This window comes from Trifolium pratense, linkage group LG1, assembly GCF_020283565.1.
Source record: "Trifolium pratense cultivar HEN17-A07 linkage group LG1, ARS_RC_1.1, whole genome shotgun sequence".
Lineage (NCBI taxonomy): Eukaryota > Viridiplantae > Streptophyta > Magnoliopsida > Fabales > Fabaceae > Trifolium > Trifolium pratense.
The window spans coordinates 27,028,335-27,089,282 of record NC_060059.1 but is presented as its reverse complement, the minus strand read 5'-3'; the positions used below and the strand labels follow the sequence as shown (position 1 = coordinate 27,089,282).

The window sequence follows — 60,948 nt, the reverse complement described above, 5'->3', positions numbered from 1 at the left end:
ACTTACCAAACCCACACCCGAAATCATCACCCAAACCCAAACCCAAAGGCTGTTCGGGTGGCAAAACAACACCCACGCCCACACCCATTGGGTTCGGGTTTTTTCCACCCAAACCCAAACCCGCAGCACATTTGAAAATAATTTGCAAATTTAAGAAATTAAATTCCAACATAGACTTTGAATTAAATTACAACTAAAATTAAGTTCTTTCAAGGAAATTCAAACATAGACTTTCAGGAAATTACAACATACACTTTCAAGAAATTAAATTACAACTAAAATTTAAGGTCTTTCAAGAAAATTGAGGGAGACTATGGGGGTAATTAGGTAATTATAAAATATTTCGGGTGGGTGTATGGGTTTCGGGTGTGAGTTTGACTGATACCAAACCCACACCCATATTATCGGGTGTCACCCGAACCTAAACCCAGTCAAATCGGGTTTCACCCGTTGACTTGAGTTTGAGTTCGGGTGGATCTCTCGGGTTTGGGTTTTTTTGCCATCCCTAATCAACGGCCCGCTCACAACGACCCACACAATAAAGTCCAATATAATATCTCCAGGTTCAAAAGGATCAAAACTCAAGTCCGTTATTTGATTAGAAAACTTGACTGGAGAATATTGTTTTGATAATGAGACAACATTTACCTATCATTCAAACCTGCATTCCTTTTTCTTGCCAATACAAGGTTTAGCATCAATATTTCTATTACTAGATGGAACTCAAGCTCAACTTCTACAATCAATATAAAACAATGTGTTCCATTCTAAATATAGGCAAACTTCACCTATAGTCAATTGTCTTCTTTAAATCATCTCTACATTCTAAAAAAAATATATGAAATTTCCATCTTATATCATATATACCTATGATACAAAAAGCAAAAAAAAAAAAAAAAATTCCTTGTCAAGAAAAATTTGAATTTCTATAACAAGATGCATATGAGGATGAAGTCTTGCTTCTATAACCATTAATAGTTTTTTCTTTTCATCGCTTGAAATAAATAACAAATTTCCATTTTAGCAACCATGTTTGCTCTGCTCAAGATAGAGGAACATAATATGAATTATATTCTTATCCTTGTCCATCTTGACAAATGACAAGCACAAACTACTTCTATCATATTGTAGCTCTATTAAACAAACAACCTTGAGGTTAATAATCATATTATTCTCCATGGCTATAATTATAAGACATTTTATATATAATCGTTCGACTTGATGCTTCTGACGAGCATCCTATTGGAATCTAAATATAGTAGGTTGCTAGGAAGAATCAATTGCTTGAGAAATACAATTTTTCTATTCTTGAGAACAATTCACAATTTCTATACCAATTCTCAATGATGATGATACTACGAAGGTTGGAGTGTATAGTTTTGAGAGTTTTGATGCTGAAACAGTAGATTTAGCCAAAGATTAATTAATTAAAGTGTTTATGATTATAATTGATATTTTTGTGTAAAATGCTTAGAATCTAAAATGCATATGATTATAGAACTAAGAGCAATGCTAGGAGTGTGTGTGAGGGTGTGTTCCTAGGAGTGCTCCTAATTACATTATTATATATGAAATGAAATTTTAATATAATGTACTTATTTATGTGATTCTTGTTTTTTGTTATATTCATTGATAATGCAGGTATTTCTGCATTATGGTATCCTCCTTGTTCAAGTCCTGGAACTCAAATCATGTTTTTCTTCGTAAAAATTACATAAAACATTAGAAGAAAAAATTACATAAAAAAATAAAAATAATTACATAAACTTGTGGCAGTATGAACCTACTAGAGTCTGCCATCGACATCTCCTCTAATGATAAAAGATGAAGGGGCTTAGCTTTCCATTTTTAGGGGCTGATGAGAGCATATGAATAACCACCCAACAAAGGTGGTAGAAGAACCATATAACACAAGAAAAGCTCCATTTATATTGCAATTCTAAAGGGGTCAAGAGCTTTTATTTAGTTAGTCATAATGTTCTCAGTTTTCATGGTCCCATGGTCTCTCGTTGATCAGCATAATGTTCTCAATCATGACCAAAGAACAAGAACGTTATGACAATATAGTTGAAAGAAGAGAGGAGAATGAATGGTTGAAAGGAAGAATGAAGGACTTCAATTTATAGAGTCTAGGAGGCAAACCATTCGTCGAAAAAGAGGCAACGCCTCCTCAAAGGCCAATAAGAAATGGCCGTGGTCCAATGGGGCAAGAGTCCTTGATCCCCTACCACTGACCTAGTTCGAGTTCTAGAATTTGAAACTTAAGAAACAAGATACTTTTAGGTTTTCAAAAGGCGCACAAGAAGTTGGGGGACAGCAAAATAATAACTCTTAGTTTGTTCATTTTAAGTGGTCTGATATGATATGAACATCCTTCTTTATTTTACTAAACCAAAATTTAAAAGTGCATTGATTTTTTTCACGCTAAAAGCACTTCAAACGTACACAGAAAAAAAAAAAAACAATTTTTGTACTGTCCAGATATGTACTCCTAACATTAAAATGATATTGTAAAAAAAAACATTAAAATGATTTTTATCTCATCAGGATGTATATTTCCTGAATACTATCGTCTTTTAGAAACATGGTGGACGACAAAGTTAATTTTTTTTTTTAAATGATTAACCGGATAAATCAAATTATATGGTTTTGTTTGACATAATTCTTTGTAACAATTAGTTAATATATAATTTTTTTTTGTTTACAATATTGGCAATGAGGATCGAACGTAGAACATCATGCATACTATTCAAATCCCTCACCACTAGACCAAACCTAGTAGCTTAAGAATTAGTTAATATTTAATAGTAACTAACAGACAAATGCTACAGAAGCCAGAAAAACCAGATTCGCCTGTACAAATTATCTACTCACTCACTTTCTCTTATAAAACAAGCACAAAAACAAACTGTTGACTTGAAAACACGTTACTTAACAAAAGTTACAACCAGCTGATAAAGAGAAGCTTCCACTTGCAAAAGATGTTGAATATTGCCTTGAAATAATGTAAAAATCAGAAAATCATGTTTTGGTAGTTTCTGCCAGCTCACGCTCAGGCGTGAAAAACTGGGCTGAACTCTACCTGCTCACGCCCAAGCGTGGGAGGCTGCGCCCAGGCGTAGTGTCTGCGGGCCTATATATATGTTATGCGTTTTCTGACTTTTTTAAGGGGATTTTAGGGTTTCAAAGGCTAACAAAAAGGCTAGGGTTAAGAGAGATCATCTTGGGAAGACTCTAGGGTTAGGGAAACATTCTATCACCTTGGGAAATACTTTCATATTGAATTTCTTGGTCACGGGAAGAAATTCGGGCTTAGGGTAGATTTAGGAAAAACTCTAAATCTTGTAACTCTTGTGGTGAATTTCATTGTAATCAAGGAAGAACTTTGATAGTGGATCGGAGAGCTGCTCTCTCCCACAGAGTAGGTCACATTGACTGAACTGGGTAAACAATTCTCTTGTGTTCCTTTTTCTTTATTGCTTTATCTTTTGATTTGTGATTATTATAGTCAATCTCATTATTTGATTGCTTAATCGTTATTTGCTCCACACATAAATTATTTTATTGGTGTGATTCAATCCGAATTCACAACAAAAGACATTCACAAAACACTATTCATCATAATCCAGATTGATTGATTTGGATAAACATTAATCTGTTTTCCAGTGCAACTCTTAGTCTTTTACAAACAAGGTAATCAACATCGAGATCTTACTTATGGTAAGGATCCATCTAAAACCTCCAAATCTAAATTCTAGCATATCATGCCTTATTAAAACAAGAGGGGAGTAGTGGATAGTTCCCTACATTGCAACTCTTAAAGCTTCTTTTGACTTCAAGGCATCTTTCCACACAGGCAATGAACTGAAAGAATGTATATTTATGTATAATAATAATCCTCATTGTCTATGTAACTACCATTTTGCTTCCTGAAGTTCGAAATGTGCGGCTTCAGTCAAGAACTTAAAGTCGAAGATATACTACAAAGGAAGAGTTTAGAAAAATAACAAACCCATAATTTCATATGGTTTCTGATTCGGGGAAGAACTTTTCCAACTTGTTATTCGAAAGAATCCTGTTGGGATCCAATTCCCTTCTCGCCTTATTGTATGCATCCACAGGAAACCGCTTTCTCAGCCTTGCTTGGAGAGCTATAAGCTCATCCTTGTTCTTTGGAACCTAGAGAGCAGATGATAAGAACAGCGATTAACTATACTTCATTTTCATTTTTCTATTGAAATATTTGGTTATATCAGCTAGGTCAACCTTTAACACATGGTTTAATCTTTTGCATTTAAGTATAAGATGTTCGATTTACAGTTCAGTTACAACACAAACACAATAACATGACCATGTTCACTCATTTATGTGTGGATGTCAGGGAGAGAACACAAATGTAAGATTATGTAGAGCTTAGGGAAATATCAATCAAATTTAGATCATGACAATAATTAATATATCAGATTAAGTTACTATGTTGGATCATTTTTCAGTGTTCATAAAGCTTTGATCATTACCTCAATTTTTGCCCAGTGTTCATAAGCGGAGTAATTATCCCATAATTTTGTCTGAGTCAGATGTCTGTAATGAAAGAATTCTTCCGTTATATCTTTTCTCTGGCGAGCATCCATGGTAGGGAGGTACATGATTATACCAACCTGAAACAAAATAAGAGGTATAATTGTTAACTAAAATATTCCAAACAGGATTATAATGAAGAAGCCAATGATAATATTTAAATTGATTTGCGAACATGAATGAAACTACAGGAAATGAAAGACATTATTATAAAAAGTTTAGTAAAAATAAAGCTAAGAACTACATTTAATGCAAACTGGAAAATTTTCAAGCAAATAAGTTATATTTGTCTGCTACAAAAATGTAACTATGGAGTAGCTGGAGTTTTAGCTTTCAACAAAAAGTCATTTAGTCTTTTTCCCATGCTGCACTCTCAAAAGATTATCTACACAAAAAATGAAGCTCAGCTAAACAATGACTTGAGCAAGAACAAAATATCACCACGTCTAAGAGATCAAAAGCAAAGACATTTTTTGAACAAACATATTAGAGAAATAACTAGATCCTCGTGCAGTTTAAATTTTGGTAACTAAAACAATACAAACATGAAGCCAACATAAAATCACGCTCCATTACTATGGTCATAATCACATCATATCAGTTCATTCATGCTCACACAGATCAGAATTTAGAACTCTATCTATACTGTTCATTCAGGTTATGAATATATTACCCAAGAAAATATATCATCCTCTGACAAACTTGAAGCAGGACTCATGGGACTCCTGGTGCTACCTGTCCACCGCTGCTCAATTGGAGCAGGAGCAGGTATCTCATGTTTCTCTATAAGTTTCTTCAGCTCTTCAATGTATTCAAGATCTTTCATGCTTGGTGTTGCCAGTTTTCCAGCAGGGAAACATGTCTCTGATACCCACTGTTGGCCTCCACAATCAAAACCCAATATTTCATCACTCCATCCAACCCTATATCCTTCTGACTTCTTCCAAAACTCGGCCTCGGCTTGGTTGACCTTGACGATGTGATTTTTATTGAGTGGGTCTAGGGCAATTAGGTTATCTCTTAATTCTGTAAATGAAAGCTCATCTATATTTTGTTCATCATCTGATGATTTACTCCTAGTTCCTTCCACTCTGTAAACACAAATAGAACCCTATGTGACTCAAAGGAAAAGTTCATAACATGGGAATAGTAAAATAATAACACAATTAACTAAATTTATAAGCGATAGAAAATCCGATAGAAGGCCGTTAAAAACTAATAATACCTCTCATTTTATCTCCTTACTTTTTTAATATGCTCTAGTTCATTGTCAGTTTTCCACATACCAAATAAGTTGATAGACCTAAAGACGCCTTTCCCAACACTAATTTCAATAATTGAATATTAAAAAAAATAAACTTTATTTGTATTACATAACAAGGGGTCTTTCTTCTGTCTTTTCCCCTCCTTTTACCTTGACATTAGCAGCAGCAGACGCTCTTCCTTCCTTGTTTCCTTGTTTATTTGGAGAACAATGGCTAAAAGTGGTATCCAAATACGCGCTCCACAACAAAATGAAACATAAGTCAACACTAACTGGACCTTGTGTCCCAGACCACAGTACAAAAGAGGGTTTAGAAAATATGGCAGTAGTGGTTTACAGTTACACTAGGAAAACTAGCCAAACAGATGGGGAAAAACACCCCCAACCTAAATGATTGTAATACCCATAATTAGGATATCTTATAATAAACTGGAGAAAAGGGATTGAAACCGGAATAGGAGAGTTTAAGATCAATAGGCATATTTGGAGAGAATTCGGGTCTCTTGAATACCATGAAGGGTGGTTAGTCTCGCGTATCATTTTCTACCTCTGGATAGCTTGATCAAAGTGAAGTGTACGTTATAATACATCAAATTCTGTTTTCTTCGTACTTTTCATTCTATTCCTGGTCCAGTTCAACGGAAATAACAGGTAGTACAGCCAACAGAGGAAACAATTCAAACCATGAAAAAACAAATATCAGCATGAGGTTAAACTTAAAGTACATCTCTGAAATAGTGAAGCTCCACGCATTACCTACTTCAATTATTGCATTGGACAGAGATCATATGTTCCAGTAATTAATGGTCAGAACATTCAAATATGCAGGAACTAAACCCATTTACAGGTCTGCATATTATCCGCAAATAGATTAGCGGACTAAGGTCCTATGTGGATGTTAGAGCCTTAAATTGTTTCACACATTCTAAACCCAAGAAGTGCCATGATTTCTGCGTTGAAGCATAATTTATACAAAACTCAGAAGCAAATGAATCTGCAGATCAATAAGAAACTAAATAACAGTCCGTCAAAAAAAAAAGGATAAAGAGGCCGGAAATCAGATTAGGAAAGTGAGAAGTATCTAAGCACTTAGGGAACTCTCCCTTAAAAGCTATATCAAGGAGGAAGAACCAAGCCACTTAAATATACCACCAAGCATCCCATACTACTCGATGTGGGACTTGGGCACCCCATAATGTCCTAGTCTCTATAAAAAAGGTTTGGAAATCAAAAGATTGATTTCAAGAGGGTAACAGAGACTCAAATTCCCTAAGGATGGATTTGACGATTTGTCACATTTATCATCATCTACCTGACCTGACTACCTCTGAATCACTTGGTCAGAGGCAAGGCTGCGGAACAATACACATTCCCCTTAATCGGTTTTCTCTAATCCATAATTGGTAAAAATCCATAACCAATTGCAGACCATACCATAGGAGACAATACAACAGCTTCTACTAGTTTTAGTCTTTGATTGGTAAAAAGTACTCATACCGATAGTTTTCTCTAATCTCTACATCAGTACTTCGAAGTTAAAATAGATTGATAGGTCAGAAATCAATAACTAGGGGAAACCATACCTATATTTCTGGAGGGACTCCCTATAAAGGTCACGAACATGCTGTATGGCTTCATCTTTAGTATATTTTGGCTTGAACTTCGGGGGACCTTTCCACTTTGAAACAGGATTGCATCTCACAACCACGACAGAGTCAGTATAGGGGATGTAAAGGTACTTGACATGCTTATTTTCAGATAGCAATTTCCTACATAAGATAAAAAATGGATAGTTTAAATCATTAGTTTGGAGGAAGATCCTCAATCAATTAACCAAAGGCAACAAAAATGGATTATACAAGCATATTCATGCCAGCATAAATAAATAAGTGAAGTATACACAATCACACAGGTAAAATAATACGAAGAAGATTATATCAGAATAAACACATAGTTTATCCCACTCAAGATATTTGTAATGTCATGTTCAAGAACCATTTATCAGTGATTCGAAATAGGTCATCCAATAATAATTATGGATCAAATTGATGTTTTTGTTTTAACTTTAGGTTAACAATTTGGTATATTTATAGAGAAACAATGTCATGTTGCATATATCTACTGATAATTAATTTCGGGCTACTCTGAATTCAAAGCACCAATCCCACAGTCTGAATTTATCGGCTTATAGCATCAAGTGGAACTTGGAGGTCAAAGGTTAATCGCAGAAACAACCTCTCCATTTATGGAGTACGAGGATAGACATATACAACTGACCTATCTAAACCCCAGAATAGTGGAAGCCTTGGGCACTGAGTTGCTCTTTTACTATTACTATTAGAATAAATCATTAAACCAACTCTCCAAATATTAGTGTCACTGCATAGATTCTAGTCACCAAGAACAATATCTTCTGTTTTACTTAATCTCTAAAATTAAATCATCTTTCTACACAATCTAAAAAATCTTCATTTTCAAAGTTTAAACGAACAGGCCCTTAGAAAGTTCTTGGTCTTAGTTTCATCATGTTCCAAAAAGGCAGACCGGAAATAATGTGGTAGTGACTAGCGAGACGGTAATTAATTTTTTCTAAAAAAATTGGAGGAAGAAGTGAGATGGTAATTGATTGGGATACTAAAAAAAGATAAAACTTCAGCAATTACTTATGATTCTTCTTTATCTCATCCATGGTTGAGACAACTGTGTGCTCCACAAGCTCCTGACGATCAACGCACTGTAGGGTGACTTCCGCCACAACTCCAAGTCCTCCAAGGCCACAACGAGCAAGATAAAACAGCTCCGGATCTTTCTCTTTTGAGATTTCTATTGTCCCCTTGGCAGGGGTGACTAGTTTCATGGCAATGACTTGTTCATCAATAGGAGGCAATCTTGCACCAGTGCCATGTGCACCAACCTAAAGCAAATGAATGCAAAGAAGCACAATTCATATAAACAACACTAAAGAGTGATATAATTCTATTCATTAAACCACATGAAGCATATGTGATACTAATATCTGAATCATCACAACTTATGAGATTCACTAATATATTTTGTCAGTCAAGTTACTTCTCACGTCAAACACTATGACACCAATTTGATAAATTGAATACACATTTATACTACTAATTGGACAGATAAAAATGTCATTAAAGAAATTATAGTATAAATCAATATTATGCTTGATATTTCAACACTTTGAATACTCTAAACTTTGTGAGAACAATGACTTATAAGTTCAATTATGAAATAGCACATACAATGTAACACCCGACACTTCATATTGAAGGCGTGTCTATTGTCGGATACCATAACCATACTGATGCATGTGATTACATTAATTCACTTCCATTTTTCAAACTAAGTGTCTCAGTGTCGGTTTTGTGTTTGGGGTCCATGTCAATGCTTCACATCACACACAACCCATGTAATTCAAAGATATGACTAAAATGAAATTAAAGACCACCTGAATAATGCCACCAATTTGTTGTTCCCTAATGGAAGCAAAATTCTGAAGAGTAAGTCCATGTTCCTTAATCCCATCAACAAGCTGCTGCACTCTAATCCCAGCCTGCACTCTCACTATCTTCTTCTCCTTATCAACTTCCAATATTGAATCCATAAGACTCAAATTCACCATCCCAATTCTCGAAAGCCCAATCCCATTCGGAGAAAGCCCCGACCCAACCGGCCTAATTCTTGTCTTACCCTTATGTGCCTCACTAACAACACGCTCCAGCTCATCAATATTCTCCGGCTGATGAAAATTACGAGTCTGAACCTCATGAGTACCACTCCAGTTCGAAACAGTGTGGAGATCCTCCGGCAATGGAGCGTACCGGAAGATCTGAGCTTTTTTGTGCTTGGCGTTTTCAGGTAATGGAAAGGAGTAGTATGTGGCGGCGCCACAGAAGAGAAGGAGGGCGGTGTAGCCGATGTATTTGCGGGTTTCGGCATCGGTGTTGGGTTCTGGTAAAGAGGAGAATCGGCGGAGAAAGGGGTTTTGAGGAGTTAGGGTTCGGAGAGGGTGGGAATGTGAAGGATTTGAAGAGTGGTGGTAGTGATGGTGGTGGAGACGAAGGGAACGTTTGAGAAGGAGAGGTCTCAACATCTCTAAGCTGAGAAATGGGAAGTACTGTGGTGGAGTCAGTGTAAGGTAAATGAGTTAAGTATGGATGGAACATGGAAATTTCATTTATAACTTTATCCTTTTTTTTTTTTTTTTACTAAAAAATAACCATATCAATTAATTCAAATTAATACGGAATACATCCATCGAAATCATTACATATTCAATTTCGCTAAAAACTAATAAGAATAAATCTGAAAACACGCTCACAGTATCCGAGTTAATAGCATAAAACGGCTTAATGTCATTGGCAATGCCTATAATTGATTTGACAAACTTCAAATGTCCGGAATAATCATGTATCAGGATCTGCAACGTTGACGATGCTAAAGTCATTGAATCTGCACTGAATTTGGATCGAACAAACTTGCAAATCTAAAACAAGAACAGACACTGTACCAAGATGGGACAAACACCGTACTAAGACGGGATAAATAAAACACATACTCCGCACTAAGACGGGATTAAAACAAAACCAGATAAAACAATCACAAGAGAGAAAACTTGAATAAAACCTAAAAAGTATGTAGATATCACTTATTTAAATAAAAAGAAATAAAAAAATAATCAAGACGGGTGATTCCGGATCAAAATTGATCCTAAGCCACCCCTCTTTAGAAAGGGGACAATTATAACTCTATCTTTTTAGCAATACTCCTTCCATTCATTTTTAATTGTCGTTTTAACGTAAAATTCTTCGATCAAGAAAGTGAATTGTTGGAGTTTTTTATCTCTATTCTACAGTTATTTTGAGAAAATGGAATGTAGTTATTGAAAAAGAATGAATTAATTTTATGAAAAACTAGCGGGCCAGGCAGACGCGTTCCGCACGTGTCCGTGTCTAATTTATGTAAAAAAAAAAAGCCTTATGTTATGGTCAGTTTGTTAATAAAAGATTTTTGGTGCTAAAAAAAAAAAACAAATGATGTGCCTTATGTTATGGTGAGTTTGTTAATAAAATATTTTTGTTGCTACTAAAAACATCTAGGGTATTTCCGTAAAAAAAAAAAGGGTATAGTTGGTATTATGAAAAGTCCACACAAAAACTAATGTATTCTTTTTTTTTGTCAAGTAGCCTAGTGACTAGAAAATCCACCTTAAAGGTGAATAAGTGGAGTGTCCAGGGTTCGAACCCGAAATGCGATATCTTTACCAATTGAGCTAAGCTCACGGCCACGGGGACAATATATTCTCTTTATATATAGTATAAAATAGATATAGGAGTTATTGAGAGTATAATTGACAGATTGAATTTTAAATTATCAAAATGACACTTAAATAAGAACAAAAAATCTCTTCTAAAACGGCACTTAAAAAGGAATACATGGAGTATTAATTAATTTTACCAAAAAAAAAATATTTTCGATGCGGAAAAGTTGTTTGATAGACAAAATTGGAAGCAGGAATACTGAGTACTTGCAGAAAGATTTCAAAAATTGAATGACTTGCAAGCAAACCAGAAATTTTTAGGGAAGAACTATGGAAGGTTCGTCTTAGTTAAACCGTTGTTAAACTACAAAATTTGGATCTTAAGAAGAATTTTATTTCTATTTACAAATACATTTCAATTTCAAGAAGAATTTCATTTTCAAATGAAAAAGTTGTGTTTTAATCTCAATCATTCCTTTTAATCTAACGGTTATAATTTATTCTCATCATTCTCATATATAAAATACATTCTCATATGACATCCCCTATTAACCATAACGCTATTTATATTTGATACCTATAATAGGACTTGTGAAGTGCTATCAAATGTCAAGATTTAATAGCTCATCTGGATAAAAGAGCTATTGTATGCTTTTTTTTTATAGGAACTAGTATGCTATTTAATAGTACTCCCTCCGGTTCTATATATAAGAAACATTTCATTTTTTAGATTTATTGTAAAATTTATGTATTTAGACTATATCATTGTCTAGATACATCAATTACCACAATGAATCTAAAAAGTGACATGTTTCTTTATAGGCTTAATTAGTCTATTGGTCCTTAAAAATATTTTAGGTTTCACAATGACCCCTTAAAGAAAAAAAAGGTCCGGATTGGTCCCATAAAAAAAAGGCCAAGATTTTAACTCCAAATATAACAAAAAATTCCAATGGTTAAAATTTTAAAAATTAATAAGATTTTTGGTGAACCACTTACACTTAATGACATCCACAATTCAGTCAACTAAAACTAATGTTTTTTGTAAAAAATTGACGGAAAAGACCAATTGAGAAACGAATGTGTCTTTAAGGGACCAATTCAGACATTTTTTTTCTTTAAGGGACGATTGTGAAACCTAAAATATCTTTAAGGGACCAAAAGACTAATTAAGCTTTTCTTATATATAGGACCGGATGAAGTATAACTTAAGAGAGTGTTGGAAACAAGCTATAATAGCGCTTTATTTTGAAAGAACTGTTGTAGGTCACATAGTTAATAGGTTTAGTGCTTAAACCGCTACTAAACCATTTAAAGTAAACAACATTTAGGTTCGTTTGGTTGAGTGGAAAGAAAGTGGAATGAAAGAAAATTACGAAAACTGATGGGTGGAACTTGGACTTAAGTTAATTCAAATTCATCCATCGGTTTCCGTAATTTTCCTTCCTTCAAACCAAACAAAGCCTAAGAGCACTCGTGTCTCGTAACGCTATTATTATAGGCTACTATTATTTTTAAAAGTCTAAGAAATCTTTTAATAGCACCTTAGAATTAAAAAAAGTATGACTAATTTGACCTTCAAAGAATTAAAAGAAGTTAGTATATAGGAGTAAAAAAAAAAAAAGACCGGCAAATGGAATGAAGAAAACTAGTAGAAAGAGACAACCATATAGAATAAATTCTACACATTATAAAACAGTCTAATATATAATATTCTATGAAGCACATATTTTGATACGGGCACGCCGATACGACAAGAATACGGACATGTAGACAATGCTAATGTAAAACACATACGACAATGACACCGCTACATATTTATAAAATTTTAAATTGAGATGAATCAAAATATATACATATGTATCAAAGTTAAACAAGTTATTTTATTAAAAAAAAGTTTTAAAACAAGATACGATGGTCTCTTCCTTAACTTTCCTTTTATGGGTACTATTTCTCTCTCCCACTTTTCATACCCAAAAGATTTAGAATCGGAATTACAGTAAATTAAAAGAAAAATAATTTAATATTCATCATGATGTTCATATGTTCACGTTTATAAAGAAAAATGTCGAAAAAAAAATTAAAGACTAATTATATTACAAATAAATAAGATAAATGACATTAGATGTATTTTTGCCATATATATCAAGAGTTAGCATCCATTGACACCAGGTGTCAAATCAAACTTTAACACCAAATCTAAAACATTCATTTCATTTGATCTAAAGGCCATTAATTATTCATTAAAAGGATCATGTGTGCCACTTTGAAATAAATCTATTAAGTCTTTTTCTTTTTTTTGACAAAATTAAATCTATTTCTTATACTCTCCCGTCTCAAGTTATTATTCCCGAGTCCCTCGTTTCTAACTTTTTTTTAACTTCCTGACACCCATCTATTTCTTAAATCTTTTTTATCATTTGCTATTGGGGTAGATATCTAATTATTTATGACTTTTCTTTCTAGAAAATTTTTGTATCGTTAAAATAGATTGAATCCTGAAATGTGGCACTACATGTGTCAAACTCAGATTCAAGATTTATCATACAAAATCTTCACACCTATGCTTGATTCAGGTGAATAGATAAGCTTAAAATAGTTCTTTAACAACCAAATGTATTTCATAATGAAAAACGATACATTTTTACTTATGATTAAGTACTACATAATTAAAACCGTGGTAATTTACGAGAGTCATGAAAGTATTCTTTTTATAAAATATGATGATGGACATAGCTGTGGCCTGTGAGAAGAATATAGGTCATTTATTGAAAGATCTGAAATTTGGGAAAGAATGATAATTAGATGAGAGAAGATAGGAAATAATAAAGTTAATTACAACGAAAATAGGAGAAGCTCACATGATCCTTTTAATGAATTATTATTGGCCTTTAGATTAAATGAAATCAAAGCTTTAGATTTGGTGTTAAAGTTTAGTTTGATACCTGGTGTCAACTGATCCTAACTCATATATCAATTAGTAACATTTATTAAATGTTACTCGCGAAATGGTACTAAAGCCGTTTAGTATAACAAAGACTTTACATAACATTTGAACAAATGTAACACAGGCATTAGTAACACTTTCAAGATGTGTTAATTTGTAGGCAAGGTCGGCCCTGCATAACCTCCATTTTATGGGGGCTTAAAGAGAATTACATGACTACATCCAAAAAAAATACATGGAAGTAGGTCTCTAAAAAAATAAAGAGGTTGATATAAATTAATAAAAATAGTAGTGGATTTCAATTTGAAGTTTTACTTGTGTTCCACAATGTTACAAAAAAGAGATAATGAGTTAGTATTTATGTCAATTGACAAAGATCATTCAAAAAATATATAATAAGAAAACTTGATCGACAAATTTGCTTCAAAAACTACTAGAATGGATGTTGTTATATGTAGTTATAAGGTATTTTGGTGTTATTGATTAAAATAAAAATTATTAATTTTTTACTAAAAAATAAGAATTTTGTTACTTATGCAAGAATAAGAACATTTTGCATGTTAGTTACATGGATAACTATTTTTTATTTTATCTATATTTTAAATGAGGATTATTTATAAATTATTTGTGTTTTTTTTACACGTGTTTTTTTATTAAGAAGTTCTTTTTTAACTTTTAGAGTTGGACCTCTAAATAGTTGGAACCGACACGTTTTGTAGAAATTTAAGACGTTCATATTAACAATATGGTGAAATTTAAGTCTTTTAAATGACTTAAATGGGTAGCTGGTTAGGACTTATGAGTTTGATGTAAATAACCTCACTACTACAACATTTAACGTCTTTGGTAACATTTGAAAATTGTTCTCAAAACTATGAAAATCGTTGCCTAAAAGAATATGGAACGTTTTTAGTGAATCTTCTATACGAGCGTTGCCTATTGTATTAGGGGACGCTTTTTTGCACTTACTGGGCACACTTTTCATACGCGTTGCCTAAGCCGTGGGAATAGGGGATGCACACTTGAAGTGACATCTGGCAACAACCAAAAAACGTTGCCAAAAACTGAAATAATGAAAAGAATCATAAAAATGTCCCTAAAGCTTATAACCGCCAGTCATTGATAAGAAAAAAACAGAGCAAGCTCAGATTACAAGGCACAATTATAAGGTGTTGCGAAAATGGTGTTGGCAACCCGCATGAAATGTCGCAAGAGAGTACTTTTAGGCAACAATTTACACATGTTGGATAAAAAATGTGTTAACATTTTCTGTATTTAAAAGACCCTCTTCATTCTAAGATAGCCAGGCAAGGGACATCAATTTAACCCGAAAAATCAACATAGCCCTTAGAGAATAAGTACACTAATCTCCTTCCTAGAAGACAATTACTATTATGCAAAGGTACCGACATTACCAACATACACACTACCTAAACAACATTTGCCACAACAAACCATGAGCAAGCCGGTTTATAAAAAAAAATGCTAGAAACATATGAATTTCGTCATTCTCTTTTTAACACTCTTTCCAACACTTTTGGTTGAAATTAATTAATGTAAGTCTTACTTTCAAAATAGGTCGCATACAAAATGGCGAGATTCACATAAATTTCATCCAAATAGGTCTCTCACTGAGTTTTGTGACTTCATCCTAGAAGCTCTCTTTAAAAAATAGTTAAGCTATTTCTTGGACTCATTGGGGTCAATGGCAAACCATGTTTGAATAAAAGTGAGAGACAATGCTACAAAGGCAGCTAGGAAGGCAATAAAGGTCCAAGGATTTTTAAAATATGTGTGAATACCCAGCGCTATCCAAGTCTTGTATTTATGGCAATAATGTTTGTGTATTTTTTCCGTAACTTGACAATATGTTTTTGAGTCAAACACCAAGTCCATGCTTATGATATTGAAAAGATTTGCAACTTCCTCATCACTACCAAGGTGATTGAGCAAAATCCCTTCTGATCTCAATTTCCTCACATCTTCAGGATAATCAATGAGTGAATCCATAAAAGCTACAAAAGAAGATATCCCATAGTTATTCTCAAAATCAGGACACATCTCATACGCTATAAGGTTGAGGAAAGAAACCATTGTGGTGTCCCCTACAACAATTTCAGGAAGAATCAGTTTTGCAGCGAACCAACCCTCACGGAAATCTATATCTTTTGGACTTCTTGTCGTACTTGACTTGAGTTTTATTCCTACAGCTCTTAGATCTTGTATATTCCTATATGTGATCATCTCAGTGTTTTTCTTTGAACTTTTCTTATCTTGATTGCCTTTTGTCTAAGTTTTGATCAGAAATGAATTTAATCATCTTACTTGTGATAATAATATAATAATGTGCAAATTTCAAAATTATACTACCTATGTCACATTATAAATAAATATAGGGCAAGTCTAATATGAACAAGTGGAGAAAGTATTTCACGATGCACAAGTAAATCATAACATTATAACGAATACGAATTTTATAAAATTCACCGTTGGATTGAAAGTTTATATCGTATAGATCATCTATAAAAAATTTGAAAAAAATTGAAAATAATTTGATATGTTATTGGGACCATTCAAAATTAACGGTTTAAGGTTTTTTTTTTTATTGACTGCCGTTAATGTTGATGGATCTCAATGACATATCAAATAATTTTCAATTTTTTTCAAATTTTTTATGTATGATCTATAGGATATAAACTTTCAAATAATTGCTAACTTGTGCACGCGCACCACTTGATTAAGTGGTGCATGTTAGACAAAGCTTTAAATATAATATTAGTCCCTGTAAATATAGTGTTTTTGGTTTTAGTCCATGTAAGTTTTCCTTTTTTTTTAGTTTCGGTCTCTGTAAATTTAAAAACAATTGTTTTTACTCCCTAAAGTCACCGCATAGGGCAATATGGTGCCACATGACATGATTATATTGAACTGTATATGACATCAAAGACTAAAATCAACATTTTTTTGAATTTGTAGAGACTAAAACAGTAAAACCAAACAAAAAAACTTACCGTGACTAAAATAAAAAGAAAAATACACTATATTTGGTTGTCAGCTACTTAGAAAATAAAAGTAGCTTTGAGTTGGTAACTACTTAGAACATTATTTTAGGGATCATAATTTGATTCCCGAATTGTCTACTTCTTCACATTTACAAAGAAAAATAGATGTTTTAAAATAGGGTAAATGACCTTTTACCCCCTGCGAAATTAGCAATTTTTCATTTATCCTCCTGCGCAATTTTTTTTCTTCTGTTTACGCCCGTGCAAGAAAACATTTCTCTGATTTTGTCCTCTTGGTGGACAACTGATCATCTGACTGTACAAATATGATGACGTAGCATGTACACGTGGAAAAATTAATTTTTTAATTTCACGTGGAAAATAATTTTTTTAAGAAATTTTTTTAAAAAATAATTATTTTCCACGTGACATTAAAATATAAATATAAATTAATTTTTTTCCATGTGTACATGCCACGCCATCAAATTTGCACAGACAGATATCCAGTTGTACATTCAGCGAGCAAAATGAGAGAAATTTTTTTTTGCAAGGAGGGTAAACATAAAAAAAAAATTGCGCAGGAGTAAATGAAAATTCGCTAATTTTGTGGGGGTAAAAAGCCATTTACCCTTTAAAATAAGGTGGATTCTTTTGGTACACATATTATGCGGATTCTCCACCGGACCATCTAATCTAATTTGGGGGGTCAATTCTAACATTAAGTGGTTTTATTCTCCTCCCGATCGCAGTAATATTGTTTCCACTATTTGTTGGTACAACAAATGAGAGTAAAGTAATATATAATAGGCAAAATGCATTTATAGGTCCTTTAAGTTGTACATTTATGTCAGATATGTCCTTTAAGTTTTTTAAGTATCAGATAAGTTCTTTAAATTTTACGTTTGTATCAGATAAATACTTAAAATTTTAAGTTTGTATCAAATAGGTTTTTAAAGGTCCTTAAGAAATATGACCTATATTTGATACACACTTAAAAATTTATAAGACCTATCTAATACTTTAAAAATTTAAAGAAATTAACTGATACTTTAAAAACTTAAAGGATCTGTATGATACAAAAGATACAAAAGTAAAATTTAAAGGACATGCATTTTGCCTATATAATATGGAAATTATGCAGACATATTGTAATTTATAAGAATAATTAATTAATTTGTACTACCTTGGAAGAAGATTTAGTGAGGATGATTTTACGCTGAAAATCAAGAAGATGAGCGGGTAACTCAGACTCATTCTGTATTGATACACTATGTTGTTGTTGTTGTTGTTGTTCTTCTTCTTCTTTCTTTTTGTTCAGAACCGAAAAACAAGCTTGAATGCGTGACCTGACTGACCTCAAAGTCATGTTATTATCTGGTGTGACCGAATTATCAGATTTAGTCTCGTTTTCTGGTGTGGCCCAATCAGTATATTTCAGGAAATTCTTCATGATATCTATCAATTCATCATGTTGATCATCATTTTTCCACAACAGCTTCAGTACAAGATAAGGAAGTTGATTCTCCAACAAAAGTACATCCATCGTCACAAGAATATCATGATCATCCTTAAGATCGGCATTACACAACAAGATATTCAGCAGAGAACATCCGTCCACAAACAACATCCATGACAACTTTTCATCAAGGCTACTAAAGCCTTCTAGAGACACTCCGGTTAAACTTAAAACATCGTCGGCAAAAAGACGCTTCAAAATATTAATGTTATCTACAATCTTTTTGTGTAGATCTTGTGGAGTACAGACGGTGTAATCTTTGATGTATTGTGCTGCCCAGACAAGCTTGTACTTTTCTCCTAACTTGAGATTTTCATTGCCATGATGGATTGGACCTATTGACACCAACTTGGGTGAGTAATGTTGCTTAAATTTTTTTCTGTCTCTGAGATGCTGTGGCACCCTTTGTATTTTTGGTTTTGAACTTCTGGCTATTTTCTCTGCTTTTTGTAGCTCGTCAAATTTTTGTTCAAGGATATTGTGGGATGCCATCATTCAATTTAATTATAAAAATGGTTGAGGGAGAATGGTAAGCTTCTTTGGGTGGAAAATTGTTTTTTCAAGTCTTTGGGAGAATGGTAGTAAGAGTTTTAGGTGTGATGATGTGGGATATATGTGAATAATTTAGCCATTAATTCATTGAAAAGTCTACTCTCATAGTACTAAAATAAATGACGACAACAACTTATACATGTTTTTGGTAAGCGACAACCACTTATGTGAATGTACAACTATCATTATTAATATTTTTACTTATTTGTCATTAAAAAATTAGAAAAAGTTAATATTTTCATCATTTATATATTAGTAAAATATTATGGTCAAAATTAATTATATGAATAGTGAATATAGTTAAACTGTGTCATTTATATTAAGACGTGAGGATTGAAGAGTATTATGGAGACAAGTATTTAACTTTTATTCATATTCGCTATTCCATCTCAAATCTTTGATACTTTTAACTTTTTATTTTTGTCCAAATTTTTTGATTCTTTTCGGAAACCAAGTTATAATTAATGGTGTTTTGCCATTTGTACATTTACAAACACTAAAACATTTATTAAATGAACATTTCACTTTCTTAATAAATAAGGGTAAAAAGACTTAACTATTAATATTTTTTATTTTTTAATCTATCTGCAAATTTAAAAAGCACCAAAGATTCGAGACGAATGATTACTTCTTAAGAAAAACAACACATAATAATTTGAATTATGATTTGTGTTTTCTTTGAAATAAATTTTTATACGAAAATTTTAAAATAATATTTAGGTGAATTATTCGATACATATGATTTATTTAGATATGTACCGGTATACCACTGAGTGGATAATTTTGATAGGTTCATAAATAATGTTTACTAATTTTGGATTTATCAGAATTATCCACATTAACAGTATATCAATACATATTTAAATAAAATATATACTAAAGTATTTACTTGATTTTTATTGTTTATCGATTATGAAAAATTATTTTTTGAAATTCTTTCTCTTATAATAATAACTACTGCTCACACTTCACAAGTACTACCAGGTGTTGGAACAAAATTGGTTCTAAAGCCCAAAGTTTTAAATCTATAAAGTTTTGATGATGACAATAAGTATTAAATGAACAATTGGTAGTACTAATTTTTAATCTAGTGTGCAGGACCTTTATAAGCAAATTCTGATGATCTTAAGATCTGAAGTAAATAAACATGTTTTGAAAAGGCATGTTCTGATAAGGTCTCAGAAGCAAGGACGTTCTGAAAGATTTTTGGTTCTGAAGTATTTTGACTCTGAAGCTACAGTAATTCAGAAGCAAGAAGACCTCAGAAGATGATCATGTTCTCTGTGCAATGAAAAGTCATTTTCATGTCAGCCAAAATCAGAGAACGTTGGAGCCAAGTTTAGAGCACCCATAAATTCCCACATCAGCATCGGGATGTTTCAACATTTTGTAGCGCATCATAACATCCATACATTAAGCACACATAGGCAGTGTACTTGATATTGCATTACTCCCCCTTAATATCAGATCAGAGAAAATTTACTTTTGCTCCCCCTAAATACATCAGCTCATGCATCTCATCAGACCATCAGAAAACTGGTTCTTACTCCCCCTGAATTTATGCATGTCACTGCACACACTACTACTTCTGCATAGACAAGCTAGACTAGCATGTCACCATATAAGTCACAACATTGTAAAGTGGCAGACAAATACAAACATAATACTCCCCCCTTTTTAGCCACAAAATATGCCAAACAGAAACTTCATGCATTAAGAGCAATAGTAATGAACATCATATAAATCCATAGTGCAGAATATCAAAGCATAACAGATCCATATATTAGTATCTATCAATCCATAGTTATGTAATAGCACAAGCATTACATCACATACCAACATAAAAGACAAATGTCCTCAACATTATGCACCACATCACATAACATCAGATACCATAATCATGCAACCAGGATGTTTCAACATATGGCGGGACATTGCGCCACACTCAAGTACAGAATCATCCATAGCAAACAAACAGAGCATTACGCAACAAAATAGTAACTGCTTACTACATTATGCTACTTCCCCTCAATATCAGAATCAGAGCAAAAAATAATTTACTCCCTCTAAATACAATGACACATGATCATCAGAAAATAATTCTTACTCCCCTTCAATTTTATCATCCATATTAGCACATAAGCATACATCAACATAGATTCAATACTACACTACACAAATTAGCATATGTCTAAGCATAAGACACCACATCATATAGTAGAACACATCGATATAGCAGAACACATCCAACCACTAAAGGAGCATGCATATGTTTCAACATCAGGTAGCACAACATATCATGCCTACCAACTACCAAACTACTTCCCTTTTTAGTAAGAAGTTTAGACAAAATAGGGTCTTCATGCATTAATCAAAGAGTAGAATAGTAGAAATATCCAGGAACAGAAGGTGCAGATTATTACAGACCATATGCACACAAGGTACTTCAAATTATCTAGGAATTTCCCACAAATACTCGGAGAATAAAAGTAGTGGAAAGAGAACATGAGAGATTTTATCCACAATACCATAACCAAGAAAAACCATTACCGATCGATGTTGCGGGGGATCGAACCGCGGTCCTCCCTAGCAAGTTCATCGCCAATCACCACTGAACCAATTAACGATTCGTATAAACCTTGGAATATGGTTAAATCTACTAAGGATAAATTAGTAACTTTGGTAGTAATTAATTTTATTATATTAAAAGTAGATATAGAATATTGAGATACGAGGTGAAAATCTATACCTATATATAGAGAGGATACAAAAAAATTTGGTGTGGACTTTTCATAATAGCAACAATATCTTATTAACTAACTCACTATGATATAAGCCATTTTTTAGCTATAAAATTCATTTATTAACAAAGTCACCATAACATAAGACAAAATAGAAAACGCTGGTCACACAAACGGACACGAACGTGCCTGTTTGGCCGCTGGTAATAATAATAATATGACAAAAAACTTATTGGATTTGAATGAGATTATTTGTTAGAAATTTGTTTGTTTGTTTGATGAGAATAAAGTGGAAGATATTGTTGTTTGAGAGATTATGTGAGAAAATATAGGGATACGAATTACCTTCTTGGAGATTTAGTTGAGAAATATAACATAAATTTAGTAGAATATGTTTTTTTTTTTTTTTTAAAAAAATACTATGAAAATTAGTGGGTCGGCCCATCGGGCCATGTAGGCTTTTGCTATCGGGCCGGGCTAAGCAGGTTGGGCCATGAAGTTAAGGGGCCGGGCCAACCCCTTTATATGACTAGGCCCCCCGGGCCGGCCTTTTTGACACCTCTAATTACGCGTCATCTCACCAGAGGAGTTGTCCGTTCTGCCGTTTAAAGCACCCACAAAATTACTTGTCGTGTATGGATACACCACTTGCTTAGAGCATTTTCAATAAAGATATTTTAGTAGATTTTATAGAAGGATAAATGTGTTCTTTATTATTTTGTTTTAATGGAGGAATTTGACATGACAAAGTGAATATCGTAAAATTTGCAAAAATAGTTTAAATAAGTCATGGTATCATGATAAATCAAACAAAAAAAGTCATGGTATCATGATTAATTTGTGCATTTTAACTTTTGAAACATGTTAACAAGACCATTTGAAAAAATAGTTTTTATATTTTTTTACTGTTAAATCAAAATGTGCATGATTTGTAAAAATATGACATACTAACATTGAGGTCCGTTTAGCGCGCACGATAGGATAGTAACATGATAGGATAAGAAGTTGGATAATGACAGGATACGATAGTGACAGGATAGTCACTATCCTATCATGTGTTTGGTGCACATAGGATAAAAAAGTGGATAACTTCATATTTTTTATTCACATTATAAAAAATTAGTCAAAAAATAATTGGCATTGTAAAAAATATAAATATGAAATTTATTTTTTTGGAGCAAATAAGTAATGAAATAATTTCAATTTTGTGATGAAGACAAAACTTCCAATACATAATGCAAATTCTCAATTTTGTGATGATATTCTCAAAAACTTGCAATGCTAACAGCATAACAAACAATTAATTTTTTTTTTTAAAGATTGAAATATGATATGCATCTGTTTCTTTGAGAAGCTTTCCGTCACTTTTTTAATGGCTGCATATATATATTTTCTTAGTGTAGCCATTAGAGTTATTCTTTCATAAACTTAACGATTACAAATCGATGGAAAATGAATCATAATAATGCTAGTATATTACACTTTATTTATTTATTTTTCCAAAATACACATTAGTATGTTATACATGCTAATGCTTTAGTACCTGATGAAGAACATAGGTTAAACTGTATATTATCTTGATATCAGAACTGACCCCAAACCAGATTAAACTATTGGTGAAAGCTAAAAAAAAATAAAAATTTGTAACAAAAAAAAAATTGAACACCAATTTAACCCGAAAATTCATAAATAAAGTCCACATAGCCTATAGAGAAGAAGTACACTAGTTGTAATTGTCTTACTAGACGACTACTATTATGCATGGTATACATTACCTGCACACACTCTAAATAAACAACATTGCCACAACAAAACACACTTATTACTTGGACTGTTTAATGGTAAACCATGTTTGAACAAAAGTGAGAGTCAGTGCGATAAAGGCAGCTAGGAAGGCAATAAAGGTCCAAGGATTGTTGAAATAGGTGTGAATACCCAGTGCTATCCAAGTCTTGTATTTATTGTAGTAATGCTCATGTATTTGGACTCTAACTATAGGATATGTAAATTTATTTTCCCACAAGTCGGTACTTATGATATTGAAAAGATGTGCAGCTTCCTCATCACTACCAAGGCAATTGAGCAAAATCCCTTTTCTTCTCAATATTCTCACATCTTCAGCATTGTCAATGAGTGAGTCCATGAAAGATACAAAAGAACTTATCTCATAGTCATTATCAAAATCAGGACACATCTCATACGCTATTAGGTTGAGGAATGTAAAGGCTGTGATGTCATCCACAATCATTTCAGGGAGAGTCAGTTTTGCAGCGAACCAACCCTCAAAAAAATCTATGTCGATTGGCCCTTGTGTCGCACGTGGCTCAAGTTTTATTCCTACTTTTATTAGATCTTGTACGTTCCTATATGTCATCATCCGGGTGTTTTTCTCTGAACTCTTATGACCTTGATTCATGTTGTCAGCTTCGTTGCCTTTAGTCTAATTTTATAGATCAGAAATGGATTTAAGGAATCTTACATATAATAATATAACAATAAGACATTTTCAAAATTATTCTTCATATGTCGCATCATAAATAAATATACATCACATTTACAAAGAAATAAAAAAATAAAATAAGAAGGTTAAATAAGTGTTTCATCTCTATAAATATCTCAAATTTTATTTTTAGTCTCAAAAAAAAAATTCAGCAACTTTTGATCCTTTAATATTTTTTGTCACAACTTTTTGGTCTCTACTTTTAATCAATTTTTGTGTACTTTCACATTTTTTTTTAATGGTTTTTGGTATTAATGTTTATATAAGAAACTCTCTCACAAAAATTTTGAATTTTTTAACATAAGATGAATTATTTATGAATTTTTAAGCAAAAAATACAAAAAAAAAATGATATTTAATTCATCAATTGTTAAAAAAAAATAAAAATTGAAAGACAAATTCATATAATGTACTAAATATAACCGCAAAAAAAAATTAAAAACTTTGAATAATATACATGAGTTGATTAAAAATTATGAACCAAAAATTCATGACAGAATATTTGAGGACGAAAACTTGTTGAATTTTTTTATAAGAATTAAAAATAAAACAAAATAAAAAATTGATGTTTTCAAAATAAGTGTCAGCTATCTTTTAAAAACAACATATACATAGTACTCATTCCGTCATAAAATAAATAACCTAGTTGACCATTTTTACGTTTGTCAATGCACAACTTTTATCATTAACTTGTACCTTGAGGATGATTTTAAGCTGAAGATCAAGAAGATGAGTGGGTGACTCAAACTCATTTGGTATTGATATCACTTCACTGTGTTGTTGTTCCTCTTCTTGTTCATCTTCGTTTTTCTTTTTGTTCTGAACCTCAAAACAACCTTGAATGCGTGACCTGACTGACACCCAGGTCCTCTTAATATCTAGCATGTCCCAATTATGACATTTGACGAAATTCTTGGTGTTACTTCCGATTTATAAGTCTCGTTTTATGCTGTGCCCCAAAGATTAAATTCGACGAAATTCTCCATGATTTCATTCAATCCTGTCTCATTGTCATTTTTCCACGACAGCTTCAGTACAAGATAAGGAAGTTGATTCTCCAACAAAAGTACATCCGTCATCACAACAGACAGCTGATCAAGCTTAATAATCAAAATTTCCTCTGCATTATCGTCGGCATTCATTGCCGCCAAGAAATACAGCAGAGAACATCCATCTATGAACAAAATCCATGACAACTTTTCGTCAAGGCTACTGAAGCCTTTTAGAGACTCTTTGGTAGCAGTTAAAACATCCTCGGCAAAAAGACCCTTCAATTCATCAATTTTATCTACAATTTTTTTGTGTAGATCCTGTGCAATGCGTCTGGTGTTTTTGATGTATTGTGCTGCCCACATAAGCTTGTACTTCTCTCCTAACTTGAGATTTGCATTGCCATGATGGATAGGACCTATTGACACCAACCTGGGTAAATAATACTTCTTAAATTCTTTTCTGTTTCTGAGATACTCTGACACTTTTTGTATCTTTGGTGCTGAAATTTGGGGTGTTTCCTCTGCTTTTTGTAGCTCGTCAAATTTTTCTTCAAGGGTAGTGTGGGATGCCATCATTCAACAATATTGAAGATAGTTGTGGTGTTGGTGCCTGATGGATAATTTTCGCAAGTGAACGAATTACCACGTAGTAATAAAAATATCGATCCACATGGATTGTGTGATTAAACTAGTCTAATAGTGTTCATAAACATTATGCAAGAAATACACATAAATTGGGGGTATGTTGAGTGATGAATTGTTAGAAAACGTGCTTTGATATAATGGAAAAGCGAGGTACAATCATCGGAATCACCTAGTCTATAGCTAAACCACATGCAATCTACTACATTATAGGAATCTACTCAAGTGTTCACAACTGGATCAACAAATTAGTGAATCGCAATCTCTTGTCAAAATCCACTCTATTCGTTGTCGATACTCCCCCGATCTCTCGGGCGGAAGCTACCTACAACGAATGATATGAAAGCGCGTCGATCGTTCGCTACACTCTATGTCTCAATCTCTCGACCGGAAACACTCGAGTGCTCAATGCAATTCAGTTCAGAAATTAAATCAATACTCTCGCACGTGACTTAACTCGAAATCATTACAACACTAATGAAGGATTATAAAGCATTAAGAATAGATTTGCATTGAGTAAACACATGAACAGAGTACATTCTTACATATAGCAAATCACAATTGATTCATCTACATCCTAGACTATCCTAGATCCTACCTCCAAAAGAAGCTTAGCTCCTCATGTTGCTTCGTTCGCGTCCTCGCTTCAACTTCATGGCTTGAGAATCCATGCTATTGAGGTGCTCGGAGCTATCCTATGGAGTCCTTGATCTGGATCTTGATGCTTCCAAAATCAGAGAATAGATGAATATTGCAGAATTTTCCAACCCTTTTAACAGAAAAATGCAGAATCCTTATATAATGATCGCAACCATGCCGCGCGTCAGATCTATCACGCCGCGCGTGGTTGCAATTTCTTCAACGACGCCGCGCGTGTAACGGTATCACGCGGCGCGTGATCCAATCTGAGGTCTCTGATCTTCAGCTCTGCCATCTTCACGCCGCGCGTGATAGCTCCACGCCCCCGGCGTAGTTGTTCCTCTTCTCTTCACGCCGCGCGTGGTCAAGTGCTACGCCGCGCGTGATCAAGTCAAAGAGCAATCCAATTCCTGAACAAAGCTTCACGCCGCGCGTGGTCAGGTGTCACGCCGCGCGTGATCAAAGTGAAAACTTGGCTCCCTGTGATCTCCATTCACGCGGCGCGTGATGGGCTACGCCCCCAGCGTAGTGAAAATCAGCAATATCCTGCAATTTTTCCTGTTTTCTTGCAAAACAAGTAATCAAGCTTATGATTAGATTTCTCTTACATTTATTGCTTAAAACCTACTAAAATGCATTTAATGTTGCTAAAATAGGCATGGATTAGAGAGTGTGACGATCCGTCATCACAACCCCAAACTTAAACCTTTCCTTGTCCTCAAGGAAACAACTTTTACCTCAAGCTTTTGTGTCAAGACCTTGGCATTTTCCTTAAATTCACTCGAATCATACATACGTGAGAATCACCTGATGATCAATGATCCACCTGCAAACAATGCTCAATTGCACAATTGTTCCCGCAAGACATTCTCAAGTAATTCACACTTTTCAACTAAGGCTCTATGATCCCATCACACTACTCACATACACTCTTCAGTTTTGGTAATTCACTCAAATCAACACATCAATGCAAGTCAACAATAATTTTGCAAGTAGTCTAAGAATTTATTCGGTTCACTTTGTGCACACACATTAGAGGTCTTTTAGGGTTATAACGTGGCTTGGCTAGGGTGGATGCTGACATTTTGGGATAAGTAGTAGAAAAACTTGGAGTTAGATCCCCCTATTAGTCAAAGAAAATTTTCATAAACCAAACCCTTATTCTTTTGAAACATAGTGGACTAGAGAACATTTTCATTTCAACACACAAGTTTGCAATTCTTATTGTAACTCAAGGCTATCACTTCTTTTTGCATTTCTTTTCCCTTTTTCAACATTCATTTCTTATTATTTTTTTTTCTTTTCTTTTTTTCCACATAAAGCCTTGTAACTTTTGAAATTTTTTTTTTTCTCAATTTTTCAAATGAAACTATTATAAGTTCTATAGTACCCTCACCCCAAACTTTATTTGTTGCTAATTCCAAAGAGCAACCCCAAACTTAATGGTGAGCAATGCGCATCAACCACTAATTAGGTGCCTAACCTCCAAGAAAATCATTCCTTTTTTCATCAAAATTTTCTTAAGGTTGTGCAAAATAACATTTTCTTTTTCAGCTCAAATTGGTTAAGCAAAGGATAATTATATGTAAGGGTGGATAGAAAAGGCTCAAGGTACCAATAAACATGCCTCCTGTGTTCTACAAAAGTACCAATCAAATAAAAAGACGACAAGCAAAATCGAGAGACAATACAAGAGTGGATATCACACATAGAAGAAAAAGGAGTGTTTGGCTCAATACCTCTCGGTTGGGTCGAATCAAAGAACCGGTCAAAAAGTGTGCGTTCCTTTCCTTTGCCTCTTGATCACATGAGTGCAACAAGCTATTGCACTGCAAGTTTCACAAATTACATACGGAGAAAATCATGCAATTGATACTCAAGTAACTAGAAGGAACATGCCAAAGTATTGAAACAAATTCCAAAGGTAAAAACCATTCCACAATCAAACAAGACAAAGTTCAAATTCAAAGTTAAAATAGTACAATCCAGCCAAATCCAAGCAACATCAAATTATTATTACAACCCAACAAAAGTAAAGTAGACGAAAGTAAAAGTAAAGATAGAGTAGGAAAAGATAGCAGCAGCAGCAAATGTAGGACAACATGAAGAATCATCAAGTGGTACCATCCGTCTGATCGGGGAAGTAGTTGGTGAAAGGGCTATTCAAATTCAGATTCAGCCCGTCAACATCCAGCATCTCTCGCTCCATCGCAGCAGCCTCCTCCTGCTCAACCCGGTGGCGCCTCTCGATCTCGGCCAACTCCGAAGCTCTCAACCCCGAATTATACGACTGCCTGGCTTGGAATGATGTCATTTCCCTCATCTGATGCGCCTCCCAATCAGCATCAACGGGATACAAGGTCCCGAAAGTAGGAGGAGGGAAAGTAGATCGATAGGACAACGCCTCAGTGTACATAGAAGAAGCAGTATCGAAGTAAAGATTCGGCAGCCCGGAGTATTGAGAAATCTCCATCTGATGCAACATCGAAGCCAGCTGGTTGACATCATGAGAATAAAGAGGAGAAGCATGAGCTGGCATATCCTGTGGCTCATGTACCGGATCCCCCTGTTGATCCGGATGGTTACCTTCTTCAAAACGGTTGATTTCTTCCTCTTCCCTCATAGCTTCCTCTCTCACAGCATTCCCCTCACCACGGGGCACAATAGGACCTCTCTCATACTTCTTCATGTAATAAGACAAAGACAAAGGACGGATAGGTTGGAGATCACCTTCTTGCACTGACATAGGGACATTGCTTGCTTGACACAACGCAGAAATTAAGTTGCAATGTCCCAAAGTAAATGTAGGATTTCCGTTGTTAGCCATCTCATGCAAATCTTTTTGCAACCACAAAGCAAGATCAATATAAGCTCCACTTGCCAACAACCTAACAGCAGCAACATTGTCCAACTGAAGCTCAGAATTGTTACCTACCACTCTCACATTCTTGAGCCAAAATTCACCCCAAGCACGGTGAATAGGAGTGAAACTCGTCAAACTCAACCTAGTCGGAAGAGCAGTAGGCGAATGCGGCAGCCACACAGCACCAGGCCTACACACTAAACTTTTCAACTCCTCCCTCTCTACCAACGTCGCAGTCTCCATTCTAATTTTCTCGGGAACCAAAGAATCAGGTTGTGTATTTCCAAAACCAAATAGAGCATGAATATGAGCAGCAGAATAATTAACTCTAACACCCCTAACTATAGAGTAGTACTCCTGTAACAACGGTTGATCCGAAAGATAAGCATTGGCCAAGAACTCCCTCACCCACATTTGATTTCCAGGATTATCATCATCTTTCATTAACAACCTATTAAACTTTCCCCACTTCCTAGTCCTAATAGCATCTCCTAACTCAGCTACACCTTTCAACAAATCCTCACCAAAACCCTTCTCTTGATTAATAGTAAAAGTTCGGATTTTCTTGTACCTTTGCTCATGGACTTCACTAATGAAGTGAGGATGAACTTGTGGCCGGGTAACATTGCTCCGGCGAGGAGGAGATGCTTGAGTAGTCCGAGAAGATTGGCCCTTGTTGGCACTCATCTTCGTCCTTGGTTTCTTCGGAGGCTCTTGTGTTGGATTAGCATCACTCTTCTTCTTCCCCTTTCCGGTTAGCCGTGTCAACATGGTGATATTATGAAGATTGAAATGGGTTAATTTGGGAAAGTGGTGAAATGAGGGATTTGGAATGAATTTGGAGTGAGTGAAATGGGTTGTATGTGAATGTGAAGGAGTGGGATGATTGGGAGTGATTAGAGATGAAATTGGAGAGGTTTGGAAGATGAAAAAGGGTTAACAATGGAGTTTACCGTGTGAGACTACGAGTGAATTGATGTTGGTGGTGGTGAAGTGGTTGGGAAGAGGAAGAAATTCAAATTTTACACGTTTTCCTGTGCAGCCACGCTGCGCGTGACCCTTGCTACGCCGCGCGTAGTACAAACTGTAACGGTCAAGAACCTTCCTCAATCATGTCACGCCGCGCGTAACTCCTTCCACGTCGCGCGTGATGACTAACCAGAGAACACTCCAACTCCCAGTAATTACGCCGCGCGTGGACTCCTTCCACGCCGCGCGTAGTTAAAATTTCTCAAATCTTTTTTTCATTTTTCCTACTACGCCGCGCGTGATGATGTTGCGCCCCCAGCGTAGTTTAGTTCTGTGTTGCCCTGTTTTGGTCCATTCTTCGCTTCCGCTGCGTACCTACCTACATACTTCAAAACAAAACAAACTAAAACATCAGAAACCGTTGGGTTGCCTCCCAACCAACGCTTGTTTAACGTCCCGATGCTTGACGTTCCATGCCCCTAAGGGTTATGGAGAAAAGGTGCCACTATGTGGCAAGTAGTGTGCATTCCAAGGTAACTTAAGAGCATCTTTAACAATGTGATCATAAACATGAATCCTTAAGCATTGTGGGTCGCCATCATGGAGTTTCATTGTGTCGAAGACATTGAATGTGACCTGCTGATCGTCGGTCCTCAACATGAGCTCACCCATTTCCACATCGATCAAAGCTCGGCTAGTTGCTAGGAAGGGTCTACCAAGGAGCAAGAGCTCCCAATCCCTAGTTTCTTCCATGTCTAAAACCACAAAATCTGCGGGAAAAACAAACCCAGCAACCTTAACCAACACATCATGGAGAATACCTTCCGGGCGCACAATCGATCTATCCGCCAAAGAGAGACTCATCTTTGTCGGTTGTGCTATTGCTCCCGGTATCTTTTTCATCATTGATAACGGCATCAGATTTATGCTAGCACCCAAATCACACAAAGCCTTTTCAATAGTGAGAGTTCCAATAGAGCATGGAATTGTAAAGCTCCCGGGATCTTTCTTTTTCTGAGGTAGCTTCCGTTGGATGAGGGCGCTGCACTCTTCCGTCATACTTACCATTTCATCATCTAGAGGTTTTCTTTTCTTTGTAAGCAGCTCCTTCAAAAACTTTGCATAACTTGGCATTTGCTCCAATGCCTCAACCAATGGTATAGCCATCTCAATCTGATTCAACACTTTCATAAACTTCTTGAAGTCCTTCTCTTCGGTCTTCAAATTGGTTCTTTCCTTCTTACTAGACCGTGATGGAGGTTTCTTAGAGCCTTTCTTCACCGAAGCTTTCAATGTTGGAATGGAAGACTTTTGAGGATTGACAACCGGATCAGGCTCTTCTTCTTTGGCCATCTTGTGCAAACAATAGATAGGAACCACACCATCCAAGTCCCATCCTAGGTCGTCATTCACTTTCTCCGCTTCTTTTAACAAGTCATTCTCTTCTAGTGGAGTGAGCAAATCACTTACGATCATGGGTTTCCTAGAGTCGCCACCCAAAAACACATACTTCCATTTAGGAGGAAGTTCTTTTAATTCTGGTGGCTTTTTCATCGCCTTTGGCTCTTTCTCCTCTTCTAGGGGGTTATCCAAGTTTTGAAGAAATATTTCAATCTCATGATCCCACTCTTCTTCTTTCTCATCTTTTACCACTTCCTCTAGCACTTCCACTTTGAAACATTCGGATACCACTCCACAAACTTCAAGGTCTTGGTTCTTGACCCTCTTCATCCTAGGATAAGGCATTCTAGCATATGGTGAAGGAACTTGAAACTTGGGGTCCTTCACAAGAGGTTTCTTGCCTTTCTTGGCACTAGACTCATTCTCCACTCTCTTTTCAACTTCACCCTCATAAGCTTTTTCTTCCTTATTTTTTTCTTCTTTCTTATTTTCTTTTCTATTTTCAACTACACCATCCCTCATCTTTTCAACTACACCATTTTTACTCTCATCCTTCGTAGGATTCTCCACTACTTCCGGTGATGAAACTTCTCTACTCCTCAAATTAATGGAATTACAACTTTCATTACGAGGATCCGTGGTGTCTCCACAAAATCTACTTTGAGTTTGTAGAGAAGAGACTTGCCTTGCTAATTGACCCATTTGGTTTTCGAGATTTTTGATGGAGGCTTCATGACGTTTGCTTGACACTTCTTGATTTGCCTTCATCACCTCAAAATTTCCTTGAGTCATCTTCATGGCTAAGATAAGAGTATCTTCAAAAGATTCAAGGTGATGTTCAAAATGTTGATCTTGAGGAAATGCTTGATTCAGATTAGCTCCATAAGAACAGCAGAGAACATCCATCTATGAACAAAATCCATGACAACTTTTCGTCAAGGCTACTGAAGCCTTTTAGAGACTCTCTGGTAGCAGTTAAAACATCCTCGGCAAAAAGACCCTTCAATTCATCAATTTTATCTACAATTTTTTTGTGTAGATCCTGTGCAATGCGTCTGGTGTTTTTGATGTATTGTGCTGCCCACATAAGCTTGTACTTCTCTCCTAACTTGAGATTTGCATTGCCATGATGGATAGGACCTATTGACACCAACCTGGGTAAATAATACTTCTTAAATTCTTTTCTGTTTCTGAGATACTCTGGCACTTTTTGTATCTTTGGTGCTGAAATTTGGGGTGTTTCCTCTGCTTTTTGTAGCTCGTCAAATTTTTCTTCAAGGGTAGTGTGGGATGCCATCATTCAACAATATTGAAGATAGTTGTGGTGTTGGTGCCTGATGGATAATTTTCGCAAGTGAACGAATTACCACGTAGTAATAAAAATATCGATCCACAGGGATTGTGTGATTAAACTAGTCTAATAGTGTTCATAAACATTATGCAAGAAATACACATAAATTGGGGGTATGTTGAGTGATGAATTGTTAGAAAACGTGCTTTGATATAATGGAAAAGCGAGGTACAATCATCGGAATCACCTAGTCTATAGCTAAACCACATGCAATCTACTACATTATAGGAATCTACTCAAGTGTTCACAACTGGATCAACAAATTAGTGAATCGCAATCTCTTGTCAAAATCCACTCTATTCGTTGTCGATACTCCCCCGATCTCTCGGGCGGAAGCTACCTACAACGAATGATATGAAAGCGCGTCGATCGTTCGCTACACTCTATGTCTCAATCTCTCGACCGGAAACACTCGAGTGCTCAATGAAATTCAGTTCAGAAATTAAATCAATACTCTCGCACGTGACTTAACTCGAAATCATTACAACACTAATGAAGGATTATAAAGCATTAAGAATAGATTTGCATTGAGTAAACACATGAACAGAGTACATTCTTACATATAGCAGATCACAATGGATTCATCTACATCCTAGACTATCCTAGATCCTACCTCCAAAAGAAGCTTAGCTCCTCATGTTGCTTCGTTCGCGTCCTCGCTTCAACTTCATGGCTTGAGAATCCATGCTATTGAGGTGCTCGGAGCTATCCTATGGAGTCCTTGATCTGGATCTTGATGCTTCCAAAATCAGAGAATAGATGAATATTGCAGAATTTTCCAACCCTTTTAACAGAAAAATGCAGAATCCTTATATAATGATCGCAACCACGCCGCGCGTCAGATCTATCACGCCGCGCGTGGTTGCAATTTCTTCAACGACGCCGCGCGTGTAACGGTATCACGTGGCGCGTGATCCAATCTGAGGTCTCTGATCTTCAGCTCTGCCATCTTCACGCCGCGCGTGATAGCTCCACGCCCCCGGCGTAGTTGTTCCTCTTCTCTTCACGCCGCGCGTGGTCAAGTGCTACGCCGCGCGTGATCAAGTCAGAGAGCAATCCAATTCCTGAACAAAGCTTCACGCCGCGCGTGGTCAGGTGTCACGCCGCGCGTGATCAAAGTGAAAACTTGGCTCCCTGTGATCTCCATTCACGCGGCGCGTGATGGGCTACGTGTAACACCCAAACCCCTTAACGCGAATTTATTAAATATAAATAAATAAAACACTTAAGAAATTTCAGGCGTCACATATTATAATACGAAATCACGGCATAAACGCGTCATGCTAGCACAGCGGAAATTAAAAACAAATAATTAACATAGTGCATATCATACAATATCCAAATTGTTCACATAATATCCCTAGGCTCTAGGCCATATCAACAACAAGGATATTATGTTTACAACAAAAGTAAAGGATTAGCAAGGTCACATATGCCATCACGGGCTTAATACAATTCAAACGAATAACCCGACCCGGTAAATACCTAATCAGAGCAATTCTATACAACCCAGTCAAAAGATATACAAAATATATCTAAGGAGTAGTCTAAGCTAAACTCCTCACCAAAAAGCGCACTACACGAGCACGAGCAGCCTCTAACTCTGATCGGGATCCTCAACCTGAGAATCTGAACCCCCAACGGTCCAGCACATAACACAAAGCATGAGAGTTAGATCACATAATCAAAATATAAGTGCAAGTAAAAGAGTACTTAAACACTTCTTCAATAATCATGCATATATCATACATTCATACATACTCATCAACAAGCTACCATTCAATTATAATTATATAAACACATATAATCGAATATCCAACATCAATCATCATTTATCACAATTAGCCAAGTATGTGTCACATATCACTTATCACATAAATGTACACATAACCTAATGCATTCTAATGCGTCAACTTCATGCAATGTCACCCTAGACATATCTAATGCATGTGGTACCGTTTCGTCTTTATTAGAGTATCTCACCTCTAATATTCGTCTTTATCGGATAAATATAATCCGATATCCGTCTTTATTGGAATATCCAATATACAACAACAAAATTCATGAATGCATGTATATGTTTTTCATGAATTCACCAACAATTATTTAGCATAAAGCTCGTCATTTACTATGTGGAACACTATCCAACATACGTCATTATTAAGATTAACAAAACCTTAATATTCGTCATTTACAACATCATACATGATTAACAATCGTTATAGCATCAACAAACATCAACAATCATGTAAGAATACCATTAAACCAAGTTACAATTGCCTACAAGCACTGTAAAACGTCAACAAAAAGTTGCAGAAACAGAGGCCTTCGCTAAGCGAAGGCTTAGCGAGACATGACGAACCTCACCAGTAAGTCACCTGCTCATGGCGAGCATTGGCGAGCTTCAGCGAACTATTCGCTGAGTGAAGACTTAGCGAGCCTACGCGAACAATGCCAGAGAGACTCCTGCTCGTGGCGAGCTGCAGCGAGCTGTGGCGAGCTGCTCGCCACACGTTCGCTGAGCGAACCCTTCCTGTCAGGACAGTTCAAAACTTGCGATTTCTACACCAAATCACCCAGAAATCCTATTTTTCATGTTATAAATCCCAAAAGAGTTTGTATTCACATATAACAAACATAGATAAACACAAAAGGACAGTCCATTTCTCAGATCTACCTCTTAAACATCGAAAAAGTAAGGATTGACACTTTTTCATCAAAACTCTCAAGAACACAAAGTTCTTGAGTTTAATCTGTTATAAAACTCGTTTTTATGCATTATTTTCGTTCATTAATCATGTTAAAAGCATGTTAAACATATTAAGAACCTTAGGAACGATTTTCATCAAGAAAATCCATTCCCATCCAAAACGAAAATGGGGTGGAGGAAGTTCGGGTGAGGAGAAATCGACATTCTCCCCTTCCTCGGATCACCCACGATTAAGGAAACTACTCTCATACCTGGATTCGAAGAAAATACGAAGATTTGATCTTGATTCTCCTCACTCTCTTCTTGCCCTAGCTCCCAAGCTCTCCCTTCTCTCAAGAACTCATAAGAACATGAGAAAAATGAATGTTCTCTCTCCCTCTTTGGCCATATGGGCGCCCCCCACTATGCTCACAAGGCCCATTGGGCCTCAAGCCCATTGGCTTGGCCCAATTCAAGTTAACTCTCACTACTCGCCTAATAACTAAAGTATTCGATAAATAACTAAAGTATTGACTTATTTAAAATGCCTCGTTCAATAAAATATTTTAACATATAAAAATAATAATTTTGAAAATTGGGTCGTTACAACTCTACCCTCCTTAAAGAATTTTCGCCCTCGAAAATTACCTGGAAATAACTCTGGATACGAACTCATCATCTTGCTCTCCAATTCCCAAGTCGCATTCTCACCAGCGGGTCCTCCCCATACCACCTTCACCGAGGCGATATCCTTATTTCTCAACCTCTTCACTTCTCTACCTTCGATCCTCAAAGGTACAGTCTCGACCGTTAAGTCATCCCTCACTTGAACATCATCTGACTCAATCACATGTGATGGGTCTCTAACATACTTCCTCAATTGTGACACGTGAAACACATCGTGCAAATTCGCCAATGATGGCGGCAAAGCAATCCTATACGCCACTTTCCCCACTCTTTTCAAAATCTGATAAGGACCAATAAACTTCGACGTCAACTTCCTCGACTTCAAAGCACGTCCAATTCCGGTAGTCGATGTAACTCTTAAGAAAACATGATCACCTTCTTGAAATTCAATGTCTTTCCTCCTCTTGTCATGATAACTCTTCTGACGACTCTGAGACGCTTTCATCTTCTCTCTAATCATTCTAATCTTTTCCGTAGTCTCTTGCACAATCTCCGGACCAAGAATCACACTCTCTCCGGATTTAAACCAACAAAGCGGTGTTCTACACCTCCTTCCATACAAAGCCTCAAAAGGTGCCATTCCAATACTCGAATGAAAACTATTGTTGTACGTGAACTCGATCAATGGCAAACATGAATCCCAACTTACTCCTTGCTCTAAAACACAAGATCTCAACAAATCTTCCAAAGATTGTATCGTCCTTTCCGATTGGCCATCCGTTTGAGGATGATAAGCCGAACTCAACCTCAACTTAGTCCCTAAAGCCTCTTGTAAACTTTCCCAAAATCTCGAAGTGAACCTCGGATCTCGATCCGAAACAATACTCGACGGAATACCATGCAACTTCACAATTTGCTCCACATAGATCTCGGCCAACTTAGGCACCAAGGTACCTTTCTTAATAGCAATAAAATGCGCACACTTCGTCAAACGGTCTACTACCACCCAAATCACTTCATAACCTTTAGTAGTCTTAGGTAAACCTCCCACAAAATCCATCGCAATACTATCCCACTTCCATTCCGGGATAAACAAAGGTTGCAATAAACCAGACGGTTTCTGATGCTCAATCTTCGACTTCTGACAAACTAGACAAGCATAAACAAACTCAGAAATTTGCCTCTTCATTCCTGGCCACCAAAATAACTTCTTCAAATCTTGATACATCTTGGTTACCCCAGGATGAATACTCATTCCACTCCTATGACCTTCTTCCAAAATCATCTTCTTCATCTCGGGCACATCGGGTACACACACTCTTCCATGAAATCTCACAACTCCATTCTCGTCAACTTTGAAATTAGCTTCTTTTCCTTCCTCAACTACTATTGCCAGCTTCTCCATTAACTTCTTATCCGTCTTTTGACATTCTTTGATATTCTCTAGAAAAGGATTCGTCAACTTCAACATTCCCAATTTCACACTCTTAGGAGTCACTTCACACACTAGACTCAAATCTCGGAATTCTTCAATCAACTCTAACTCTTTCACCATTAGTGATGACATGTGCAACGATTTCCTACTTAACGCATCGGCCACCACATTAGCTTTTCCGGGGTGATAACTCAAATCAAAGTCATAATCCTTCAAAAATTCGAGCCATCTTCTTTGTCTCATATTCAACTCCTTCTGATCGAATAGATACTTCAAACTCTTGTGATCGCTAAAGACTTCAAACTTCGATCCATACAAGTAATGCCTCCATACTTTCAATGAAAACACAACTGCGGCTAACTCAAGATCGTGTGTCGGATAATTCCTCTCATGAACCTTCAGTTGTCTCGACGCATACGCTACCACTTGACCTTTTTGCATAAGCACACCTCCTAGTCCCATCTTCGAAGCATCACAATACACGACGAAAGACTCGTTAGCATCCGGTAAAATCAACACAGGCGCGGTAGTCAACCTCTTCTTAAGCTCTTGAAAACTTTCTTCACACTTCACATCCCAAACAAACGCTTGATCCTTCCGAGTCAACTGCGTCAAAGGCAAAGCCAACTTCGAAAACCCTTCAATGAACCTTCTATAATAACCAGCCAATCCAAGAAAACTTCTTATCTCAGAAACAGACTCCGGCGTTCCCCATTGCAACACGGCATCAACTTTCGCTGGGTCAACCGCTATTCCTCCACTTGAAATCACATGACCAAGAAAACTTACTTCTTTCAACCAAAATTCACACTTCGACAATTTGGCATACAACTTCTTCTCCTTCAAAACTTGCAAAACAATCCGCAAATGCTCCTCATGTTCCTCTTCGGACTTTGAGTAAACCAAAATATCATCGATGAATACCACTACAAACTTATCCAAAAATGAATGAAAAATCCTATTCATGTACTCCATAAAAACACCAGGTGCATTGGTCACACCGAAAGGCATCACCGAATATTCATAATGACCATACCTCGTCCTAAAAGCAGTCTTTGGTATATCTTCCGTTTTCACTCTAATCTGATGGTATCCGGATCTCAAATCAATCTTACTAAATACGCAAGCTCCAACCAATTGATCCATTAAATCATCTATCCTCGGAAGTGGATACTTATTCTTGATCGTCACTTTGTTCAATTGTCGGTAGTCAATACACAACCTCATACTCCCTTCTTTCTTCTTAACCAACAACACAGGTGCACCCCACGGCGATACACTAGGTCGAATAAACTTCTTCTCAAGTAGTTCCTCTAGTTGTTTCTTCAACTCATTCAACTCTGATGCTGACATTCGATACGGCGCCATAGATATCGGACTAGTACCAGGTACCAAATCAATCGTAAACTCTACTTCTCTTTTCGGCGGTACATCTGACACGTCTTCAGGAAATACATCGGGAAATTCACAAACAACCGGTAACTCTTCCATCTTAACTTCACCTTCCATCTTCAAGGATGCAAACAACGCATACACCTCTACAGGTTCCTTCAACGATTCTACTACTTCTTTCTTACTCATCAAATGCGAACTCTCTTCCGGTTTAGGAAACACAACAGTCTTCTCGCAACAATTGATATGGACTCGATTAAATATCAACCAGTTCATACCAAAGATAACATCTATACCACTAAGTTGGATACACACTAGGTCCATTCCAAAGTGTCTACCAAACACGGTTACGGGACAGTCACGACATACGAGACGGGTAGTTACAGAACCATTAGCAGGAGTTTCTATTTCCATACGACCAGACATTTCCGACACAGGTATACTAAGACGCTTCATGCAATCAACGGATATAAAAGAATGTGTTGCTCCCGTATTAATAATCGCAATTAAAGGAGTGTTATAGATGAAACACGTACCTCTAATGAGATTATCCCCCTGATCCGCATCATCTCCACTCAAAGCAAACACCTTTCCCATAGTCTTCTTCGGCTTCTTGCACATAGGACTCTTGTGACCTTCTTCACCACAATTGAAGCAAGTCACCTTCACTTGACAAACATCGGACCTATGTCCCCACTTTCCACAATTGAAACACTTGTCTCCTTTCCCTGGGCATTCATAAGACTTATGGCCCACTTCTCCACACCTATAGCATTGACCGCTACCTTTCTTCCTCCCACCACTAGTCTCAACAACTTTCTTTCCTTTGTCACCATAGGGCTTCCCATGGTCTTGACCTTTTCCTCTTTTGTCACTCATGGCCTTGTAGTAGTTAGTCTTGGCCTTTCCATCATCATCACAGATACGACACTTATCCACCAAAGTTGCAAAGTCTCGGATTTGAGAAAATCCGATAAGATGCTTGATGTCCGGGCGCAACCCACTTTCAAACTTGACACACTTGTCATTCTCAGCTTCCACAGTGTTGTAGTGTGGACTAAACGCACATAGCTCCTCAAACTTCACGGAATACTCCGCCACAGACATGTTCCCCTGCTTGAGCTCCATGAACTCCACCACTTTCTTGTTCCTAATATCCGCCGGAAAGTACTTCCTCAAGAACTCTCCCTTGAACATCTCCCAAGTGATTACTGTTGGAGTAAGCCCTAAGAGCCAATCTATTTTCATAGTATTTGCTTTAGGAGTTTGAATATAAATATGGCATTTCTTTATTATATTTGTAAGGTTGCAAAATAATGAAGTCCCTAGAATAGAAAGTCCGTTTAATAATTAAGTGTGACTTAATCATGAGATAATATTAAACATAAGGACACTATTCTTAAAGTATCCGTAGTCGAGCTTTAAGGTAAAGGGGATAACCTCAAAGCATAAAGACTATTATGAAGATAGACTGATGATCACATCTCATGGATCATGGGATAAGGAGTTATCAAGTCTTGACGTAGGTATAAATATTAGGAGTAATATTTATACTGGATTGACCCGCTATGAGAGTACTACATGCAAAGTTATGCAAAGTGTCATAAGTTACTCTCATGGTGATAATGGTGTAAACCGCCCTTAGACCTGAAACCACTTTGTACCCTAGATGTGGAGTCAAGTACTTTGTTGCTGATCTAACGTTGTCCGTAACAGGATAACCATAAAGGCAGTTGATGGGTACTTCACAAAGCATGCTAAGGGACAGTAGTGACCTAGATGGAATTTGCCAATCCTGCATAACAGGATAAATGTCATGGGCCCAACATTGAACTGGACAAAGATGACACCAAGTATGTTTTGTGTTCAATATAGACATAAAGGGCAAAGGGGTAATTATACACACTGATATTATCACAAGAGGTTATGTTTAGACCACATGTTAATTTCTCGTAACTTGAGTAGCAGTGATGTGTTGCTAGATACCGCTCACTGTTTATTGTAATAAATAGTGATTTATTATAATTGTCAATGTTACGGAAACCTACAGGGTCACACACATAAGAACAATCTAGTGAGATTGGAACACCGTAAGGTACGGTGCACCTTGGAGAAATAAGAAAATATGATAAGGGTATTATGGTAATTAAAATGAGCATTACATCATATGGTATGATGTAGCAAGAAGGGGGTGCAAATATGTACTAGACATATTTACATGAGAATGGCGCCCACTATAGCCCATTTAGTTAAAAGGGCTTTAGTGTAATTTTGCCATGGCAAGTGGTTCTATAAATAGAACCCTTGTGGTAAGGAGAAATAGTTACACAATTTTGTTACTCATTCTCATGAGCCTTTGTTCTCTCCTCTCTTGAGAAACCCTAATCACCTTTCTAGAGTTTTTGTGAAAAACCCTAATCCTTATTTTGTGCCTCCTTTCTCCTAACCCTTCAAACCATTGGAGCTAGCACTCCATTGAAGGTTGTTGTTCGTGTGGACTGGCTAGAGGCGTTATACCTTTAACGCTTGTGATCAAATTCGTTGGTGACTTGGTGGTGACCTTGTTCGTGACGGTTCGAGGTTCTTGTTCGTGACCTTGTTCGTGATTCGAAGTGTTCGATAGCCGTTCGTGATTTAAAGGGAGTTTTCGAACCAAAAGGTAAAACTCTAAACACAATTCATGACCATTCGTAAGGATCACAAAAGGAAAATTTTAAAATTCCGCTGCTTTTATCGTATCAATTTTCCTTCAGTGGTATCAGAGCCACTTACGAAACCATGAATTGATGTTTGTTTAAATTCATGAATTCAGTTTTAATATGATTAAAACAGTTAATAAAAGATTAAAATCGAGTAATTAAAATTTGACGGTTGTTTGTGTATAAATTGGATGATTAACATTGAAACGGCTCCGGAATCCGACACTTGTATGGTGGAGCATGCGATATGTTGATTGTCCTAAGGTTACACGAACAAGAACGGTCAATACTTACATGTGATGTAAGTTTTGTGTATGAATTGGGTAATTAACATTGAAACGGCTTCGGAATCCGACACTTGTATGGTGAAGCATGCGATATGTTAATTGTCCTAAGGTTACACAATCAAGAACGGCCATAAACTTATATATGATATAAGTAACCGTAATGCAAAATGGTGTATGTGATATACCGTTAGTAATTTCGTTAAAATTATTATGAAAGTTATTCAATTAAAGCGAGCCGTGTTCATTTGTTTCGGAATCCGACATTTGTATGGTGAAACAATGACATGTTGATCAATTGGATTGAATTTGGTCATAAGGAATTTTGACGGCATGAAAGGGTTGCACAAATGTTGTGTCATTAAAATTAGGATTTGCAAAACGTATCAAGTGTTGATGCGAAAAGTAGATGATAAATATATTTAATTTTGAAATCGTTTCAAAATTCTAGAAATATCTTTTAAAATTGTTTTAAAAGATAATATCATCAATTTTGGAAATATTTTATTCAAAAGGGTTTTGATTAAATAATTTTCCATATTTGACAAATATATTTAATTATGAAATCGTTTCAAATCTCTAGAAATATCTTTTAAAATTGTTTTAAAAGATAATATTACCAATTTTGGAAATATTTTATTCAAAAAGGTTTTGATTAAATAATTTTCCATATTTGGAGAATTGTCAAAAGATTTAATTCTACTTTAAAATAATGTTATTTATTTTAGCAAATTTTGATTCGAAATATTTAATTGTGAATTAAATATTTGAATCAAACTTACCTGATTTGATCAATCGCCGGATTTAATTAATTATGAGACTTTAATAATAATAAAGTTTGTTTGTTATTATTATATTTGATGATCGGTTATGGCCTTAGTTTATTTATTTTATTGCATTTGGTTTTTAAATACGGCCTGCGTGTCGTGCCTTATCTCTATTCTCTATATTCTCTTCTCATCCACTCCCTCGTATGTAAAACGAGTATTCTTTTATATTATTATGTAATATTATGAAGAAGAAGAACAATGGAGGTCAACCTTGGAGATCATGCTTGGAGAAGTATAGATCGTTTTAGGTTAGATTAGGTTCTCTCATTGGCTTGGGAGAACAAATGCGCTATGGGCCATAACTGTTTCATTTTATTATATTATGTATGTTGATGCATGTTATGTATGGAGTGACGTCATTGTATGTAAGCCGTGGTAAGGTGAGATCAAATTAATTATAAAAGCCCTCAAAGGAATTAATATTAAGTTTTATTGCTTTCCAACGAATAGCGCCCTTCAAGATCAATATCGATCAATGTAGGTTTTGCCAACGCGAAGTGCATTGTCAATATTGATAAGTTGCGGTGAGGTAATTTATTTATCCGATCGCTATTTAATGGGTCTAACTTAACTAAAGAAAATATAATAAGATTATATGACTTTAGAAGCAAGTATTGGGTTATTCCATATGATGGATTAGAATAAGTGTTATTCACCCAATAGAAAGGATATGAGAGTTGTATGAGATACAATTGGGAAGGAGTTTCCTACCTAAATAACTAAGTTTTGTGTAATCAGCCCAACGCTGACTTAAAACGAAGTGAAATATGGATCTCATTCTCACTAGAAAATCTTCCAACGGGATTTTCCGAATCAAATGTCGAGGGTCATTTGTTTTGAGTAAAATAGTGAGGGAGCGTATTTAATTAAAGACCAAATTAAATATGATTTAGTCATAATATCTTACATATCTTTGTAATTAGAATTTCGAAATACAATACATATTAAGTTGTCCTTATGAAGGACAAGATTTTCAGAAAGGAGTTTCTGTATTGGTACAAATTGAGAATTGTTCTCAGATGCGAGAAAACTATAAGTCTTGAACTATAAACTGTGAACAACCTACCATAACTAGATTGGAAAAGGGATACTTGTTAGAAGCATCAAGTTGACGTCTAGATATAGAATATATAATAAATGATGTGATCATTTAATCTCAAGTAAGATCCTTTTGAAGGAACTTTAGAGTATGATAAATTTCTCAATGGATCAAAAAGTTGGTCATAGGATCAATCTAACAAATTATAATGGAATAGATATAGACAAAATTGTTTTGAATATCTACCGGAATTTGTTGAGTTGAATGAGAATTAATTTGCACTATCAAAGATTTGAGATATAATATAAATAAGATTTATATTCCTCTTATTTGAATAGTACAAAATGGTTGTCAAAGTAGAACGGCTATGGTTAGACCATTAAATAAAAATGACGTAAATAGTTCTTGGAAGAGTCAAACCAAAAGTATGAAGTGAGACTTCAATAATGCACATATTGTTATAGAAAGTCAAAATTTCTATTTCTACATCAAAAGTATATGATACAAGATGTTGAATCTCAATTTTTCGAAAATAGAGATGCTTAAAGAATTAGAACATTGGCTATAATTTTAAGTCAACCCATATCTAGAATGAAAATTGTTTCATTGATAATGAGAGCTTATGCAATGACTTAAAATCGAGTTTGAAATGGAACAAAATAATTGTTATTGAATTCCATCTAGTAATAGAAGTAGCAATTGTATATCTTGTATTGACAATATATGAATTATAGCCTTAAATGATAAGACAAGTAATGGTCCTATCATTTAAGCAAAGTTTTCTATACTATTACTCCAAGTCAAGTAATGGACTAGGGTTCCATGGTCTTGATAGGGTTATCTATAACAATCGTGATAAGAGCCAAATATGATTTGGACCTTAAATATATCAAGAGCATTGTTGTTTAGTACAAATATTCGATGTGTCAATAAAATAACGCATGACCTATTTGAACAATATACATGAGATGTATGTCGACCACTAAACATATTTTGTATATTGAGTTTATTTTACTTCATTAACATTGATGATTAAAATCATTAGATGTTGGTAGGTGTATGACACCAATTAGAAATCTTTGAATTTGTCAAAGAAATTCAACAATGAAGAAAATAGAACTCGACAAAAGTATTTAAGTTATATGAATGAGTCATATCAGTAAATACTTAATTAAAAGACTATAATAACTATTTTATCACATCATGTTTGACATGATTTAAGGATAGTTTAATTATATATTGACTCTTTCTATAAATCTCTTTACTTATAATTAATCTTCACCCACAATTAGTTCCCTTTTAAAATGATCATAAAGACACCATATGCGATATGGAGGTAAGAGTACCAAGTTTGTCTTTATGAGAATTTTGGATTAAAATTTATTAGATAAATCTAATTCCAAATGAATGAATGAATAAGTGGAAATATCCTAAAGAAAGGGATATTGGTCCTATATCACTCTTAAGGACAAAAGGTTGTTTTGTTGCTAGGTTTGAAACATTCCTCTAGTGGGAGTGTGTCTCTAAAAGAGACAGTGGGAGTGATATAGAATTTGAATAAATTCAAGTACCACAAAACATATTTATTTAAAAGGGAATGCAAACCGGTTCCTCAAGGTTGTTGAAGAACCATTGTTTTAAAGTTGCACAAATCCAAGATAAGTCTAACATATCACATATGGCTACAAGGTATGGTTTTATCATGACTCAGCAATGTGATATGATTCTCATGGAAGATGAGTCTTTGACTTTCTAAAAGGTCGTAAGACGATCTAGATTATGAGAAGTGGCTAAATGCCATGAAATCTCATACAGAATCCATATACACTAACCTTATGTAGATAATGGTTATGTCTTCAAGATGAGTAAGACTCATACGATGAAAGTGAGTATTCTTTTTGAACACTGATATGGATGGTATTAAGAATACCTTATAATATTTGATTGCTTCTGCTAAATGTTGTACTACATGTTTTGGTAGATGGATAACAAAGTTGCATTCCTTAATTGGAATGACCTCATATATATGCGTTGGACATATACGTAAGGGTTTTGTTGATCCAAATGATGCTAGAAAGGTATATAACTTGTAGCTATCTAATTTTGATTAGATAGAGTTCTCAGAAAATTAAATTATTGTTTGTTCCTTTTATGAAGTTTTATGAAAAACAAATTAACAAGGACAAACCTATCTAACTTTGATTAGATCGAATAAATTTGAATATTTGTTCCTTTTGAAAGTTTTGTGGAAAACAAATGAAGGACAAATATAAATCTTGTGCATACAAAGTTTTAGTGGGAGTGATAATATCTGATATCATATTAATCATCAAGACATTTTTCTTATACATGTGAGACATGACTAGGAAAATAACTCTTGATGAAACACTTAGGCAAGAATTCCTAAAGAGTTAGGAATAACCTATGTACCAAAATTGAAATAGGTGTTTGACACTAACTTACCTTCAAGAATATCCCTAAGGACCTTAAAGGAACTAAGGCCTATTTCTTGAAATAGATGGGTATGGGAAGGATCATTATAAGGAAGTTATAATGAAGGAAGGTTCCATACCAATGTATTGTATATCATGGCTGAATACAAGCATTGAAAGCTATAAGATAAGCTTCGTAATATGTTTGTTTCAGTTAAATAAGTTGAGTATTTAAGATTGGATCGTTTGGCTCATGATTGAGCTAAAGATATGTTTCCGGTGTTACAAGTCACATTAATCACATTAGTGATGGTAATAGTTTAATCTTGCAAGAACACTTGAAAATAGATCTCACCGACGATTCATGAATATACTTAGACACTTATATATTTCGATAGAGATCGAAATAGAACGTTGGAAGATACGTAAGATACCAACATAGGAAATAGTTCCTTATCCACTAACAAAGCCTCTTGCGCAGTTGAAGCGTGATGGGCATACTAAGTCTATAGGTATTAAGAGAAACCTAGATTGGCTTTAGTGCTAGTGGGAGATTGTTGGAGTAAGCCCTAAGAGCCAATCTATTTTCATAGTATTTGCTTTAGGAGTTTGAATATAAATATGGCATTTCTTTATTATATTTGTAAGGTTGCAAAATAATGAAGTCCCTAGAATAGAAAGTCCGTTTAATAATTAAGTGTGACTTAATCATGAGATAATATTAAACATAAGGACACTATTCTTAAAGTATCCGTAGTCGAGCTTTAAGGTAAAGGGGATAACCTCAAAGCATAAAGACTATTATGAAGATAGACTGATGATCACATCTCATGGATCATGGGATAAGGAGTTATCAAGTCTTGACGTAGGTATAAATATTAGGAGTAATATTTATACTGGATTGACCCGCTATGAGAGTACTACATGCAAAGTTATGCAAAGTGTCATAAGTTACTCTCATGGTGATAATGGTGTAAACCGCCCTTAGACCTGAAACCACTTTGTACCCTAGATGTGGAGTCAAGTACTTTGTTGCTGATCTAACGTTGTCCGTAACAGGATAACCATAAAGGCAGTTGATGGGTACTTCACAAAGCATGCTGAGGGACAGTAGTGACCTAGATGGAATTTGCCAATCCTGCATAACAGGATAAATGTCATGGGCCCAACATTGAACTGGACAAAGATGACACCAAGTATGTTTTGTGTTCAATATAGACATAAAGGGCAAAGGGGTAATTATACACACTGATATTATCACAAGAGGTTATGTTTAGATCACATGTTAATTTCTCGTAACTTGAGTAGCAGTGATGTGTTGCTAGATACCGCTCACTGTTTATTGTAATAAATAGTGATTTATTATAATTGTCAATGTTACGGAAACCTACAGGGTCACACACATAAGAACAATCTAGTGAGATTGGAACACCGTAAGGTACGGTGCACCTTGGAGAAATAAGAAAATATGATAAGGGTATTATGGTAATTAAAATGAGCATTACATCATATGGTATGATGTAGCAAGAAGGGGGTGCAAATATGTACTAGACATATTTACATGAGAATGGCGCCCACTATAGCCCATTTAGTTAAAAGGGCTTTAGTGTAATTTTGCCATGGCAAGTGGTTCTATAAATAGAACCCTTGTGGTAAGGAGAAATAGTTACACAATTTTGTTACTCATTCTCATGAGCCTTTGTTCTCTCCTCTCTTGAGAAACCCTAATCACCTTTCTAGAGTTTTTGTGAAAAACCCTAATCCTTATTTTGTGCCTCCTTTCTCCTAACCCTTCAAACCATTGGAGCTAGCACTCCATTGAAGGTTGTTGTTCGTGTGGACTGGCTAGAGGCGTTATACCTTTAACGCTTGTGATCAAATTCGTTGGTGACTTGGTGGTGACCTTGTTCGTGACGGTTCGAGGTTCTTGTTCGTGACCTTGTTCGTGATTCGAAGTGTTCGATAGCCGTTCGTGATTTAAAGGGAGTTTTCGAACCAAAAGGTAAAACTCTAAACACAATTCATGACCATTCGTAAGGATCACAAAAGGAAAATTTTAAAATTCCGCTGCTTTTATCGTATCAATTTTCCTTCAATTACCACTCCACCAACTCCCATCCTCAGCTTAGCATTCTTCCACCACTTGTTAGCTTCTTCACGAAGTACATAGGTACCCAAGGTTAACTTACTCTCCTCGGTACACCTCATAGCCTCAAAGACAATCTCAACTTCCTCTATCCACTTGACAGCAGCCTCCGGAGCATAGCCTCCAGTGAAAAGCTTCGGATTATGCTTCATAAACCTCTCCAACCTCATCTCATCTTCCCTCCCGGGTTGATGATCTCTAGCCACGATGTTGGTCAAAGTAGCTATCGCATCTGCCATCTGATTGTTAGCCCTTCCAGCCATGATCCTGAACAACCAACCAATCCAAGAACAAAATTAGAAAGGTAATATCAACAGTGTTATCTCTACACAAGTTGAATATATGGGCAACTAATCCTTAATTGATTCCACACGAACCGACCTTGCTCTGATACCACTATTGTAACACCCAAACCCCTTAACGCGAATTTATTAAATATAAATAAATAAAACACTTAAGAAATTTCAGGCGTCACATATTATAATACGAAATCACGGCATAAACGCGTCATGCTAGCACAGCGGAAATTAAAAACAAATAATTAACATAGTGCATATCATACAATATCCAAATTGTTCACATAATATCCCTAGGCTCTAGGCCATATCAACAACAAGGATATTATGTTTACAACAAAAGTAAAGGATTAGCAAGGTCACATATGCCATCACGGGCTTAATACAATTCAAACGAATAACCCGACCCGGTAAATACCTAATCAGAGCAATTCTATACAACCCAGTCAAAAGATATACAAAATATATCTAAGGAGTAGTCTAAGCTAAACTCCTCACCAAAAAGCGCACTACACGAGCACGAGCAGCCTCTAACTCTGATCGGGATCCTCAACCTGAGAATCTGAACCCCCAACGGTCCAGCACATAACACAAAGCATGAGAGTTAGATCACATAATCAAAATATAAGTGCAAGTAAAAGAGTACTTAAACACTTCTTCAATAATCATGCATATATCATACATTCATACATACTCATCAACAAGCTACCATTCAATTATAATTATATAAACACATATAATCGAATATCCAACATCAATCATCATTTATCACAATTAGCCAAGTATGTGTCACATATCACTTATCACATAAATGTACACATAACCTAATGCATTCTAATGCGTCAACTTCATGCAATGTCACCCTAGACATATCTAATGCATGTGGTACCGTTTCGTCTTTATTAGAGTATCTCACCTCTAATATTCGTCTTTATCGGATAAATATAATCCGATATCCGTCTTTATTGGAATATCCAATATACAACAACAAAATTCATGAATGCATGTATATGTTTTTCATGAATTCACCAACAATTATTTAGCATAAAGCTCGTCATTTACTATGTGGAACACTATCCAACATACGTCATTATTAAGATTAACAAAACCTTAATATTCGTCATTTACAACATCATACATGATTAACAATCGTTATAGCATCAACAAGCATCAACAATCATGTAAGAATACCATTAAACCAAGTTACAATTGCCTACAAGCACTGTAAAACGTCAACAAAAAGTTGCAGAAACAGAGGCCTTCGCTAAGCGAAGGCTTAGCGAGACATGGCGAACCTCACCAGTAAGTCACCTGCTCATGGCGAGCATTGGCGAGCTTCAGCGAACTATTCGCTGAGCGAAGACTTAGCGAGCCTACGCGAACAATGCCAGAGAGACTCCTGCTCGTGGCGAGCTGCAGCGAGCTGTGGCGAGCTGCTCGCCACACGTTCGCTGAGCGAACCCTTCCTGTCAGGACAGTTCAAAACTTGCGATTTCTACACCAAATCACCCAGAAATCCCATTTTTCATGTTATAAATCCCAAAAGAGTTTGTATTCACATATAACAAACATAGATAAACACAAAAGGACAGTCCATTTCTCAGATCTACCTCTTAAACATCGAAAAAGTAAGGATTGACACTTTTTCATCAAAACTCTCAAGAACACAAAGTTCTTGAGTTTAATCTGTTATAAAACTCGTTTTTATGCATTATTTTCGTTCATTAATCATGTTAAAAGCATGTTAAACATATTAAGAACCTTAGGAACGATTTTCATCAAGAAAATCCATTCCCATCCAAAACGAAAATGGGGTGGAGGAAGTTCGGGTGAGGAGAAATCGACATTCTCCCCTTCCTCGGATCACCCACGATTAAGGAAACTACTCTCATACCTGGATTCGAAGAAAATACGAAGATTTGATCTTGATTCTCCTCACTCTCTTCTTGCCCTAGCTCCCAAGCTCTCCCTTCTCTCAAGAACTCATAAGAACATGAGAAAAATGAATGTTCTCTCTCCCTCTTTGGCCATATGGGCGCCCCCCACTATGCTCACAAGGCCCATTGGGCCTCAAGCCCATTGGCTTGGCCCAATTCAAGTTAACTCTCACTACTCGCCTAAGAACTAAAGTATTCGATAAATAACTAAAGTATTGACTTATTTAAAATGCCTCGTTCAATAAAATATTTTAACATATAAAAATAATAATTTTGAAAATTGGGTCGTTACACTACGCCCCCAGCGTAGTGAAAATCAGCAATATCCTGCAATTTTTCCTGTTTTCTTGCAAAACAAGTAATCAAGCTTATGATTAGATTTCTCTTACATTTATTGCTTAAAACCTACTAAAATGCATTTAATGTTGCTAAAATAGGCATGGATTAGAGAGTGTGACGATCCGTCATCAGTGCCTATGGAGAATGGTAAGTAGTAGAATTGTTTTTTGAAGTTCTTTCTCTAGCACTAGTAAGTAGTTCGCACTTCACAATCACAAGTAGTACTAAGGTGTGATGATGTGGGATATATGTGACTAATTGAGCCATAAATTGTAGGTAATAAAATAAATGACAACCACCATTTAAAAAATAAATAAATAAATGACAAAGACTTTACGAGAGACCTAAATTCATTGATGTTCTAGAATGCAATTTCACGCTGTTTTGAATACAATCGTTGGTTTAACATTTCATGGTTATGCACGGACCAGGATTCAAATCCTAGTACTTTCACTTATTCACCTTAGAATGTGGAATTTAAGCCACTAGACTATATTTGATAAAAAAAATTGTCAAAATTGATTATATGATTATATAAATATTGTACATGGTCAAATTCTTTCATTTCCTTTTTTTTTTGGTATATTATTCAATGTCATTTCTTTTCACACAAGATGTGAATTCTATCTTAACCTCTGTTTTGGATTGGCCAAAGCTCATCACGATGAAGGTCCAATACACCTTGAGATCAATAATACAACTACAGTATATTCTATCTTATATTGGAGGACCCCACAGCTACTAAGGTCTCATGCATGATACTATTATGGATTCCACTCACTTAGTAGAATTATCTTCATTATATCTTTGCTTGACCTAGCCTATAAATATGTATATGCAATCACTCAATATACACATTATATTTAACTCATACACACTCTCTCGTTGAGTTGTTATTGACTATAGCATTAGAGTGCTAACATTTTTCAGGTATTTTTCTTCTTCGTGGTTGAAGCTCTTCTCCACCGCAAATTACGTCAACATCTCACCAGAAGAGCTGTCCATTATGCCTGTTTAGAGCACCCACAAAATTACTTGTCGTGTATGGATACACCGCTTTCTTAGAGCATTTTCAATAAAGATATTTTAGTAGGTTTATAGAAGGATAAATTTGTTCCTTATTATTTTGTTTTATTGGAGGAATTTGACGTGACAAGATGAATATCATATAATTTGTAAAAATAGTTTAAATAAGTCATGATATCATCATTAACATTTGATTGCAAAAATAGTTTCAAGATTATTTTACTATTAAAACGAAATGTGCATGATTTATAAAAATATGGCATACTAACAATGAAGAGATCACTCATTAGTTGTATACAGTGGCATCTACAATTTTTTGGAGGCCCTGCGGGATTATTAAAAATAGGCTCTAATAAAAAAAAGTGCAAAAAAATTCAAAGAATTATCAACGATTTAAATTAAAATTAACATCAATAACACTAAAAAATAATCATTTTTTCATTAATATAAAAAAGATTGATAAACAAGAGAATCTATCAAACACATCTCACAACTAGTTATAATCATCTAAAAATAGAACAATCTCTTTTAAGACATTCTATAACTAATAAATTTTTCATTTTAGAATAAAGAGAATCTCAAATATTTGAACTCTACAATCCTTCATTTGTAACTCACAATCCCTCACTATTACCTATAATTTTTATTTTAGGTCCCAATTTTTATAAGGCTCGATATCATAGCTCATGTAGCACATGCATCAAAGACACATTCGGCTCCATATAGCATCAGACACATCTATTATTAATTTACATCATTAATATTTACCTAATATTTATCTGTATCATTAAATATTTATCTAATATTTATCCTTATCATTAAATATTCCCTTATATGAAATGCATTACATAACCAACCACCCACGGCCCACCATACGGGTAAATTTATATCATGAGGCCTCTGTCTTATTTTTATTTTTTAAAAAGGCTAAATTTTATTAATAATACAATTGACAACTAATTCTAACGAAAAAAAAATTGACGGTTAATTTTTTTAATCAACTAATTTAAAGACCCGTACATTCGCATGGGTCATTGGATTTTAATTGATATTTAAATTTGTTATTATATTATGGTAGAAAATTTATTTAAAATAAAATATTTAAAAATTTATTATATTGTTAAAATATAAGTGAAATTATTGTACTATTTTTTTTAAAACTTATTAAATGAATAAATTTGATTTTAATTATCAATGATAAATTATCCAATTTTATTGCTATTTTTATGAGTATAGATTGTTCTGTTTTGTTTCATTCTATAATCTGTTTTGTTTCTATTTTTAAGTATATCATTTTTTTATCTTATATTCTTTATATATATATATATATATGGGGATAGATCAAATTACACCGATGTAATTTTAAAATAGTTATACTCATTAATATCCCTAGATTTTATTTTGATCCAGTGGCTATTAATGAGTCACTCACTTATAAATCACAAGATTCTATTAATAAATTAAAGAATCTTTCTTTTTATTCTTCTTACCCTCCTTTCTTTTCTTTCCTTTTTTTCTTTTGTTTTTATTACATTTTTTTTTCTTTCAATAGAAACATTTACCGACGTTTATGAAGATTGAAATGGGTTGTATGTGAATGTGAAGGAGTGGGATGATTGGGAGTGATTAGAGATGAAATTGGAGAGGTTTGGAAGATGAAAAAGGGTTAACAATGGAGTTTACCGTGTGAGACTACGAGTGAATTGATGTTGGTGGTGGTGAAGTGGTTGGGAAGAGGAAGAAATTCAAATTTTACACGTTTTCCTGTGCAGCCACGCTGCGCGTGACCCTTGCTACGCCGCGCGTAGTACAAACTGTAACGGTCAAGAACCTTCCTCAATCATGTCACGCCGCGCGTAACTCCTTCCACGTCGCGCGTGATGACTAACCAGAGAACACTCCAACTCCCAGTAATTACGCCGCGCGTGGACTCCTTCCACGCCGCGCGTAGTTAAAATTTCTCAAATCTTTTTTTCATTTTTCCTACTACGCCGCGCGTGATGATGTTGCGCCCCCAGCGTAGTTTAGTTCTGTGTTGCCCTGTTTTGGTCCATTCTTCGCTTCCGCTGCGTACCTACCTACATACTTCAAAATAAAACAAACTAAAACATCAGAAACCGTTGGGTTGCCTCCCAACCAGCGCTTGTTTAACGTCCCGATGCTTGACGTTCCATGCCCCTAAGGGTTATGGAGAAAAGGTGCCACTATGTGGCAAGTAGTGTGCATTCCAAGGTAACTTAAGAGCATCTTTAACAATGTGATCATAAACATGAATCCTTAAGCATTGTGGGTCGCCATCATGGAGTTTCATTGTGTCGAAGACATTGAATGTGACCTGCTGATCGTCGGTCCTCAACATGAGCTCACCCATTTCCACATCGATCAAAGCTCGGCTAGTTGCTAGGAAGGGTCTACCAAGGAGCAAGAGCTCCCAATCCCTAGTTTCTTCCATGTCTAAAACCACAAAATCTGCGGGAAAAACAAACCCAGCAACCTTAACCAACACATCATGGAGAATACCTTCCGGGCGCACAATCGATCTATCCGCCAAAGAGAGACTCATCTTTGTCGGTTGTGCTATTGCTCCCGGTATCTTTTTCATCATTGATAACGGCATCAGATTTATGCTAGCACCCAAATCACACAAAGCCTTTTCAATAGTGAGAGTTCCAATAGAGCATGGAATTGTAAAGCTCCCGGGATCTTTCTTTTTCTGAGGTAGCTTCCGTTGGATGAGGGCGCTGCACTCTTCCGTCATACTTACCATTTCATCATCTAGAGGTTTTCTTTTCTTTGTAAGCAGCTCCTTCAAAAACTTTGCATAACTTGGCATTTGCTCCAATGCCTCAACCAATGGTATAGCCATCTCAATCTGATTCAACACTTTCATAAACTTCTTGAAGTCCTTCTCTTCGGTCTTCAAATTGGTTCTTTCCTTCTTACTAGACCGTGATGGAGGTTTCTTAGAGCCTTTCTTCACCGAAGCTTTCAATGTTGGAATGGAAGACTTTTGAGGATTGACAACCGGATCAGGCTCTTCTTCTTTGGCCATCTTGTGCAAACAATAGATAGGAACCACACCATCCAAGTCCCATCCTAGGTCGTCATTCACTTTCTCCGCTTCTTTTAACAAGTCATTCTCTTCTAGTGGAGTGAGCAAATCACTTACGATCATGGGTTTCCTAGAGTCGCCACCCAAAAACACATACTTCCATTTAGGAGGAAGTTCTTTTAATTCTGGTGGCTTTTTCATCGCCTTTGGCTCTTTCTCCTCTTCTAGGGGGTTATCCAAGTTTTGAAGAAATATTTCAATCTCATGATCCCACTCTTCTTCTTTCTCATCTTTTACCACTTCCTCTAGCACTTCCACTTTGAAACATTCGGATACCACTCCACAAACTTCAAGGTCTTGGTTCTTGACCCTCTTCATCCTAGGATAAGGCATTCTAGCATATGGTGAAGGAACTTGAAACTTGGGGTCCTTCACAAGAGGTTTCTTGCCTTTCTTGGCACTAGACTCATTCTCCACTCTCTTTTCAACTTCACCCTCATAAGCTTTTTCTTCCTTATTTTTTTCTTCTTTCTTATTTTCTTTTCTATTTTCAACTACACCATCCCTCATCTTTTCAACTACACCATTTTTACTCTCATCCTTCGTAGGATTCTCCACTACTTCCGGTGATGAAACTTCTCTACTCCTCAAATTAATGGAATTACAACTTTCATTACGAGGATCCGTGGTGTCTCCACAAAATCTACTTTGAGTTTGTAGAGAAGAGACTTGCCTTGCTAATTGACCCATTTGGTTTTCGAGATTTTTGATGGAGGCTTCATGACGTTTGCTTGACACTTCTTGATTTGCCTTCATCACCTCAAAATTTCCTTGAGTCATCTTCATGGCTAAGATAAGAGTATCTTCAAAAGATTCAAGGTGATGTTCAAAATGTTGATCTTGAGGAAATGCTTGATTCAGATTAGCTCCATAAGAACAGCAGAGAACATCCATCTATGAACAAAATCCATGACAACTTTTCGTCAAGGCTACTGAAGCCTTTTAGAGACTCTCTGGTAGCAGTTAAAACATCCTCGGCAAAAAGACCCTTCAATTCATCAATTTTATCTACAATTTTTTTGTGTAGATCCTGTGCAATGCGTCTGGTGTTTTTGATGTATTGTGCTGCCCACATAAGCTTGTACTTCTCTCCTAACTTGAGATTTGCATTGCCATGATGGATAGGACCTATTGACACCAACCTGGGTAAATAATACTTCTTAAATTCTTTTCTGTTTCTGAGATACTCTGGCACTTTTTGTATCTTTGGTGCTGAAATTTGGGGTGTTTCCTCTGCTTTTTGTAGCTCGTCAAATTTTTCTTCAAGGGTAGTGTGGGATGCCATCATTCAACAATATTGAAGATAGTTGTGGTGTTGGTGCCTGATGGATAATTTTCGCAAGTGAACGAATTACCACGTAGTAATAAAAATATCGATCCACAGGGATTGTGTGATTAAACTAGTCTAATAGTGTTCATAAACATTATGCAAGAAATACACATAAATTGGGGGTATGTTGAGTGATGAATTGTTAGAAAACGTGCTTTGATATAATGGAAAAGCGAGGTACAATCATCGGAATCACCTAGTCTATAGCTAAACCACATGCAATCTACTACATTATAGGAATCTACTCAAGTGTTCACAACTGGATCAACAAATTAGTGAATCGCAATCTCTTGTCAAAATCCACTCTATTCGTTGTCGATACTCCCCCGATCTCTCGGGCGGAAGCTACCTACAACGAATGATATGAAAGCGCGTCGATCGTTCGCTACACTCTATGTCTCAATCTCTCGACCGGAAACACTCGAGTGCTCAATGAAATTCAGTTCAGAAATTAAATCAATACTCTCGCACGTGACTTAACTCGAAATCATTACAACACTAATGAAGGATTATAAAGCATTAAGAATAGATTTGCATTGAGTAAACACATGAACAGAGTACATTCTTACATATAGCAGATCACAATTGATTCATCTACATCCTAGAGTATCCTAGATCCTACCTCCAAAAGAAGCTTAGCTCCTCATGTTGCTTCGTTCGCGTCCTCGCTTCAACTTCATGGCTTGAGAATCCATGCTATTGAGGTGCTCGGAGCTATCCTATGGAGTCCTTGATCTGGATCTTGATGCTTCCAAAATCAGAGAATAGATGAATATTGCAGAATTTTCCAACCCTTTTAACAGAAAAATGCAGAATCCTTATATAATGATCGCAACCACGCCGCGCGTCAGATCTATCACGCCGCGCGTGGTTGCAATTTCTTCAACGACGCCGCGCGTGTAACGGTATCACGTGGCGCGTGATCCAATCTGAGGTCTCTGATCTTCAGCTCTGCCATCTTCACGCCGCGCGTGATAGCTCCACGCCCCCGGCGTAGTTGTTCCTCTTCTCTTCACGCCGCGCGTGGTCAAGTACTACGCCGCGCGTGATCAAGTCAGAGAGCAATCCAATTCCTGAACAAAGCTTCACGCCGCGCGTGGTCAGGTGTCACGCCGCGCGTGATCAAAGTGAAAACTTGGCTCCCTGTGATCTCCATTCACGCGGCGCGTGATGGGCTACGCCCCCAGTGTAGTGAAAATCAGCAATATCCTGCAATTTTTCCTGTTTTCTTGCAAAACAAGTAATCAAGCTTATGATTAGATTTCTCTTACATTTATTGCTTAAAACCTACTAAAATGCATTTAATGTTGCTAAAATAGGCATGGATTAGAGAGTGTGACGATCCGTCATCAGTGCCTATGGAGAATGGTAAGTAGTAGAATTGTTTTTTTAAGTTCTTTCTCTAGCACTAGTAAGTAGTTCGCACTTCACAATCACAAGTAGTACTAAGGTGTGATGATGTGGGATATATGTGACTAATTGAGCCATAAATTGTAGGTAATAAAATAAATGACAACCACCATTTAAAAAATAAATAAATAAATGACAAAGACTTTACGAGAGACCTAAATTCATTGATGTTCTAGAATGCAATTTCACGCTGTTTTGAATACAATCGTTGGTTTAACATTTCATGGTTATGCACGGACCAGGATTCAAATCCTAGTACTTTCACTTATTCACCTTAGAATGTGGAATTTAAGCCACTAGACTATATTTGATAAAAAAAAATTGTCAAAATTGATTATATGATTATATAAATATTGTACATGGTCAAATTCTTTCATTTCCTTTTTTTTTTGGTATATTATTCAATGTCATTTCTTTTCACACAAGATGTGAATTCTATCTTAACCTCTGTTTTGGATTGGCCAAAGCTCATCACGATGAAGGTCCAATACACCTTGAGATCAATAATACAACTACAGTATATTCTATCTTATATTGGAGGACCCCACAGCTACTAAGGTCTCATGCATGATACTATTATGGATTCCACTCACTTAGTAGAATTATCTTCATTATATCTTTGCTTGACCTAGCCTATAAATATGTATATGCAATCACTCAATATACACATTATATTTAACTCATACACACTCTCTCGTTGAGTTGTTATTGACTATAGCATTAGAGTGCTAACATTTTTCAGGTATTTTTCTTCTTCGTGGTTGAAGCTCTTCTCCACCGCAAATTACGTCAACATCTCACCAGAAGAGCTGTCCATTATGCCTGTTTAGAGCACCCACAAAATTACTTGTCGTGTATGGATACACCGCTTTCTTAGAGCATTTTCAATAAAGATATTTTAGTAGGTTTATAGAAGGATAAATTTGTTCCTTATTATTTTGTTTTATTGGAGGAATTTGACGTGACAAGATGAATATCATATAATTTGTAAAAATAGTTTAAATAAGTCATGATATCATCATTAACATTTGATTGCAAAAATAGTTTCAAGATTATTTTACTATTAAAACGAAATGTGCATGATTTATAAAAATATGGCATACTAACAATGAAGAGATCACTCATTAGTTGTATACAGTGGCATCTACAATTTTTTGGAGGCCCTGCGGGATTATTAAAAATAGGCTCTAATAAAAAAAAGTGCAAAAAAATTCAAAGAATTATCAACGATTTAAATTAAAATTAACATCAATAACACTAAAAAATAATCATTTTTTCATTAATATAAAAAAGATTGATAAACAAGAGAATCTATCAAACACATCTCACAACTAGTTATAATCATCTAAAAATAGAACAATCTCTTTTAAGACATTCTATAACTAATAAATTTTTCATTTTAGAATAAAGAGAATCTCAAATATTTGAACTCTACAATCCTTCATTTGTAACTCACAATCCCTCACTATTACCTATAATTTTTATTTTAGGTCCCAATTTTTATAAGGCTCGATATCATAGCTCATGTAGCACATGCATCAAAGACACATTCGGCTCCATATAGCATCAGACACATCTATTATTAATTTACATCATTAATATTTACCTAATATTTATCTGTATCATTAAATATTTATCTAATATTTATCCTTATCATTAAATATTCCCTTATATGAAATGCATTACATAACCAACCACCCACGGCCCACCATACGGGTAAATTTATATCATGAGGCCTCTGTCTTATTTTTATTTTTTAAAAAGGCTAAATTTTATTAATAATACAATTGACAACTAATTCTAACGAAAAAAAAATTGACGGTTAATTTTTTTAATCAACTAATTTAAAGACCCGTACATTCGCATGGGTCATTGGATTTTAATTGATATTTAAATTTGTTATTATATTATGGTAGAAAATTTATTTAAAATAAAATATTTAAAAATTTATTATATTGTTAAAATATAAGTGAAATTATTGTACTATTTTTTTTAAAACTTATTAAATGAATAAATTTGATTTTAATTATCAATGATAAATTATCCAATTTTATTGCTATTTTTATGAGTATAGATTGTTCTGTTTTGTTTCATTCTATAATCTGTTTTGTTTCTATTTTTAAGTATATCATTTTTTTATCTTATATTCTTTATATATATATATATATATATATATATATATATATATATATATATATATATATATATATATATATATATATATATATATATGGGGATAGATCAAATTACACCGATGTAATTTTAAAATAGTTATACTCATTATTATCCCTAGATTTTATTTTGATCCAGTGGCTATTAATGAGCCATATAGGGGTTTTCTAACTTAGACCCTAGTTAGGTCTAAGTTAACAAGGTGCACCTTTTGAGTTGGACCAAAATACCCATTCTTTTAATTTTTGAAAGAATAGAGTAACAGGGGCATTTCTGTAATTTTACATAAAAAAAAAATAACACCACACGCCCCACCTTCTTAAACAATTAATAGACGTGGATCCAGTGTCGCGCGCGTACGGAAGGACCATGGTTACAGACCGTTGATTTCCATCAGACAGCCAAGATGTGATCTCATTAAGACTGTCTGATCAATCAGACAGCCCAGATCATCCTGATCTATCAGATCATCTTGTCTGCGCCACACTAGATTATATGCTGGAGAGAGAAAATTTTGC

The 60,948-nt window shown here is 35.4% G+C and overlaps 4 protein-coding genes across 5 annotated transcripts; all 4 read right to left on the bottom strand.

The window, feature by feature from the left end:
* Positions 1–3,634: 3,634 nt before the first annotated feature.
* LOC123902271 (L-galactono-1,4-lactone dehydrogenase, mitochondrial) lies at positions 3,635–10,019 on the bottom strand. Of its 2 annotated transcripts, XM_045951953.1 has the most exons (7): positions 9,309–10,003; positions 8,506–8,756; positions 7,426–7,611; positions 5,252–5,669; positions 4,518–4,658; positions 4,013–4,179; positions 3,635–3,929 (listed from the first exon to the last, which is right to left on the bottom strand). In XM_045951953.1, the coding sequence occupies exons 1-6, from the start codon at positions 9,951–9,953 to the stop codon at positions 4,021–4,023; spliced, it is 1,800 nt and encodes a 599-aa protein (XP_045807909.1). In that variant the 5' UTR covers positions 9,954–10,003; the 3' UTR covers positions 3,635–3,929; positions 4,013–4,020. The 2 variants fall into 2 exon arrangements, with proteins under 2 accessions (XP_045807909.1, XP_045807908.1); XM_045951952.1 differs by having other exon boundaries at positions 3,635–4,179; positions 9,309–10,019.
* A 5,197-nt stretch (positions 10,020–15,216) lies between these two features.
* Positions 15,217–19,188, bottom strand: LOC123902270 (UPF0481 protein At3g47200-like). Its single transcript, XM_045951951.1, has 2 exons — positions 18,253–19,188; positions 15,217–16,356 (listed from the first exon to the last, which is right to left on the bottom strand). The coding sequence occupies exons 1-2, from the start codon at positions 19,078–19,080 to the stop codon at positions 15,748–15,750; spliced, it is 1,437 nt and encodes a 478-aa protein (XP_045807907.1). The 5' UTR covers positions 19,081–19,188; the 3' UTR covers positions 15,217–15,747.
* Positions 19,189–23,547: 4,359 nt separating this feature from the next.
* Positions 23,548–24,327, bottom strand: LOC123902269 (putative UPF0481 protein At3g02645). Its single transcript, XM_045951949.1, has one exon. The coding sequence runs from the start codon at positions 24,292–24,294 to the stop codon at positions 23,701–23,703; it is 594 nt and encodes a 197-aa protein (XP_045807905.1). The 5' UTR covers positions 24,295–24,327; the 3' UTR covers positions 23,548–23,700.
* Positions 24,328–24,869: 542 nt separating this feature from the next.
* LOC123902268 (UPF0481 protein At3g47200-like) lies at positions 24,870–25,986 on the bottom strand. The gene has a single exon (XM_045951948.1). It carries the CDS (start codon positions 25,944–25,946, stop codon positions 25,323–25,325), a length of 624 nt encoding a protein of 207 aa, XP_045807904.1. The 5' UTR covers positions 25,947–25,986; the 3' UTR covers positions 24,870–25,322.
* Between the last annotated feature and the right edge of the window lie 34,962 nt (positions 25,987–60,948).

What these genes read in the sequence shown, in the direction of transcription:
- LOC123902268 (XM_045951948.1), bottom strand. Translation starts at nt 25,946, where the DNA reads ATGATGGCATCCCACACTACCCTTGAAGAAAAATTTGACGAGCTACAA.
- LOC123902269 (XM_045951949.1), bottom strand. Translation starts at nt 24,294, where the DNA reads ATGAATCAAGGTCATAAGAGTTCAGAGAAAAACACCCGGATGATGACA.
- LOC123902270 (XM_045951951.1), bottom strand. Translation starts at nt 19,080, where the DNA reads ATGATGGCATCCCACAATATCCTTGAACAAAAATTTGACGAGCTACAA. An exon ending in TCACTAAATCTTCTTCCAAG is followed by an intron (nt 16,357 to 18,252) that starts GTAGTACAAATT and finishes ATCAAAACTTAG; the next exon opens with ACAAAAGGCAATCAAGATAA.
- LOC123902271 (XM_045951952.1), bottom strand. Translation starts at nt 9,953, where the DNA reads ATGTTGAGACCTCTCCTTCTCAAACGTTCCCTTCGTCTCCACCACCAT. An exon ending in AAATTGGTGGCATTATTCAG is followed by an intron (nt 8,757 to 9,308) that starts GTGGTCTTTAAT and finishes CATTTGCTTTAG; the next exon opens with GTTGGTGCACATGGCACTGG. An exon ending in AGGATGATATATTTTCTTGG is followed by an intron (nt 4,659 to 5,251) that starts GTAATATATTCA and finishes ATTTTGTTTCAG; the next exon opens with GTTGGTATAATCATGTACCT.